The following is a 72089-nucleotide window of genomic DNA, read 5'->3' on the forward strand; positions in this document are numbered from 1 at the left end:
TGGCATGTTTTAGGCGCGGCCAAAATAGGGTTTTGGCGTTGGGCCAAAGGTTACCATGCGTTGGTTGGTGACCTTAGACGGCTGAGATTTGCATCTAAGATGGAAGGGTGGCCGTTGATTGTCGCATGCCTTCGTTTTGGCAGCCGTGAAGGGAATGGCCGCATGACATGGCTTAGGCGCGGCAAGGTGGCATGCGCGGCATGCCATTGGCACATGTGGCATGGCCGGCATGCCTTGTCATGTTTTAGGCGCGTCCAAACTAGGGTTTTGGCATTGGGCCAAAGGTTACCATGCGTTGGTTGGTGACCTTGGACGGCTGAGATTTGCATCTAAGATGTTTGGGGGGCCGTTGATTGTCGTACGCCTTCGTTTTGGCAGCCGTGAAGGGAAGTCCGGCATGGCATGGCTTAGGCGCGGCAAGGTGGCTGGCGCAGCATGCCATTGGCACATGTGGCATGGTGGCATTCCTTGGCATGTTTTAGGCGCAACCAAACTAGGGTTTTGGCATTGGGACAAAGGTTACCATGCATTGGTTGGAGACCTCGGACGACTGAGATTTGCATCTAAGATGGAAGGGTGGTCGTTGATTGTCGCACGCCTTCGTTTTGGCAGCTGTGAAGGGAAGGCCGACATGCATGGCTTAGGCGCGGAAAGGTGGCTGGCGCGGCATGCCATTGGCACATGTGGTGCGGATGGCATGGTTAGCATGCCTTGGCGCGGAGATGTGGCGGGCATGGCTTGCTATTGGCACGGTGGTACGGCTGGCATGGTTGGCATGCCTTGGCGTGGAGACGTGGATGGCAAGGTTTTCCACTGGAACGGTGGTGCGGCTGGCATGGTTGGCACGCCTTGGCGCGGAGACGTGGCTAGAAAGGTTTGTCATTGACACGGTGGTGCGGCTGGCATGGTTTGCATGCCTTGGCGCGGAGACGTGGCTGGAAAGGTTTTCCATTGAAACGGTGATTCGGCTGGCATGGTTGGCATGCCTTGGCGCGGAGACGTGGCTGGCAAGGTTTTCCATTGGCACGGTGGTGCGGCTGGCATGCCTTGGCGTGGAGACGTGGCTGGCAAGGTTTTCCATTGGCACGGTGATGCGACTGGCATGGTTGGCATGCCTTGGCGCGGAGACGTGGCTGGCGTGGTTTTCCATTGGCACGGTAGCATGAGAATTAGGGTTTAGCATAGATGATGTCGGTCAATGTTAAGGGTTCTTCCGTGGAACGTGACACATAAAAAACAAAGGTACCCTGGTAATTCTTACGTAGGCATGCTGGTTGGTCTAATAAATGCGCTAATGGTCATAGTGACGTCATGTCAGATGTGTGGTTTTACGATTTTAACCCTAAGCTAAAAACCACCATCAACAATAAGAATCCAATTGAATTCTACAACCTTACCGAACATAATCTGTGCGCCCCAATTATCGTACTTCCCTCACCGTATACATAGCAGGGCATTCCTTGGTGAGGATGCACTTGTAACACAATCAAGTTGTGTTGAGGTAAACAATCTCTTGCTCACCACAAGTGAATTTTGGATTATCATGAAAGAGATCGCTTTTAGAACCTTCACATCCAAATCCATCTTTCCAAAGAACTCTTTAAGTTCCAACATCATGGACACTGCCTTCTCCATAGTCATGGAACTTTCTGGGAGATCATTCCTTTTCTCACTCAAAACATCATTGACTTTCTTTGTTGTCCACTTTTGAGTGCGTTTAGCAACGACCGGAACCTTCTTCCCATTACTCTCTTCTAGAATTTTCGGAAGAGAATTGGATTGACTATTTTTTTGCAAGTTAGTCTTTCTCCAATTGGGAGCATCAGATCTTGTCTTCGTCTTTACGAAGATATCTTTTTGATAACCATTGCGATTGTGAAAAGGATTCATATAACGTTTATATGCCCGAATAACCTTTTTCGAGAGGTAAGGAGAGTTTGGTGATTCTCGTATTCGGCGGCCTTGCATAGATTCTACTTGTGGTGTAGACAGTGAGGTGGTGAGATGAAGATCGTCGGCTTAGTCTGGTCATGCGTCGTCTTGGCTGGGTTAGGGAACACTAAGACGCTGGCTTGGCGAGTTGTTGGTGTGGTTTGGAAGGGAGTTGTTAGCGCATACTTGGCGCGGATGTTGGCACGGCGTGACTTGAGCTTCGGCATGGCGTGGCTTGGGGGTTTGCGTGGCATGTTGATACCGTGAAGCTTGCCATTGTGTGCCTGGTTGCCTCTTTCCACACGTAGTTCGAATAAGAAATCCTTTACTTATTCAAATGCCAAAGTATCACACCCTCGTGTTTCCTTTGTTTGGCTTTCATTAGGATTTTGGTGAGGGGTTTCGTTCGAGTCTGATTTCCCGGCCGTGATGCAATCACGTTATGTTTACTCAGCCTCTGTTTCTCTTTCTTCTTTTAGGGTTTCCACGGTATTTATGCCGGAGAAGCGGCATCGTCTTCCCCATTTTACAACAGAGATTTCCTCTTGTTGAGTCTGTATCTCTTCATCATGTCAATCAGAAGTGAATCATCCTCGAGCCATCTAGATCCTCTAGTCAAACGCGTGAGGCCTGACTCTTGCAACGATTTCCCCATCCGGGTCACTCGAGTCAAGAAGATTATACCGGTATGTTTCAGTCGACCGACAGATGTTTCATTGTTTGCTGATAAATGACAAAAGTTTTTTCTTTTGTGTAGAGATATCCTGTCGGAGCATGCGTCACTATTATTGATGAGGATGATTTGGTTACCCCTTTTCCTTCGAGCCCAATCCCACCAACCGCTGCAGATCTGGAGAACGCCGACTTAGGAATTTCTTGTTATGAGTATCCCAATGCAGGTTTGTCGTTCGGAACCCGCATGAGGTGTCTCTCCTATAACTACCGAAACGTCGGTGGGTTTCTGGTGCGGAAAGAATTCGTGACTCTTTACACAAAGATATGGAGGATATATGGCCACATCGCTACCAGGAGTGAGGTGCAATATTGTTTGTCTGCTTTAGTTTCCACAGTGAATTGTCTCTTGCCAATGGTCACCGAAATGGAAAGTATGTCTATACGTGCTGTCGCGGCAACTATTCAAAAGTGGGAGAACATGGTGTCTACCTGTGAATCCCTGAAGTTCAACATTAGCTGGTTGCGGCATCGTCTTAATACTGTGAAGGTCGACAGAGCCGGTATTCTTACTGGCGTGGTTCCTGCTACGAAAGATATTCTGGAAGAGGAGAAAGCTCTGGCCATGGGGTCACAGAAGGTGGAAGAGTCAATCCGGAACTTGAAGAGTATGACTGAAAGGTATCAAAGACGGTTAAAGATGATGCTTTCGAGGAATTAAAATCTGTTGGATGGGATTTTCTGTGTTATGTAGTTGCGAGATGTTTGGTTTCTTTCTGAGTATTGAGCATGTTCCCCCCCTCCCCTCCCCCTCCTTTTTTTTTTGCATCGATTTTTTGAAAGAATAAGGGAATTCTATTGATTCTCTTCAATCAAACAAAAGAAAAGAACTTGATAATTGAGATGTGGAAGAAAAGTGGAAAGATGCCTGTCTATCCGTGTTTGTGATATGGCGGGGCGCGAGGTGGTGGTCAGGCGTAGTATGCCTTAAGCCACTTTTCGTTGATGACTGCTTAAAATTTTCCTCCGTCTTCTTTAATGACCTTGTAGTACCCACTGTTGTACGCCTTCATGACTATATAAGGCCCTTCCCACTTTGCAGAGAATTTTGGTGCGAACGCGTCTTGTTGGATGTGTTTGGCAGTCTTCACTACCAAATATCCCACTTGAAAAACCCGAGGCTTAACTGTTTTGTTATATGCTCTGGAAACCCTATTTTTGTATGCTCGTGCGTGCTCTTCTGCCTTGTATCTTGTGAAATCTATAGTGTCCAATTCTACTACTTTGGCGCTCAATGCTTCAGTTTCATCCCGTCGAACTCCACTTGCTTCGGAAATCCTAACTGATAGGATTTTAACTTCTGCTGGTAGGATAGCGTCTGCGCCGTAAACGAGGGAGTAGGGAGAGGCACCATTGAAACTTCTAAGTGATGTCTGATACGCCCAGAGTGCCATTGGCAGTTGCTCGTTCCATGTCCGAGGATTATCGTGCACTGTCTCACTGAGGATTCAGATCAGAGTTTTGTTGGTACTCTCAATCTGTTTGTTCCCTTGTGGGTAGTACACGGTGGATAAGACTTGCCTAATTCCATATTCTTCGAGTAATTCCCGTACTTGCTTGTTTGCGAAGGAGTGTCGTTCGCGGTGATGATGTGTTTAGGCACGCCAAATCGACAGATAATGTACTCCTTAATGAATGCCGCGATTGTGGCTCTATTAGTCCCTCGTAAAGGTATGGCTTCGACCCATTTGGTGAAATATTCGGTTGTTGTTATTATGTACTCGTGATGCTTTGAGGACGGCGGGTTGATCTTTCCAATGATGTCGAGTCCCTAGCTGTAAAAGGGCCACAAACTGCTTATTGAATGTAGGAGAGTTGATGGTACATGGATAAGGTTTCCGGGAATTTGGCATTTTTTGCACCTCTGGACGAAAAAAACTGCATCATCCTCCATAGTTGGCCAGTAGTATTTCTCGTGTATCTGAAAAAGTAATTTCCATTTTCCTTGATGTTCGCCTTCGTGCATCTCTTTCAGCATGATTGGGATTTCTGCTTCATTCAAACATCGTAGCAAACTTCCTTCAAAGCTTTTACGATATAATATTCCTTCGTGGAATACGAATCTCTCGGACCTTTGTTTTATCTTGACTGCCTCCTTCTTATTGGTGGGGAGCATACTGTCACGAAGGTAACGGGTGTATGGCTCCTGCCAGTCCCCAGCGTGACCAATATTGAAAACTTCTAATTGATGCAGCGGCGCTTGACAGTTAGAACAGGTTCTTTGAAGTAACCGAGATTGAGCCTCCATTTCTGTCCAGTAGTAGCCAAGGCGTTGCAAACGGCGATAGAATGTTACCACTAATGTTTGCCCGCAGACTTCAACATGGACGCAGTTGAGTTGTTGTTGTGCTTCTCCCTCTCCGAGGCATCTTGACAAGGAACCGTATGGGTTTCAATGGTACAACACCCCTCGGAGCATGAAGAAATTTTGTAAGGTTTTGATACTGACTTTTCCCTGGGAAAGCGAGTTGTTAAGCTCTTGGATAATTGGTGTTCTCCAGTCGCCGGCTTCATCCTCTTCGGGTTGTGAAAGCCATGTTGAAGTCACGGTTCGTCTCTTCACTGTCAGGGTTTCCTCAAAACATTCAAATTGCAGTTTCGATGCTAGCGTGGCCAGGCAATCAGCGTGTCGGTTGTTGTTACGCCCAATATGTGTTATGGTCGCGTCGGCGAAGTAGCTTAGTAGTTTTTATGCCTGGGTTCTGTAAGGGGAAAAGGTACTTCCTTCAGTGCTTATACTCCATTCACCTGGTTGACAAGTAATTTAGAATCCCCTCTTATTTCCAGACGTGTGGCTCCAGCTTGTTTATCCAAGGACAACCCGATGAGAAAGGATTCATATTCTGCTGAATTGTTGGTGCAGGGGAAATCTAGCTTGAAGGAGTGCGAGGATACTTGAACGGCTAGGGATACTATAACCACACCTGCTCCTCAAGTGCCATTGTTAGGGGTAGAGGATCCATCATAGAATAGTAGCCACGTTTCTTCTTGAATGAAAGAGATTTCCGGAAATTCTCCAGGGAGGTCCTCGTGTGGTGTCATGGTGCTCTCTCCCGGAAACGCTGCTAGTAAATCCGTAATTGCTTGCCCTTTGATAGCTCTCGGGGAAGCGCATTTTATGTCGAACTCTGACATTTAGAGGAGCCATTTGTCCGGCCTTCCTATCAGGGCCGGTTTTGAGAGGAGGAACTTCACAAGATCGTACTTAGATATCAGCACCACTTTATTAGAAAGTAAGTAATACCTGAATTTCTGTATGGAGTGAATCAAAGATAAGCACCCTTTTTCCGCTTTGGGATATCTGAGTTCGGTATCTTTTAAAGTTCGTCTGAAGTAGTAAATGGGATGCTCAATCCCTTCGTCATCTTCTTGGTCGAGGAGAGATCCGACAGCAGTGTCACTAAAAGCAATGTATAGGTGTAACGGTCTTCCTTGTATGGGAGATTTCATGATGGCTGGGGAAGATAACGTTTGTTGAATCTTCCGGAACGCCTCCTGTTGTAGTGTGGTCCAGACGAAGCTTGATCCTTTCCTCAGCAAGGGAGCAAACGAAGCAACGAGTTGAGCCAATCCTGGTATGAAGCGGTGAATGTAGTTTATTTTACCCATGAAACTCTGGAGTTCTTTCACGGTTCGTGGTGGTGGCATCGTGAGGATAGTTTGTGTTTTGACTGGGTCAACTTTAATTCCCTCGGTAGTCACCTGGAAACCTAAGAACTTTCCCGAAGAGACACCAAAAGCACACTTCGACGGGTTCATCTTCAGCTTGTACTCGCGACATCTTTCGAACACTTGCCGTAGAATCTCCGCATGGGCTTCCCGAGGTTTTTACTTGACCACTATGTCATCTACATAATCTTCGACTTGCTTGTGCATCATGTCGTGAAAAATGGTGGTCATGGCGCATTGGTATGTGGCACCAGCGTTTTTCAAACCGAAAGGCATCACAGTGTAGTAAAAGTTTCCAAGAGGAGTTCGAAAATCCGTCTTACTTGCATCGTGTTGGTACATCTTTATTTGGTTGTAGCCGATGTATCCATCCATGAAAGAGAACCTACCGTGTCCACTGGTGGCGTCTACCAGCATGTCGATGTTGGGGAGCGGAAAGTCATCTTTAGGACAACATTTGTTCAAATCTCTAAAATCGACACAACACCTGATCTGTCCGTTCTTCTTTTTTACCCGGACTACGTTGGCCAGCCAAGTAGGATGGTGAATTGGCTTGATGAAACCAGACGCTAGTAGCTTTTGAATTTCTACCTTAATTTTTTCTTCCACATCATGCCGAAATTGTCTCGGGGTTTTCTTGACCGGTTTGGATCCGGGTATCACGCGTAAATGATGAGTGACCATCTTCTCATCCAAGCCAGGCATTTCCTTGTATGTCCATGCGAATACGTCTTGATATTCCTTGAGAAGGTTTACCAGCTTTACGCGTTCGTCGGTGCACAGATTCAAGCCGATCGAGATGGGTCGCGGGGATTCTTCACTCCCAATATTAACAACCTCAAGTTCGTCTGTGGTAGAGTTGGTCCCGTCTTGTAGCTGTCGTGGTGCATCAGGTACTTCCTCCTGCGGTGCATTACTGCGTTTGCGTTCCATTGGACGGAGAGACTGTGTGGTAGTCTCTCCTGTTAATTTCTAACAGTGGCGCTGATATACGGTTTTCCCTTTTTCATTATGGACCATGATAAAAGCCCGTTCTCGCTTGGTATGGGTGAGAGCCAAATTCTGGCTTGGCATGTGGGGGCCGACGTGTCTCTCTTCCGAAGGGGTGATGTGAGATCGGGTTTCTCCGTGAAGCGGTGCAAGACCATCGGTTCCTTCAATGGTCGTCCACTTTGGTAGTGGGGTGTGGTGAGTCTTGTTGGCTGTGCCCTGCGGGCCCTTCCTTGGCTCAAAAATCTCCATGCCGCGGATCGGTGCATATGGAGATAACGACGCAGCTACGCGAACGACTTCTCCGTTCAACATGGTTTTCAAGCATTGGTGATACGTCGAAGGAATAATTCTATTGTCGTGGAGCCATGGTCTTCCCAGTATCATGTGGTAATCTGGTTCCTTTTCGATTACCTCGAACCTCACTTTTGACTGGACGGGTCCTACTGATAGATTCAGGTTGATGTACCCATACGTGCTGGTTTGGTTGCCTTCGAAATCGGTCATTGTAGCGGACTGTCGCACGACTTTGTTAGGTCGTACCCTGGTCGTTTTGAGTATCCTGAGGGTAACAACGTTGGAGGATGCTCCCGTGTCGATGAGATCCCTTTTGAATTCCACGTCCTTGATACGGGCCGTGACGTGTAGGGCCCGGTTATGTCCTTCCTCTGCCATCATGTCGTTGTCGGTAAACGTGACATTGTTGATGGACATCTCTAGCGTTCTTGATGTTTCCAAGCGTGAAGGAACCAGGGACGCATTTAACGCTCTTCGATTGATGGCGGTGAACGTCTCCATCCGTTGATCTCTTGAAAGATGTAAGAGTTCACATAAACTTTCCACCAGTGAGGCCGCTTCCTGGCCTACTGGTTTCTGATTGGTAGTAAAGCTGTTGACTTGGGAGTGATCGTCTGGGATGTTAGTCCCCAGTGCTGGAGTTTCAGGGGCAAGTGGATCGTTCAACTCCGCCGTTAAATTGATGAGGAAGTCCAGTATGATGTTAATCGCTTCTTTCATCATATCCATGTTCTTGGTGTGGATCTCCTGAATCCGTGCCAAGTAGGTTATCCTCGGAATTCCTTCGTCGATTGAGTTGTTGGATGTTGTGTTGGGAAAAGGAAAATTGTCGTTCGCCCGAATGGAACTTGAGGACACAGATTTAGCCCTAAAACTGACCATCTTCCTGAGTTAGAGAAACGTATTCTGAAATTAGTATTGGAACCGAGAGATTGACCTCCCACTGTGGTCGCCAATTGTTTGAGGGTGAAAATGGTTTCTGCTGATTTCGGTAATTTCGGGTGTGTGGGTGAGAAACAAATTTAAACCATAAACAATGTACTGCAAGGAAGTACTTTAGATTCGAGAGATCAATCTGTACAAATCCGGCCTAAACCGAGAAATGGCCGTTCCATACTTGCTTCGGTCACAAAGTGAAAGAGAAGGGTTGGTTTTGGGGAGAGAAGCGAAGAGAGTGTTGAGACCAGAATAGTAGATTCTGGAAGAGTAGCTGTTTTACGACTTGTATCAGAAAGTGGGAAGCTAACATATGGGAAATCTAGCAAATGTTTTTCTGAGTGTTGTATGCTCCTGACCAGAACTTGTTGTTCGGTGGAAATAGGTAAGACCTATTTATACAAGTCGAAGTGAAACGTACTCTGGTCTCGTAAGAAATGGAAAACGGATGAGTAAATGGGAGGAGGTGGTAAATGGTGACGCCTGGAATTGATGTTCCATAAAAGAAAGCATTTTACCATTACTCCATGTATTTACTAACCGCCTCATCCTTATGACACTGTCTTGTAATGGACGTAGTGTACGCCGCACGCTGTAAACCGCCAAACCAATACCCAATGAGCATCTCCCAGTTTATGACATGTGATGATCTCTCGAGTATTTTCATGGAAAACATGTAGCATGTTGTTGTTGTCTGGCAAGTTGATCTTGGGAGACTTGTCGGCTCGGTGGTGACCTTCGACGGTTGAGATTTTGCATCTAAGATGGAAGGATGGCCGTTGATTGTCGCATGCCTTCGTTTTGGCAGCCGTGAAGGGTAGGCCGGCATGGCATGGATTAGGCGCGGCATGTCATTGGCACATGTGGCATGGTCGGCATGCCTTGGCATGTTTTAGGCGCGGCCAAAGGTTACCATGCATTGGTTGGTGACCTTGGACGGCTGAGATTTGCATCTAAGATGGAAGGGTGACCGTTGATTGTCGCACGCCTTCGTTTTGGAAGCCGTGAAGGGAAGGCAGGCATGGCATGTCTTAGGCGCGGCATGCCATTGGCACATGTGGCATGGTCGGGATGCCTTGGCATGTTTTAGGCGCGGCCAAACTAGGGTTTTGGCGTTGGACCAAAGGTTACCATGCGTTGTTTGGTGACCTTGGACGGCTGAGATTTGCATCTAATATGGAAGGGTGGTCGTTGATTGTCCCACGCCTTCGTTTTGGAAGCCGTGAAGGGAAGGCCGACATAGCATGGCTTAGGCGCGGCAAGGTGACTGGCGCGGCATGTCATTGGCACATGTGGTGCGGCTGGCATGGTTGGCATGCCTTGGCGCGGAGACGTGGCTGGCATGGTTTGACATTAGTATGGTGGTGCGGCTGGCATGGTTGGCATGCCTTGGCGCGGAGACGTGGCTGGCAAGGTGGTGCGGCTGGCATGGTTGGCATGCCTTGGCGCGGAGACGTGGCTGGCAAGGTTTGCCATTGGCACGGTGGTGCGGCTGGCATGGTTTGCATGCCTTGGCGCGGAGACGTGGCTGGCAAGGTTTTCCATTGGCACGGTGATGCAGCTGGCATGGTTGGCATGCCTTGGTGCGGAGACGTGGCTGGAAAGGTTTGACATTGGCACGGTGGCGCGGCTGGCATGGTTGGCATGCCTTGGCGCGGAGACGTGGCTGGCAAGGTTTTCCATTGGCACGGTGGTGCGGCTGGCATGGTTGGAATGCCTTGGCCCGGAGACGTGGCTGGAAAGGTTTGCCATTGGCACGGTGATGCGGCTGGCATGGTCGTCATGCCTTGGCGCGGAGACGTTGCTGGCGTGGTTTGCCATTGGCACGGTAGCATGAGAATTAGGGTTTGGCATAGATGATGTCGGTCAATGTTAAGGGTTCTGCCATGGAACATGACACATAAAAAAAAGGTACCCTGGTAATTCTTACGTAGGCATGCTGATTGGTATAATAAATGCGCTAATGGTCATAGTGACGTCATGTCAGATGTGCGGTTTTACGATTTTAACCCTAAGCTAAAAACCACCATCAACAATAAGAATCCAATTGAATTCTACAGCCTTACCGAACATAATCTGTGCGCCCCAATTATCGTACTTCCCTCACCGTATACATAGCAGGGCATTCCTTGGTGAGGATGCACTTGTAACACAATCAAGTTGTGTTGAGGTAAACAATCTCTTGCTCACCACAAGTGAATTTTGGATTATCATGAAAGAGATCGCTTTTAGAACCTTCACATCCAAATCCATCTTTCCAAAGAACTCTTTAAGTTCCAACATCATGGATACTGCCTTCTCCATAGTCATGGAACTTTCTGGGAGATCATTCCTTTTCTCACTCAAAACATCATTGACTTTCTTTGTTGTCCACTTTTGAGTGCGTTTAGCAACGACCGGAACCTTCTTCCCATTACTCTCTTCTAGAATTTTCGGAAGAGAATTGGATTGACTATTTTTTTGCAAGTTAGTCTTTCTCCAATTGGGAGCATCAGATCTTGTCTTCGTCTTTACGAAGTTATCCTTTTGATAACCATTGCGATTGTGAAAAGGATTCGTATGACATTTATAGGAAAATCTATGATTATCACAGCACTGATTCCTTTGCCTAAAGGTTGGACAGTTATAACTTGTAACGTTAAGGGGATTAGTCTTAACATGTGATCTTGGTTTCACAACTTCTTGTGATGCCCAATAGTGGCCTTTATTTCCGCAATAGTGGCAAACATAAGGAATGTTCTTACCTCGATCCATATGTGCTGACTTTGGAGGTTGATATACTTTGCTCTTTCGAACGTTAACTACCGGTGAAGGTATTTCACTTTTTCCATCAGTCGAAACCTTTTGTTGAGAAGCATCACTAGCCTTGACAAATTTTACCTCTTTGCTAGTACTTGGAGCATCTATTCCCTTATAGCCCAATCCTCGTGTATCACGATGATTTTTACTTTCTCCTAGCATAGTGGTTAATTTGCTTGAACTAGTATTGAACTTTTTCAAGTCATCTTCCAACATCTTGATTTTGTCAAGAGCAGCAGTTAAATCTGCCTCAAGACGTTTTTCTCAAGCGAGATAAGCGATTTCTCTGTCGTCAAAACTTGTTTGCTGGGAGTTAATACTTGCTTCAGACTGTGCAAGTTTCTCTTCCAACAAAGAATACTTTTGATAGAGATTATCACATTTAAGTGACTTCATACGTAGGTTTTCCTCAGAATTCTTGAGGATCGATTCGTTAGAACGATTCGAAACATAAACACATGCGTAACATATTCTCAATTTCTTGTTTTCTCGACAGAGAGGAGTCAGAAGAGGAGTGACATGAGAAGTTGTTATCTTCTTCTTTTCTAACGAATTCAAAACCTTTACATATTCAGAGACTTCCTCATCAACATCTCTATCAATATCTGATTCACCTTCATCAGAAAGTTCATCCAACTGTTCTTCTAGGCTTGTTTCCCAGACTTCAACAGGTTTCACATTAAGAGAATGTTTAGATACTGACCTAGATGTGCCAGTCCTCTCCGGTGAATCCAAGCTTTGAAAACCATCTGGTAATTTATGAACAGGTACGTTATTAGAGATAGACTCGTCCATAATCAGATCGCTACAAACACAGACTTATGAGGTCTTAAACGTGTTTGCCTGCTCTGATACCAATTGAAAAAACAGGGGTACAACAACCACACCCAATATTTCGCTTAGAAATTTGTATGGACTAACTCCAACATACTTTCAAGAGAATCAAATAGACTCAATATTAATAAATTATATCAAAGAGTTATAATATCTCGATCTCTTGATTTAATCCTTACTCAAGCAAATAAAAATCTGCAAGTCTGATTAAATATAAGAGAGATAACTTGGATGGTACCAAAGACCAATATCCAAGTGTAAATCAATGTAAATCAACAACCAGAGGTCGGATATTCTAATTGATTGAACTAACGCACAACCTGTGATATTTCAATTATATAACAAAATATAATGCGGAAAAGAAATAACATAGACACCAGAATTTTGTTTGCGAGGAAACCGCAAATGCAGAAAAACCCCGGGACCTAGTCCAGATTGAACACACACTGTATTAAGCCGCTACAGACACTATCCTACTACGAACTAACTTCGGCATGGATTGTAGTTGAACCCCAATCAATCTCGCGCTGATCCAAGGTACAGCTGCACTCCTTACGTCTCTGATCCCAGCAGGATACTACGCACTTGATTCCCTTAGCTGATCTCACCCACAACTAAGAGTTGCTACGACCCAAAGTCGAAGACTTCAATAAACAAATTTGTATCACACAGAAAAGTCAACAGTAATAGATAAATCTGTCTCCCACAGAAATACCTACGAGTTTTGTTCCGTTTTTTGATAAATCAAGGTGAATAAGAACCAATTGATAACCCGGACTTATATTCCCGAAGAACAGCCTAGAATTATCAATCACCTCACAATAATCTTAATCGACGCGGGGAAAGAAGATATTGTGGAATCACAAACGATGAGACGAAGATGATTATGATTACTTTTATATCTTTCCTATCGGAGATATCGATCTCAAGCCAATCTTTACGATTTTACTCGTACGATAGAGTATGCAAGATCAGATCACATAACTAAGATAAAGTAGTATCGGTCTGGCTTCACAATCCCAATGAAGTCTTCAAGTCGTTAACCTGGTTTACAAGAAGAAACCTAAGGTTTAAGGAGAATCGACTCTAGATAATACAACTAGTATCACACGTAAGGTGTGGGGATTAGGTTTCCCAGTTGATTGAATTCTCCCTTATATAGTCTTTCAAATCAGGGTTGCAATCAATGTTAGCTTGATAAAAAAAACATTCAATATTCACCGTTAGATGAAAACCTGATTAGATTCAATCTAATATCTTTCAACCGTTAGATCGAAAACCTAGCTTGTTACACACAAATGAAATGTACGATTTTAGGTTTGTGTAACCGTACCCAAACATGTACATTCGTTGGTTCAACAATAGTTAACCAAATGGTTAGCCATATGATCACATTCATATTAACCATATTATTCTTTACCATAACTAGTTCAAATGACTCAAATGAACTAGTAGAGAGTTGTTCAATTGCTTAGATCTTATAGAAGTATACAAGACACAATCGAAGAAAAAACGATTTGATTCACTCGAATCGAATTATGAACTTTATAGCCACGGTTTGCAAACTTGCATTCCTTAGTTTATATAAGTTTAAGTTTACGAATAATCGTCTTTAAAAACAACCAACTCAAGTACGCGGACTAGGTTCGCGGACTTAGGTTCCCGGAAGAGTTTACAAACTCCAGCAGATTTTCTCGGGTCGAGAACCTCCGACAGTTCGCGGACTGGTTTTTCGGTTTTCCTGATCAACAATGTACGCATAATTTGGTTCAAGGAATACGGACTTATACGTATATGGGTTACCACACAATGCTTATATCCATCATTGGTTATATATTCTAAACTCTCATTTCAATCATTGAAAAATTCTTAGAGGATGTTATATAGTTGTTATTCACAAACCATTTTTCGTCAAAGCCATTTTCAAGTGATTGAAACTTAACATGACTTTTGTCACTAGGTAAAGATGAACTTGGCCAAAGCGAAAGCTTACCAACACATATTTCGACAAATAGATAGGCGAGATAAACTCGGCTCGAAATAGAAAATGTGTATAATCAAAGTCTATATAGTAAAACGACTTTTGTCTCAAGATAAGAGATAAAGTAGATAGACTTTTGAGTGATAGATAAGTTCAAGTATCTACATACCTTTTAGTCGACGAAGTTCATCCAACTGTTCATCAACATCTCTATCAATATCTGATTCACCTTCATCAGAAAGTTCATCCAACTGTTCTTCTAGGCTTGTTTCCCAGACTTCAACAGGTTTCACATTAAGAGAATGTTTAGATACTGACCTAGATGTGCCAGTCCTCTCCGGTGAATCCAAGCTTTGAAAACCATCTGGTAATTTATGAACAGGTACGTTATTAGAGATAGACTCGTCCATAATCAGATCGCTACAAACACAGACTTATGAGGTCTTAAACGTGTTTGCCTGCTCTGATACCAATTGAAAAAACAGGGGTACAACAACCACACCCAATATTTCGCTTAGAAATTTGTATGGACTAACTCCAACATACTTTCAAGAGAATCAAATAGACTCAATATTAATAAATTATATCAAAGAGTTATAATATCTCGATCTCTTGATTTAATCCTTACTCAAGCAAATAAAAATCTGCAAGTCTGATTAAATATAAGAGAGATAACTTGGATGGTACCAAAGACCAATATCCAAGTGTAAATCAATGTAAATCAACAACCAGAGGTCGGATATTCTAATTGATTGAACTAACGCACAACCTGTGATATTTCAATTATATAACAAAATATAATGCGGAAAAGAAATAACATAGACACCAGAATTTTGTTTGCGAGGAAACCGCAAATGCAGAAAAACCCCGGGACCTAGTCCAGATTGAACACACACTGTATTAAGCCGCTACAGACACTATCCTACTACGAACTAACTTCGGCATGGATTGTAGTTGAACCCCAATCAATCTCGCGCTGATCCAAGGTACAGCTGCACTCCTTACGTCTCTGATCCCAGCAGGATACTACGCACTTGATTCCCTTAGCTGATCTCACCCACAACTAAGAGTTGCTACGACCCAAAGTCGAAGACTTCAATAAACAAATTTGTATCACACAGAAAAGTCAACAGTAATAGATAAATCTGTCTCCCACAGAAATACCTACGAGTTTTGTTCCGTTTTTTGATAAATCAAGGTGAATAAGAACCAATTGATAACCCGGACTTATATTCCCGAAGAACAGCCTAGAATTATCAATCACCTCACAATAATCTTAATCGACGCGGGGAAAGAAGATATTGTGGAATCACAAACGATGAGACGAAGATGATTATGATTACTTTTATATCTTTCCTATCGGAGATATCGATCTCAAGCTAATCTTTACGATTTTACTCGTACGATAGAGTATGCAAGATCAGATCACATAACTAAGATAAAGTAGTATCGGTCTGGCTTCACAATCCCAATGAAGTCTTCAAGTCGTTAACCTGGTTTACAAGAAGAAACCTAAGGTTTAAGGAGAATCGACTCTAGATAATACAACTAGTATCACACGTAAGGTGTGGGGATTAGGTTTCCCAGTTGATTGAATTCTCCCTTATATAGTCTTTCAAATCAGGGTTGCAATCAATGTTAGCTTGATAAAAAAAACATTCAATATTCACCGTTAGATGAAAACCTGATTAGATTCAATCTAATATCTTTCAACCGTTAGATCGAAAACCTAGCTTGTTACACACAAATGAAATGTACGATTTTAGGTTTGTGTAACCGTACCCAAACATGTACATTCGTTGGTTCAACAATAGTTAACCAAATGGTTAGCCATATGATCACATTCATATTAACCATATTATTCTTTACCATAACTAGTTCAAATGACTCAAATGAACTAGTAGAGAGTTGTTCAATTGCTTAGATCTTATAGAAGTATACAAGACACAATCGAAGAAAAACGATTTGATTCACTCGAATCGATTTATGAACTTTATAGCCACGGTTTGCAAACTTGCATTCCTTAGTTTATATAAGTTTAAGTTTACGAATAATCGTCTTTAAAAACAACCAACTCAAGTACGCGGACTAGGTTCCCGGAAGAGTTTACAAACTCCAGCAGATTTTCTCGGGTCGAGAACCTCCGACAGTTCGCGGACTGGTTTTTCGGTTTTCCTGATCAACAATGTACGCATAATTTGGTTCAAGGAATACGGACTTATACGTATATGGGTTACCACACAATGCTTATATCCATCATTGGTTATATATTCTAAACTCTCATTTCAATCATTGAAAAATTCTTAGAGGATGTTATATAGTTGTTATTCACAAACCATTTTTCGTCAAAGCCATTTTCAAGTGATTGAAACTTAACATGACTTTTGTCACTAGGTAAAGATGAACTTGGCCAAAGCGAAAGCTTACCAACACATATTTCGACAAATAGATAGGCGAGATAAACTCGGCTCGAAATAGAAAATGTGTATAATCAAAGTCTATATAGTAAAACGACTTTTGTCTCAAGATAAGAGATAAAGTAGATAGACTTTTGAGTGATAGATAAGTTCAAGTATCTACATACCTTTTAGTCGACGAAGTTCCACCAGTTCCTTGAGTAGTTCTTCGACTTGTATGATAATCTCCATGGAGTTCTTAAGCTCAACTATACTTTTTATCCAAGTCCGAGACTTAGCTATAGTAGACTAGAAATCAAGACTTATAGTTTTGATCACTAACACTGATAAACATGCTTGAGATAGAAATGCATGCGAGTTTGACCGAGCAGTGCTCTAACAAAACTCATATTTTGGAGGTGCGGGTACCTAAAAATGGGTGAATGGGGATATGTGGGATTTAGGATTTTGAGTATGAGTTGTAGGAGGCTAAGAACGAACAATCTTATCCTAAACCAAGCTTATGGTCGTTCAAATACCTTTTCATCCACATGGATAAAAAAATCAGGGTTATTCTCATGGAGGGAAGCAGAATGAAATAGAAAGACTAGAATAATTCTTGGTTGCAGAAGAATGCTTTGTGAGGTGTATTTATCATGGTTGATTGATGACCTATTTATATCTCAACTCTCGAACCTGAAGTCGGTGGGATAAGGATGAGGTATGTAGTAGGCCTCTTCCCCGTGGTCACAGTAAAAGATAAGGATGGGTCGAGTTCATCTCTTGATTCACTTAACCCCTTGAAGGATTGTCTCTTTAGAGGTTAGAAATACATCCGGATATTCCTCACATGTGTCCCAAATCGTCAGGCCAAAACCCTAAAGTTATTCCTCCATGTGTGTGGCTTTAGTCAAGTTTCTCATATGATGAGTTGTCATGGTAGCAATACTATTTGTAATCGAATACTTCTTATTTATGCATTGTGACTAGTCTGTGTCATGTGGACACCACGATATAACAAAGACAATGTCGTAAATTATGCTTAGAGCACAAGATGATATAAGGTTGAGTATCAACCTATCTCGGCGTCCATGAGAAGTATCGAATTCCCCTTTTACGGGTCCCTTTAGACAATTGCATAAGCTCTAGATAAGGATCATGACTTTGATGCACGAACTTGCATATCTCTGGTATAAAAGGTCATCTGTGGACGTGCCTTACCAAGGATGAAGCTTGTTAGAGCCCATGAGTGTCTCGTATTTTGATCTCAACGATTGAACATATGACCAGGGAGTCTCGTTAGTACGTACTAGGAGTCGGCCATGATATTGTGGAATGAGCATAACTAGTGAGTCTCGACGGATTTTGTTAATCTTGATCTCTTCAATTCCAAAATTTCGTAGTGCATATTGAATCACAAGGATTAATTCGTACTTGCATTCACTTATCTTTGAGTGCTCATATTATTTCTTGGATACCATAGTTGGTGATTGACAAAGCAGATTAGATGTACAAGGAGTCAGCCATGAAATTATGGAGTTGACATGACCTTTGATTTCTATGACCATTTGAATTGCTACTAACTATGTAGTTGAATGTTTGGTTGTTGTCTGCGCTTTAAATGGGCCATTGATAATTATTTCAATAGACTGATTATTAACTCGGACTCTAAAGCTATTATTTTTAACTTCCAGAACAATGAAATATTGTAGGTGGTGTTATCTAGATGGAAAAGAATTTTTCAGTTCACTAGAGTTTGTTAAATTTGTTCACTGCTTCAAAGAAGTGAACTTGTCTATTGATACTTTGGCTAAGCGCGGTCAGACTTTGTAGAGGTATCAAAGAGACTTGTTTTTAGCAAGCCTAGACGGAGTTGTGATTGAAATGTCTTACGTAACTTATTTCAGGTTTTGTTAGTCTCTTTTTTGTTTTTTTATTTGATCTTTTTGTTGTGTAATTGTTAGTCAGTTTTCATTGAGCCTTTCAGCCGTGTAATGTGGTTGTACACTATGGTTGTTGATTAGTAAAGTTTTATGATTAAGAAAACAAAGTGCTAGGAGTCAACCATGAGGCCCTCATAAGTGAACCTTGTAATTACCCAATCCTCCACCGATATTGTCCCTACTTAACCATCGCGGTTATCCGGCAGTGTGGAGTTTTCAACGGGAATTTCTGTGATAATCAGCACCAACTTCCCGAGAGGTCACCCATCCCTGGATTACTCCCGCCCGATCATGCTTAACTGCTAAGTTTTCTGCCAACTTTATAGTCAATTGTGCTGAAAAGGCCCCCGTGTAATGTCCTTGCCTCTTGTGAGACCATTATCTAGATCACTGTCCTAGCATACTCTCCCATCCGAGCACAAGCGACCCGTCCATATTTCTATCCAAACTAACACCGATACTGTTCCCACTTACCCACTGCGGTTATGCGGTGATATTATTCCCACTTATACACTGCAGTTATGTGGACAATATAGGATTTTTAACGACACTACTGCGGTCATCCGGCAGCAGATTCCTGAGAAGTCAACCATCCCCTAACTACTCTCGGTTGAGCACGCTTAACTGAGAACTGAGAAGTTTTTTCCCACAACTCATTCAAGTGTACCCATCATGCCTCGGTGTTAGGAAAGGACAAACCATTATTTATATTCCACTCGTCCAACCACTGCCGTATGCTGGGGGTATTACAAAGCTCACATGAGTGAGGCTTTTATGGTTCTCACGATTAGAGATAAAAACCCTAGTTTTACTCTGTAAGCCAGAATGTAAGTTGTGATTTAGTAGAGTGGGACTAGTCAAGCTCTAGGACAGACCTGAATCGGTCGCATCTTAGGCCAGAGACAAGCTAGTGAGGGTTGTAGGTACCTAAAAATGGGTGATAGGGTAAAGATGAGTTTTTGGGGTTTTAGATTGAGTTGTATAAGTTTGAACCTGAACAATCTTCGCCTAAAATAAGACAATGGCCGTTGAAAGATTGCTTCAGTCACTGGGATAAAAAAACTAGGGTTGGTCTCAGGGAGAAAAGCATAAAGAAAGGGTGAGATAAGAGTAGTTTTGATTTATAGAAGAATGCTTTGTGAGATTTGTTTGTATCTAGGTAATTATTCTGAAGTTATAAACTTATTTAGAATGACTGATTGCTAGTCTACATATAGCTGCAAAACCATAATCTCAAGTGGGTAAGATCCATAATTATAAAAATACCTAAGGAAAGATCAAGTCGAGTTCATCCTCCGGAATATTTGCAGTTTATCCCTTTGGTTTCTATTAATTTCATTTACTATTCTCTTTTTGTATGAATAGACTGATACTCACACGTGTCATAGACTATCATACCAAAACTGATATCCCTTCATTTGTGTGAATGAGTCAGCTTTTAGGATAATGTGTTGGCAGGCTAGCGATATTCTCTGTAGTCGACATTAATTGACATGAAAGGATATTCCACAATTTGTGCCTTATGAGTAGGCTAAGTCACGCGGAGAGTGCGAGATGACATGTGGATAGTGTGTGAGACACCAGATGGTTTGGTTGAGCGTCAACCTTTATGTAGATGGCCATGCATGAATCAGAGACCGGATTTCCTATGTGTGATCCTTTGATGAGCGTATACAGACTCGCAGGGACTTGTGTAGAGTTTTATTATATGTTGTGAACATGTCTGCGTAAACATGTCTATGAGACAAAGATTGACTAGGATTTATGGATTGTTAGTATATCTGAGTCGTGTGTTTGTACTAAGTGAATATGAATTCATGAGAACATGTTTGATGTGGGTAATGAGTCTAGCGAAGGACGTGATTAACAAATAATCAAGGCTTATGTGGGTGAAATCTGAGTCTTAATCACAGAGATCAAAACTTGATTTCCAGTATTGGTCATGGTGACCGAGATTCGAGTCTTCCTCATGGTGATCGAGATTTGATTCTTAATCAAGGAGACCAAGACTTGGGTTTTGATCACAGAGGCTACTTGAATGTTGATGAAGGAGACCATTTGAGTGTTGATCATCAAGACCAAGACTTGAATCTAGCTATCTAGGGATTCGGCCACAAAAATACCCATGAGAGGGTAAATTAGACTTGGGTCGGGGTTGCGCATAAAATAAAAAATTTATCCTTCATATTAACAAAATCTTTTTATCCGTGGCCTCGGCCAGAACTAGCATGAATGATGTAATATTTATAGTGATAAGAAAAGTGGTTCGTTTAAAGACTTGTGAAGATTTGTTTTAGACTTAAAATAAAAACTCAAGATGAAGTTGTTTTCAAGATTTTAAAAGCACTGAGATTCGGATTCCACCAATCTCCAATTTCTATGTGATTTAATCTAATCAATATTTATGCAACTCTTTACGTTTAAACTGATTCTAATAATTTCACCTAGACAAGTAAATTCTCAAAATAATAGTTGTATATCGAAAGCACGGACCATCAAAAGACTAACCTAAGCATGACCCGTCAATTGAGAATACAACCACTTAATTAGAATCATATATTCAATTTCAGTTCAGTGCAAATAATCATAAAAGATATTGTAAAAGGGTTCCTCCGTCGCCTCAGCAAAAGGGTTTAGCTCCTCATATCAAGAACATGCTCAAAATATTTATTCATGGCTCCAAAGTGTTTGAAGAGAGTGAAAATACAAGAAAAAGATAAAACAGATCAACTGCAACGTGTATAAGTGTTACAGACTGACTGTTACAAAGGATTACAGAGAATATAAGACTGCCTCCTAAATGATACTTATCTGCTGCAGTAACTAAACTACACCTCTCTGCGACTGTCCAACTGGGTCTTATGTTCTTCACCTTCGTCTTCTTCCCTGAAAGTGCAGAAACAATTCTGCAACTTTCTTTCTCTGAGCAGAGACCTCTGTTGTCTCTCCCTAATCTTCCGTATCAACCCCAAACTCTCGATATTTTTTTATGAAACTCACCAAAGCTCTTTTATACACGACAGGACCCCTAAAACCTCGAGTCAATCTTTGGAATATTTTTTATCTTCCGTCTAAAAAAAAAAGCTACAGGATTTCTTCCCTCTTTTATTTCTTTACACGCTTGCTGACTCCTCAAACCTTCCAAACTCGATATACTCTAATATTAGGCGAATATCTTCTCCCATTCCTTCACGTAACTTCCCAATATAGATACAGAGAAATCACTGAATAATATAGCTTCCCTGTTTAACGAGAAAAACTTAGAAACTTGTTTTTTTTCGATTCTGGAGCACATACCTATCCTGTACAATCATCACAGGCCCAATCCATGCCTTTCCCATGAAAATATCCAATAAACTCGATTGAAAATCCCAACAGAGAGCTACGCAATATCCTCCACCTCTGTTTCGCTTCACATCAATAATCCAGCCCATTCTGATCGATCCAAGCAATCATACCATCCCTGTTTAAGATAAACAGGTCCAACCCAATCGAGTTTAATGATTGAACCTCTTAAAATCACGTCCAAAATCTAAACCCAAATCTGTCCTTCACTTGCAACAGTTTCCCGCCAAAACCTGGGATTAGAATTTGGGAAGAAGATTCCCCTTATCCTGCTGTTGGGGTGTGAATAGCACTTGGGGTGTCCTGGGTGTAAATAACAAGTAGGTGCCCCTTAGTAATTGAGTGACTCTTATCCAAATAAGGGGTGTCTTTAGTGATTTCCTCCCACGAGCGCAAATACCACTTTTTGAGCCAATTTTCGCGCAAAAGCTTATTTCTCCAAAAACACCTACAAAAACATAAAATAATCAAATAAGTATAAAAGCGAGCACTAACAATATACATAATTGAGATCAAAATAGACACATAAATGCGTCTATCAAATACCCCCAAACTTATTATTTGCTAGTCCTCGAGCAAAAATAAAATAAAATAAAAATCCTAACTCACTGTCGCAGGCATCGTCGGTTGCATTTAGCGTATGCAACAAGCCTTTCAACCCCTAGGTGGCCCTAGTGGCCGAGTTATAGTCTCGGGAGGGCTTACAAGAGATATACCCACAAAGCCTTTACTTCAGACCTTACCCATTTACGCAGAACCTTGGAAGGCACTAAATAATCTCCTTGGTTGGCATACTTATTGACTACAGGAGGAAGTACCATGATGCGAAATTCCAATTGTTGTACACGAGTTTGCATTCTAGCATACTAAAATTTATATATAAGTGACAGAGATCTACTCAGATAGTCGCTCTATGGACATCAGTATCCGGAGTCAAAACTAATCACATGGATAGATCAAGAAGATGGATATAGAGAAAAACATAGATGGTTTTGATGTTTACTAGGTGAACGGTGTTTCTCATATCTGTCTGAATGCCTCCGCCAAAATGAACCTATCATAATGGATTGAGATACTAATCTGACTAATATCAACACACTGGCATATACAAGGGAACCAGTGATTGATAATCCTAACTCTAGGTCAGCTCAGCTGGCATATACAAGGGTACCAGTGGTCGACTTTATTGAATTTATTCCGGTTGGTCTGGCGGTCTGGTCTCGATTTTTTTTTTAATAATAATTTTTTCTCAATCATTCTAATTCATCCTAGCATTGGTAACAACTTGATTCGTGGGCCCCACCGAATCACTTAGAGAAACATAGTTTAAAAACAAAACAGAATAAAAACAGAAGTGAAAATGACTCAACGAGATATGGTGAAACTATCATGTTATTTCTAACACCTAAGCTCTGTGCTTTTATGAATAGACTCTTTAGATGTTGCCATCTAGTCAGATTGGTTCCTCATCTCCTACAACCAAAATGCTTCCATCCAGTTAGATTGGTTAGTGCCATCCTTAATAGGCATAAATTTCTAGGCTCTGGAGTTTATTTATTGCAACTAAAAAGTTTCTCCCATACCCCCAAACTTAAATCTAACATTGTCCTCAATGTTCAAAAGATAAAATTAAGAACATGAACAAGGAAAAATTGTTACCATTTGAAGCAAAAGAGTTAAGGAAAGATATTACCGTGTTGCATGAGCATTGGGTTACCTCCCAAGAAGTGCTAAGTTTAATGTCTTCAGCCAGACATTACGTACCCATAAAATGGATAATTACCCTTTCAAATCGTATATCAATAGTCGAAACAATTGTGGATCATCAAAACCAAATAATACTGCCACTAAAATGAGACAACTGCAGAGGATCAGAAAAATGAACAAACAGAGCACAACCTTATCGAAAGTTTCTTGCAAGACAATTGTATCTATCTGGAACGACCAATTGGGCTTCATATGAGTGTCTTGACAAACAGATGCGTCCGAATAACGGGTTTCTAATAGCTTAATTTCTTCCTGGACAGTATCAGGGGGATCGGGTTGTGGAGTCTGAAGAGACTCAAGTAATACCTCAGATGTGTTAGGCTCAAATCCCAAGTTAGGGACTTCTAATGGGGATTCTTGACGATCATTACCCCCAAACTTATTATAACCACTACTCTCCGTAAGCCCTAGAACTATTGTTTGAATTTCCGGATCTTCAGAGTCTTTAAAATACTCAAGAGCGTCTCCTAGATCACTACCCCCAAACTTAGGGTAATAACTGCTCTCAGAAAGACTTAACACTATTTCCTGAATTTCTAGGTCTGTAGAGTCCTTAAAATATTCAAGAGATTCTTCTAGTTCTAAAGTATGGTCATCTAACTGACCTAAGAGAATTGTCTCATCAAATTCATCTAGAAAATCACCAAATAAAGTGTTATCCCAATTATCCTGAACCAAAGTGCTAATCATATTCACTTCCTCTAAATCATCAGAAGGTTGTCTAGTAACATTAAAGACATTTAGTTCAGTGGTCATATTACCAAAGGATATGTTCATAAGTCTGGTCCTACAGTTGATGACTGCGTTAGCTGTGGCTAAGAATGGGCGACCTAAAATCACCAGTATTTGAGCACTAGGATCCTGAACAGGCTGAGTATCTAGAACAACAAAATCCACTGGATAAATAAATTTATCAACCTCAATCAGAACATCCTCTATGACACCACGAGGTACTTTGACAGACCTATCAGCTAATTGTAATGTCATTTTAGTCGGTTTCAACTTACCAAGACCTAGCTGGTTGTATACATGATATGGGAGTAAGTCCACACTAGATCCTAAGTCAAGCAATGCCTTATCTACTGAATAATTACCGATCACACAAGATATAGTAGGGCATCCAGGGTATTTATACTTAGGGGTTGTTTGATTCAGAATGATCGAACTTACCTGACCAGCTAAAAAGGCTTTCTTATGGACATTAAGCTTACGCTTTTGTGTACAAAGATCTTTAAGGAACTTGGCATAAGCAGGCATTTGCCTAATTGCTTCTAACAAAGGGATGTTAATGTTTACCTGCTTAAATATCTCCATTATTTCGTTGAAAGTCGACTCTCTCTTTGTTGGAGCTAACAATTGTGGGAATAGGGATCTAGGCATAAAATGAGACCTATCAGGAACCGAATTGGCATCACTAGAAATTTTGTCAGTCTCTTCAGCTAGTGGCTCCTGCTGGTCCTCTTGGGGACTAGAATGGGAACTAAGAGGTGGATCTACAGTATGTCCACTATTATGCATGGCTACCTTATTGTCTACCGTTTTACCATTTCTAAGGGTTGTGACAGAATTCACTTGATTAAATATTTTCTCTCCTCTAGGATTAGGTATTGGTTGACTAGGTAACTTACCTTTTTCTTTTATAGAATCATTGATCAGACTAACCTAGTCTTTCAGTTTGGAAATAGCCTGACTGTTTTCTTGTCCTATCCTATTACTAGCTTGTAGACTCTGTTCTACTGATAACTGAAACTTTGCAGTCTGCTGAGTTAACAAGGCGAGAGAGTCCTCTAAACTGATGATCTTCTTATCCGAAGGGTTTTGAAACTGTGTTTGACCTGAAGGATTCTTAGTATAGCCAAAACCTGGGGGAGCATTAGAATTACTAAACTTACCTTGACTCTGGCCCTTAGACCATGAAAGGTTTGGATGGTTTCTCCAACCAGGGTTATAGGTTTCCGAATATGGGTCAATCTTCTGAGAGTTATCAAATCTAGTGTTATTGTAAAGAGCATTGGCTTACTCTTCCTTAGCTCGGCCTTCCCAAAAAGGCTATATTCTACTAATATTATGACCCAATTCTAAGGCTTCTAACCTTTTTGCTATCGCTGCAATTTTGGCATCTGATTCATAGCCTTCTACCCTATTAACGTTTCCTCTACTTAAAAGAATTGTTTTCTGGGATGCCCTACTATTTTCCCATTGCTGGGTTTTTTCGGCGATTTCATTAAAAAATTCCATCGCCGCATCAACAGTTTGGTTTTCAAATCCACCAGTGCATAGAGACTCAACCATGGTCGTTGTGGAATAATCTAAACCATCATAAAGGATTTAAACTAGCCTATCTAGACCATGATGAGGACACTGGGATAATAAATCATTGAACCTTTCCAAATACCTATATAAAGATTCTCCCTCTTGTTGTGAAAATGTGCATATTTGCGTCCTAAAAGACGATGTTTTGTGCCTAGGGAAAAACTTATTGAAAAAGGCAGATGTAAGTTGTTCATATGTCTCAATTGACTCGGAGTCCAAACTATATAGCCACGACGTGGCCTTATCTTTCAGGGAAAATGGGAATAACCTAAGTTTCAAAGCATCATCATCTAAGCCTCTAATTCTTAGAGTACTACAGATTTCCTCAAAATCCCTAACATGGTGATGAGTGCTAAAAAGTAGGGCTGTCAATGGGTACCCATTACCCGGGTCCGGAACCGGATCCGATGGATTCGGTTCCGGGTCCTTAAATTGGACCCATTAACCATTTTGGACCCGGCGGGTAATTACCCATATATACCCGTTTATGAACGGGTCCATCCGGATCCTACCCGTCGGGTACCCGCGGGTATTCGAGTATTTCATAAAGGTTAATTTTGTAAAATCCCCAGCGAAATTAGGTCATATATAAGGAAAGGATGAGAATCTCGCCCCCATTCCGATTTACTTTCTTCTCCTTCCTCTGCCTGCAGAAGTAGTTAGAGCTTTCACCACCCATTCCGATGAATCCGATCTACTGTTAATGTTGGCGTTAATCACTTAATCCATCAAAGATTCAAAGTGTGTTATACTGTTATTACTAAGCTCAGACTTGATAAGGATAGGAAGTCGCTCTTGGATCGTAACTCGTAAGGCCAAAGGTAGAGCTGCTGCTGATAAAGATAAGGGTACCAAGTTTACTACTGATGATGTTATGCAGAACGTTGATTGATTGATTGATTGGTGGTTCATCGATCCTCTCTTCAGGTTATTATTATATTGTTTTTAGGGTTTCTTTGTTATGAGTTATGTTTTCGTTTTAGGGTTTCATGAATTTGGGGATTTTGAAAACATGGATTATTATGATGATGATTATGGTAACATTTTGTCTATGAAATTGGATATTTTAGGTTTTAATTTGTTTGTTTATGTTATTATTGAATCTGTGAATGGTGAATGGATTTTTTGAATTTACCCCTTTTGTTTCTTCTTACTCAAGAGGAAAGAATTTTTTAATTTGCAGTATTGGGTGTTACTTTAGTGATTTTGAATTACTGGTGAATGGGAAATTTTTTATGATTCTGAAAATTTGTTATGGATTACTTTATGACACCTGATAGGCTGATACAGATGTTTGTTGGGTTTTCCTTGCAGAGGCAACATGAAAAGTCAAACAGGAAGTAGTGTTGGTGATCATTGTGTTCCTGTAAATAAGACTAAAGTTACCGTTTCGAAATCCCCGTGTATGCCGCCTCCTAAAGCTGCCGTTTCGAAGGCTGCAAAGAAGAGTAAAGTTGTAAACTCAGCAGAGCCGAAAGAAGTAGAAACTGTAGCCAGTGAGTCAAGTGATACTGGTGATTCTGATTCTGATCATATAGAAGCGGCAACAACAGATGTGGTTCCGTCACCTACACGTAAACGCAAAAGAACCTCAAAGTATTGGGCTGAATTTCAAGAGGTATTGATAAAAGGGAAAACACACGGAGAATGCAAGCACTGCAAGAGGAATATTGGTGCGGAGAGCAAAAATGGGACAAGCAGTTTGAGGAAACATCTAAATAGTTGTATGGCGTACAAAGGAGCACAACAACAAATTAACCAAATGTTCTTGAAAGCTAGTGAAACACAAGATGGGTCAGTAGCTGCTTACAACTTTAAGTTTAACCAAGAAGTAACTCGTGATTGTATTGCAAGAATGATTATCTTGCATGAACTCCCTTTCTCATTTGTAGAGTATATTGGTTTTAGAAGGGTGCTGACTTCATTACAACCCAATATTAAACTTGTGAAGCGGAACACTACGAAGTCAGACTGCATAAAGATTTATCAAATGGAAAAGAAGCATTTGTACGATATTTTTAGTAAGGTACAGAGTCGCATAAGCCTTACTACTGATATGTGGACTTGTACCACTCAGAATAGAGGTTATATGGCTTTGACAGCTCACTATGTTGATGAAGAATGGAAGATTCAGAAGAGAATTTTATCTTTTAACGCTGTGGATGTGCAACACACAGGAGTTAACATTGCAAAGGTACTGATGGAGCAGTTGTACAAGTGGAATATAGATAGGAAGATAGCTTCAATTACGCTGGATAATGCTTCAACTAACAAAGTCGTGGTAAGTGAACTTCTTGCTCAGCTAAAACCAGATAATGGATTACTTTTGGATGGGGAATTATTCCATGTTCGATGTTCTGCTCATGTATTTTCCATTATTGTTGATCATGGGATGCTGCAAATTAAAGAAGAAATACAGAAAATTAGAAATTCAGTGAAATTTATTAGAGGTTCACCACAAAGACAACAAAAATTTAAAGAAGTTTGCTTGCAAGTCAATGCTCCTGATAAAAAGTTGATTCAAGACGTTGATACAAGGTGGAATTCTACCTATCTGATGCTTGAAACAGCACTTCTATTTCGGGAAGCATTTAACCGGTTCGGGAAGATTGAACCTGATTTTCTTAATGTTGCTCCAACGAGTGAAGACTGGAATAATGCAAGTAGTCTTTCAATCTGCTTGAAGGTCTTTTATGAAGTCACCATTCTCTTTTCAGGTACGTCATACGTGACAGTTAATCGTTATTTTGATACTGCTTGTTCTTTGTATTTAGAACTTCGTGAGTGGTGTGATTCCGATGATGCATTAATCTCAAAAATGGCAGTGAATATGATGAAAAAGTTTGAAAGATATTGGCAACTTACTAGTAAAACATTTGCAATAGCTTCCATTTTAGATCCTCGGTTTAAAATGAAATTATTGGATTACTATTTCCCATTAATATATCCTGGTAACAGCGAGGAGAAGAAGATAGAAGTTATGGAAGTCTTGAAAAGATTGTATAATGAATATGCAACACATTATGCTTCTTCAGCTCATGTATACTCAGCAAACATTTCGACAAATCAAGTGAACATGGAAGATTCAGTTGGTAGTAGTGGTAGTACTTTATCTTCTCAAAGTTCTTTTACTTCTAGAAGGAAAGGTTTGACGGCATTTCTGGAAGAAAGTTCACAACATGACGTTGTTCGCACAGATCTAGAGCAATACCTATCAGCTGATGTTCACCCTATTAGAAAAGGAAGTGGTATTGATCTGAATGATTCTAGTTTTGATGTTTTGGGGTGGTGGAAATTTCATGGACCAATGTATCCAATTGTAGCAGTGATAGCTCGTGATATATTAGCAATTCCTGCGTCATCGGTGGCTTCTGAATCTGTTTTCAGCACCAGTGGTAGAGTTGTAGATAAATTTCGTTCTTCAATGCTTCCAGAAACAATTGAAGCTCTGATATGCACACAAGATTGGATAAGAAGTGCGCTGAAGAGTAAGTAACATATTCAATTCATGTTTGTTATTATATCAATTTTAGTTAGTGATTCATTTACTATGGTTCTTGTACGTCAACTAACTATTTTATTGTGTTAGATGAGGGATATGGGTTAGGTAGTACTTCACTTCAGACTCTTTTGGAGGCAATGGAGGAGCTCGAGTCAGACGATGATGATGCAAGATCGCACATTGTCTAACTGACTGACTATCAATTTAAGGTAAAATAACCAGCTAACCTTGGAATATGCACCCTGTACCCAGGTCTCCAATTAGATGAGATAAAGTAAATAAAGGTAGAAAAACAAAACAAGATAAAGTGCATGAAAAGAGTAGAAACAAGAAACTTGTTACTGTGTATATATGTATATTCATTTTCAATCATCCTCTTACATATTTTGCTACAATGACCCTCTGAATTACTTCAGCATTTCATAGTTTTCTTGCATACGTATGATCAGATAACCCTAATGAATAATACTAATAGAGAAGATTTATGGAGCAAATTACTAAATCACAGGCAAGGTCTTTGATTGTGATATGGTTGCTTCTGTTTGGTCAATTGGGAATATGATCAACTGTTTTTGTTTCTCTTGCAGGAACAATTGGAAATATGATGGTTGGAACTTCTTTTTGGTATATATATATTATATAGGCATAGCCAAAGAACATGCGAAGTGCGCGAACTACATCCTTCTTTTTTGTATATGTACTTGTGAAGGAAAAACGCATTTATCTTTTGGGGCTTCTACAGTTTATAGAATGATATGTCTGTCAACTTTTGTGGTTATAATACGACAGACTATAGCCATTAGGGCAGGTACTGAATCTACTGATGGAGCAGTTATCGGCTAAAAACATGTCTGCCAACTTTTGTATTTAATATTTATCATATATAATGGCAGATTCTTACTTATAGCTAGGAAAGTAACTTTGATTTTCCTAATCTAAGGATTCTAAGCTCAAGTTTACTCTACTTTTGTATGTATGTTAAAAATGGTCACTTGGGAAGTCATATAACTGATAATCTGATATAAGTTTGTGTTTTTACCCGATGGGTACCCGGACCCGGTGATTACCCGTGACCTTTACCGGGTCCGGTTCTGGGCCAACATATTATGGAACCGGCCCCGGAACCGCTAGGACCCGGAACCGACGCTGATATGTCGGGTCCGGTTCTGGGCCATGTACTACCCGGGAGGACCCGGACCCGTTGACAGCCCTACTAAAAAGTGCATATTTCTATATACTTTTCTTGGCATTTAACTCATCTTTTGTGCATTAATTCTACATTTTATCCCATATTCTGTATTTTCATTGTTTTCAAGAATAAATATTTTTATTAATTAATTTTGCATTTTTAGGTTGTAAATAAAGTTTGGATGAATTAAGGAGCAAAAAGAGCAGAAAAGTGGTGGAAACCAAGAGGAATCACACAAGGAAGCCGCGAAGAATGTTGTGCGCAAGACCAAAAGGCTAGAACTGGGCTTGAAGAGGAAGAATTGTTCTTAAAGAAGATATGGGCCTGGCATACCCAAGGCCCAAAATCCTCACCCAAACCCATTTCCAATACCCATACCCGCCTTCATCTTCAGCCGTCAGATTGGATCATCTCAGCATCCTACGGCCGCTTCATCATAGTGCATCAAAATCTGAAGATCTTGTCAAACACTATAGCACCTAACTCCATTTTGAGCCATAAGTTTTGTTGTACTTCCGCATCCAACGGTCTCTCCTCGCTTCCTTCCATCTCGCCGTTAGATCGATCCACCATCTCCACATCCCACGTCTCATCCTCGCCGTGCATCAACATTTTCTGTCCCCGACACACACCACAGTACCAAACACCTACATCCCAAGTCGAGCAGCAAACCAAACACTCCCTTCTTCCCAAAACCATCGATCTCATCTTCTCCCTCACCTCTGCAGAACCACCACTCCCTGCCACCACCTTCTCCACTGCCTTAGCCACCTGCCACAGCTACCATCACCATCCTACCACTCTAACAACCAAAACCCATCATTACCCTAGCCTTCTACCCATCTATTTCATCAATCTCTCCTCTTTTCTATCTCTGAAACCCTAGGTGAGAGATTGATGAATTAGGTCGAGTTAGAAACGCAATTGGAAGGCATGGAGAGGAGCAGGAGAGTCAGAGAAGAAATGGTTCGACCTTCTTGAGTGATTTGTCACGTCAAATTAGGTAAAGTCGAACCTTAATTTCAACTGTTGAATTTTGGAATTTGGGGAAACCCTAAATTGATAAATTGGGTATAAATATGATGTGTGGGTGTGTGTTGTAAGGATGCCTGGGCTAGCCAGAGCTTCACCCAAGAGGACTGGACTAGCCAGTGCCTCAACTGTGTTGTTTTGATGTGTTCTATCAATGCTCTGTTTATGTTCAATGTTTCAATTCCAGTTATTTAATGTGTTAAACATGTTCTAGTTTAATTCGCCAGGGTTTAGATGAAACCCTAGCTTAACATTTGTTATTCATGTTCTTGTCAGTAGCCTTGATGTGTTTAAATGCTCATAGTGAAACTCCATCTTAGGGCTTCAACACTAGCCTTCACATTGGATGTCAGGCATCCATTGTAGTTAGAATCATCTAGTGTTGCTGAACTGCAACTCATGCTTAATTTTATATATTGTTCTTTTGATTAATTGTGCTTTAGCTAGACAGTTAATGCTTAGGAGGAGTACCTTAGTTGTGATAGGAGATTTCATATCAAAATGACCCTTGCTATATAGAGGATTGACATCCCTCTTGCTAGTGGTTATAGAAAAACAAAGTTACTGTCAGTGATGAATAATCAGTGTGAGTTAGAGGTGGATTCAAAGACCTTGGTATTTTGTTTACATTTTTTTCCAAATTCTTGCTTCACTGTTTGCTTCTAAATTCTATACTTCACTGCCTTTGGCTCATTGCCATTGTAACTGTCATTTGCCACTGTCACTCTTTGCTTCATTAGTTCACTGCTCAGAGAATTAGCTTAGGAAACTTCAACTCACACCCTAGTCCCTGTGGATTTGACCCGTATTTGCACAAGCTACAACCGACACCGTGCACTTGCGGTATAACCATGTAGGCTTTTCTTATTCTCTTATTTTACACACATTCCCAAGCCTACCACATGGTAATAGGGGTTTTCATTCTCTTTCCCTAAAAATATTAGGAGCATCTGTAAGGTCCCAGGTTTCAGTTTATAGGTTGCCTCCGTTTCAGCTAACTTAATACACGAAGGACGAGTAGTCCTAGTCGGATTCAACAAAGCTTTTAAAGTTGCCATTTCTGGCAGTATCGGAATATTAGGGATTGTCTCCTCAAGCGGACGTTCAAAAACGGACTCTTCAAAAATCGTACTTTCTAAATTGAGGTAATCGAGACGTTTAGAACTACTAGGTTTCTCTACCTAGGGCGTCTCTTTTACGTTCAGGCATGCAAAAGAATAAAGAAGGGGATTCTATTCAATCACAAAACAAGGATGACTCAACCAAATCAAACCTATTGATTTCTAGCAAACAAAAAGCATGATGGCTCCACTTAGATTGTTTTTATACCATCTTCTAATCATTCGAAAGGGAATTCGTTACAATTTAAGCAAACCCCTCTGGAATCAATCCGAGTTAAAGTAAGTTGAATAGAGGCGAGGGGAGCTCGGTGGAGCTTTGATACCCAAGGCCTCAACGGTATTATAAGGCGGCGCAGTCATGCATTCAACTTACAGAAACCGTCAAGAACTTCGAAGTATGCTTAAAGAGTAACCAATATTTTTCGAATGACTTTCCTGTTAAGCTCGTTACCCTATCGTTCTCGTTCTAGTCAAAATTTTAGGCTTAGATTCACTTTTGGTATCGTTTTTCTAAGGCGGGCAAGAAGAGGACGGTGATGAAATCCGAACCCTTATATTGTATGGCCAGGCCTTTCCCTTTACTAGAAAATTAAAGTCCATATTCAGTCCTCAACATATAAGCATACGAAGGAAGACAGTAACTCGCTGACAGGGGATTCGCGAGTGTTCAGAATCTTACCTCCCGTTCCAGACGGGGGACGAATCGGTTGTAGTCGACTCGAGCCACTGACTCCTATGTCAGTGTACGAACCCAAGGTGCAGAGACAATATCGTAATTGTCCTCCTTCTCTGCAAACAGTTGATATTTAATACTACCCTTCTGCAGGGTTTAAAAATAATGTCCAAATTGTCCAAAAAGTCCAAAAAGAAAAGAAAATTACAAAAATAATAAATAAACCCTAATATAGTTTCTAAAAATAAAACAAAATAACTATATACAAAATTTTCTTCTTCACTCCTTTCGGATTCCTCTTTTCTTTCCTTCTTTGGCGATGCTTTCCTTTTATAGCACTTTTTTTTTCCTTGTAGCTTCGCTCCAAATCTGAAAAGAATCGAAAAATACCAAAACGCGTAAAAAGGAACAAAAAAGAATAATAAAAATAAAAATAAACCTAAAACAAATCTAAATACAAATCCGCGTCGGCGGCGCCAAAATTTGATGTAATATTTATAGTGATAAGAAAAATGGTTCGTTTAAAGACTTGTGAAGATTTGTTTTAGACTTAAAATAAAAACTCAAAATGAAGTTGTTTTCAAGATTTTAAAAGCACTGAGACTCGGATTCCACAAATCTCCAATTTCTATGTGATTTAATCTAATCAATATTTATGCAACTCTTTACGTTTAAAGTGATTCTAATAATTTCACCTAGACAAGTAAATTCTCAAAACAATAGTTGTAAATCGAAAGCACGGACCATCAAAAGACTAACCTAAGCAAGACCAGTCAATTGAGAACACAACCACTTAATTAGAATCATATATTCAATTTCAGTTCAGTGCAAATAATCATAAAAGATATTGTAAAAATTAATTAAATAGAAATTACCACATAGTAATTGGGAAAATGGCTTCCTCCGTCGCCTCAGCGAAAGGGTTTAGCTCCTCATATCAAGAACATGCTCAAAATATTTATTCATGGCTCCAAAGTGTTTGAAGAGAGTGAAAATACAAGAAAAATATAAAACAGATCAACTGCAACGTGTATAAGTGTTACAGACTGACTGTTACAAAGGATTACAGAGAATATAAGACTGCCTCCTAAACGTACTTCTCTGCTGCAGTAACTAAACTACACCTCTCTGCGACTGTCCAACTGGGTCTTATGTTCTTCACCTTCGTCTTCTTCCCTGAAAGTGCAGAAACAATTCTGCAACTTTCTTTCTCCGAGCAGAGACCTTTGTTGTCTTTCCCTAATCTTCCGTATCAACCCCAAATTCTCGATCTTTTTTATGAAACTCACCAAAGCTCTTTTATACACCACACGACCTCTAAAACCTCGAGTCAATCTTTGGAATATTTTTTTTTCTTCCGTCTAAAAAAAAAAAGCTACGGGATTTCTTCCCTCATTCATTTCTTTACGCGCTTGCTGACTCCTCAAACATTCCAAACTCGATATACTCTAATATTAGGCGAATATCTTCTCCCATTCCTTCACGTAACTTCCCAATATAGATACAGAGAAATTACTGAAATAATATAGCTTCCCTGTTTGACGAGAAAAACTTATAAACTTCTTTTTGTTCGATTCTGGAGCACATACCTATCCCGTACAATCATCACAGTCCCAATCCATGCCTTTCCCATGAAAATATCCAATAAACTCGATTGAAAATCCCAACAGAGAGCTACGCAATATCCTCCACCTCTGTTTCGCTTCACATCAATAATCCAGCCCATTCTGATCGATCCAAGCAATCATACCATCCCTGTTTAAGATAAACAGGTCCAACCCAATCGAGTTTAGTGATTGAATCTCTTAAAATCACGTCCAAAATCTAAACCCAAATATGTTCTTCACTTGCAACAGCTTCCCGCCAAAACTTGGGATTTGAATTTGGGAAGAAGATGCCCCTTATCCTGCTACTGGGGTGTGAATAGTACTTGGGATGTCCTGGGTGTAAATAACAAGTAGGTGCCCCTTAGTAATTGAGTGCATCTTATCCAAATAAGGGGTGTCTTTAGTGATTTCCTCCCACGAGCGCAAATACCACTTTTTAAGCCAATTTTCGCGCAAAAGCTTATTTCTCCAAAAACACCTACAAAAACATAAAATAATCAAATAAGCATAAAAGCGAGCACTAACAATACACATAATTGAAATCAAAATAGACACATAAATGCGTCTATCAATGACTGACCATAATCTCCCCAATAAGACCTCAAAAACAACTCTTTCGCTCCTAATCGAGAAACCATCATATACAAGCAAAGGAGGATACTTTTGATCCACTAAGAACTCTAGTAGGATATAATGCATGTGGACTAAGTAGGGACGCCCCATGGAGGTCGTGCTATGCAATGTAGTTAATTTTGGATATCAATTTATCTCGGCCTGGACCGATATGCATACGCTAGTATAAAATTTTATTGGGGATATTATCGTTGAAATATCAGTGCAATATCGATTCCAAATTTTATACTTATAATTTTTATAACAAACATTTTTTCACACATTTTATACTTATAATTAGGGTTGTCAATGGGTACCATTATCCGGAACCGGAATCGGACCCGGTAGATTTGGGTCCGGTTCCGGATCCTAAATTTGGATCCATTATCAATTTAGGACCCGACGGGTAATTACCCGATTGGACCTGAATCTAGTAATACTTGATAGGTACCTGCGGGTATCGGGTACCCGGTTATTCACTCTTTATTCATGTTTTTAGAAAAATTACAAGTGTTTTGCTTGTTTTTGCTTTGATTTTTTTTTTCATTTTTTTATTTTTTTCTTAAATTTAATCTTTATTTATATTACATTAATAAAGAAACAATAATAAATAATATTACGTTAACTAGTTGGAAGCCTAACAAGCTAAGCTCCAACAACACATTGCTACATGAATTGAACAGGTTGCCGTGCTAACCTACCAACGAGTCTCATGGGTAACCTAGCCAAGGGAGCCGAAGCGGGAGGGGGGGCTGAGATTGTGTCACAAGGGGGGCAAGCTAACTCTACCGTCCATGTTAATTCCTGCAATATTACGTCATTGGGGGCTCGAACCTGGGACCTCCTGGAGCGCATGAAACTTTGGGAAACGGGGATGACCAGCTGAGCTAGGGCCCGTATTTTGCTAGTTTTTGCTTTGATTTTCTTTCTTTTTTTCATTTTTCATTTTTTTCTTACATTTGGTATTTATTTAGTACATTAATAAAGAAATAATAATAAATTTTTATAAAAATAATTTAGATCCAAACCAAAAAGAGAACGATATTAAATTTTTGAGGATATTTTATACTTTTCTTGATACTCAATTGATACGCGGAATGGACGGGTACCTGGGATTCTAAACGGGTTCGGTTATGGATCCGTAAATTTAGGAACCGAACCCGGAATCATTAGGATCCAGATCCGACCTTCATAAGTAGCGTCCTTGTTTAGTGACATCCGGGAGGACACGGACCCATTGACAAACCTACTTAAAATTAAAGTATTCATTAAAAACAGAAAAGCTGCCATCGATCACACAAAAAAAAAAACAAAATCAAAGCAAAATAAGAGAGTAATCATCAAAACCCAGCCTTCTGTAAACCAATAGTCAGAGAATCTGAAATCAAGAAAAAGATATAATCAAACCTAAAATTCCTTCATTTCGGATAGATGAGATTGACAAGAATAACTCGATTGATTCTTGCCGATAAGATTGGGAAGAAGAAATTAATTCGTTGATTTTAAAATTCCTTTCACTTTCCTTCAGATGAGATGAGTTTTTTTCCGGGTGAAGAACTAAAATTCGTCTAAGATTTATTCATCCTGTTTTCCTAAAAGATGTAAACTATCCTCAGTCTTCATCTAAAATGTCTAAAATATCTTTATATCGAAAATTTCGATTTCTAGTATCGGTGTATATCGGCTGATGTTATCGGGTATATTTCGTATCATCGGTATAGTGGTTTTCGTATCCGTCACCTGCCGATACCAAATATCCGCGGATATTGATTACATTGTATGTAGAGCTGGCAAACAAGCCAAAACCCGCGGGTTTGCCCGGCCCGACCCGTGAAAAACCCGCACCCGGCTCGGCTGGTGTCTAAACAAGCCGGGTTAGGGTTGGAGAAATGCCGGCTTGTGAGTAAACGGGTTAACCCGTCCCGGCCCGTAAATCCGCGGGTTCAGCCCGTTAACCCGTCTACAATACCTAATTACTAATTTTTATTTAATCCTGACCGTCAGATTATCTAGGGTTAATCCTATCCCTAGGTTTAAGGTATAAAAAGTTAAACCTAAAACTAACTAAAGAGACATCGTTCTCTTTCCTTCTCTTTTTTTCTTCTGCTCCTTCTCTTATTCTCTGCGTTCTTCGGCTGGTAATTTTTGATGTTTCTTTTTTTTTTTTGTGCACAGGTAATTTGCAGCCATTAAAAGACTAGCTAGTTGTCTAAACAATAAGAAATTGAAGATATTTGAAACGGATCCTTTTGATTATGAAAGTATTATCAACACTTTGAAAGATTGTTCTGCTTTGTTCTACACTTTCGAAACTCCTCAAGAACAACCCATCTTTGATGTATGTACTACTTAATTTTCTGTCTGTACCCTTTTCAATTGCTTAATTAATTAGATGTCTGATGATCTTCATTTTGATTTCTTGCTTTTTTTTTCCAGGAGTTTATGGATGAAATTGAGGTTAGAGCTGCTCATAACGTATTAGAAGCTTGTGCCCAGACAGATACGATGGAGAAGGTTATATTCACATCATCTGTAACAGCAGTTATTTGGGGAGAAGACCATAAATCCACCACCGCCGACAAAGAACTCTCTGAAAGGAATTGGAGTGATGTCAAGCCGGGTAACCCGTGAACCCGCAAGCTTTACCCGTTACGGGCGCGGGTTGAAGAAATGACCACCCGTGAAGAATATCGATCCGCAGGTTTTGACCCGTGTTAACCCGAACCCGTGTAACCCGTAACAAGCCAGCCCCGGCCCGCCCGTTTGCCAGCTCTAATTGTATGTACGACGAGTGGCTAAAAGCCACGTATTGGGCTGTCTTATGGATTTGGCCCGTGATAAGTGTTTTCGCCTCCAAAACATGGGGCGTCGGCCCATTCCAACCTCTTATATGGCTCTATATTAGAGCTGGCAAACGGGCGGTCCGGGGCTGGCTTGTTACGGGTTACACGGGTTCGGGTTAACACGGGCTAAAACCTGCGGGTTGATATTCTTCACGGGTAGTCATTTCTTCAACCCGCACCCGTAACGGATAAAGCTTGCGGGTTTGCGGGTTATCCGGCTTGTTTGATTAAAATTAAAACTAAATTACGTCAATTTATGTCAAATTACAAGGATAAAAATCAAATTACAAGGATAAAAATCGTAAAATAATACAAGATACAAAAATTAAGTTAACCTTGCACAGAACACAAGAATTTTCTTGCCATTTTTAACAATTCTAAATCCTTGTATGATTCTGAATTAAGATTAAAAAAACCCAGGTCGTAATCTGATTAATTACCATCAACACTAGTCTAAGACAAACACAGTAGCCATGGATACACTTAGGAAAATCGAAAATACAAACACAATAGCCATGGGCTCAAATTCAGAAACAAAAACATAACATTTTTCTTTCTTTAAATCGAAAGTAGAAACTTAAGATTGCCAATTAAGAACAAACCCATGTTGTAATCTGATTAATTATCACCAATCTCATCATACTTAATAATCAACATTTGAAAATTGATAATAACAAGAATAATAAAGATCCAAACAGTTTCAAGAACCACTTAAAATCAATAAGAAAGAAAAGATTTCACCACTAACCTTAAAATCTGAGACATGGGTCCTGTTGGATTGAATAATAGCTTCAGATTCATCTCCTAATCTACTTAAATGATGATGATGAGAACAGAAAAGGCTTTTCTTGAAAACCCAAATTAGAACAAAATAAGGAAAAGGAGGTAAAATACAAAACCCATTATTGCTTCTTACTTACTGTTCCCTATAGAATCAGGCAATAGGATACATACAAAATCTAAATAAGAAAATAAAAATTGACCCAGATTCAGAAATTGATTCAACAATTGATAAAACAGAAGTTCAAGTTCCTCAAATTAATCCGCACAATCAATCATGCAAAACCAATATTAGTATATTACTAAACTCTAGTTTTAAAATTGTCAATTTATTGCCTTAAATCATCATCACCATGGAGTTAAAGTACCAACTATGTGTAGGAGATACAGAGATGAAGAATAAAAAAGCAAAGCAGAAGAAAAAAAATGGAGATGGTGAGGAGGCGCAGCCGCAGGAGAAGACAGTAGGGTGTGGGGAGAGTTAGAAAAGAAAGGGGAAGAAGAAACGAAAGGAAATGATTATTGTCTTCTAGGGTTTTGGTGCATTTATATCTTAAACGTAGGGATAAGATGAAACCTAGATGATCTGACGGTCAGGATTACATAAAAATTAATAATAAGGTCATATGGACGGGTTTACGGGTTGTACCCGCGGATTTACAGGCCGGAACGGGTTAACCCGTTTACTCATAAGCCGGCATTTCTCCAACCCTAACCCGGCTTGTTTAGACACCAGCCGAGCCGGGTGCGGGTTTTTCACGGGTCGGGCCGGGCAAACCCGCAGGTTTTGGCTTGTTTGCCAGCTATACTCTATATATATGTTAGGCAGCACGAAAATAGCATCGGAAATTGAACCTCTCCCTCCTCCGTCTTCTCTATCATTCAGAAAGTGTGCAACTAAATCGCCTGATTCCCCCTCTGTCTCTAACCCTATATATTTCAAACTTGTGACCCATCTCAGTGAACCTAAATTAATTCTTTTCTCCTTTCTCATTACATCTGGTGTGTTAAACCCTAGTTTAATTCCGGCTTATGACGAACCAATTTCAATTTAATTTTGTGAATTTGGAACGAAAACAATAAATTTGATCAGAATGGACCCTTCAATCATGAAGCTCCTTGATGATGACGAGGTTCGAGTTTTCTTCTTTTTCTTCTCAATCATGAAGCTCCTTTCGTTGGAATTAGAGATTTTAAATTTTGATTTTTTTAATGTGTTTGCAGGATGAAACTATACATTCTGGGGCTGACGTAGAGGCATTCACTGCTGCCCTAAATAGAGATATCAAAGGAGAACCATCTACTTCTGAACCAGTAGATACTACTGGTAATGCCATTGTTCTTTATCCCTAATCTTACAGAATTTAGGTAGAAAGATAAAAAGGAAACAACTTTACTTGAAAACACCCACAAATGTTTTGCCTTTTTAGGGTTTTTGTTTTAGTTTTTCTTTACGGGATATTTATGGGGTTACCTAGAGATTTAGGATTCTAATGTTCATTGCGTGTGTTAATTGGAAACTATAGGAGCAATGTCTCATGCGAATAATCCGGCGCTAAGCCAGACGTTTGAACAATGGCAAAATTCAGTTAGTAAAGAAAATGCCACGGGTCAAGAAGAAGGAATGAAGAATTCGGAACCGCAAGAGGAGAAACAATCAGCTGAAACTACTGATACAATGAAAAATGGAAGTAGCGCTGATAGTCAGCAGCAACAAAATGCGTCATCTCTGGAACACAATACCCTACCAGTAAAACAGAATCAGTCCCGTACTGATCAACTACAACCACAAGGGGAACAAAATGCACCTCAGGTTAAGCAAGAAAATGTGGCTGCTGTCAAGATGCCTGAACAAAGTACTGCTCAAGTCACAGAACAGCAGGTGATTTCAGCAAACCAGCAGCCATATCCTCAGTTGCAGAAAACGAATAATCCACCTGTGCCATCAGCAGAACAAGCAAATAGTGCACAGAGTAGGAACAAACAGGTACCATTTGGTTTGTTGCTTCCAACGATTATGCCACACCTCGAAAAAGATAAAGCCATGCAGCTTAATACACTGTTTACGAAATTGAGGGTGAGTCTTACCATTGACTATTTTGGAGAATTTCCTTGCTGCATTTTTGGGACGACCTAGTAATATACTGGTTATTGTATCAGAATAATGAAATTAACAAAGATGGATTCGTAAGGCATATGCGAAGCATTGTTGGGGACAAGATGCTTAGAATGGCAGTTCACGCTGTACAAACCAAGGCAAGTAGATAATAACATGTTTACAATTTGGTTTGACAAAATTATGCCTACTAAAATGGCCACATGTTGTTATTTCAGGAAGTGGCTAAAGAACATGCTGCTCGGAATGCACAAGCAGCCCAGCAATTTCAGGTAAGGTCTCAAACTTCTTATTGCATGCAGTATTACTTGTCAGATAATCTCTTATTGCTCCGCAGATCATAAAAACCTCATTTGTTCTCACATTTTCATTTGCAGGGTCAAAGACCTCCGACAGACTCGTCACAAGTTTCCAGTTCTACTGGTCAGTTACAGAACAATTCAAGCCTGTCGATCACAGAAAGGAACCCTCAAAATTCCACAGTGACGGAACATCAATCAGCATCGCAGGGAATGCACGGAAATCCAGTGCCGGCTGCTCCTATGAGCACGGTTAACCAAGAAAAGGAGCAGTCTGTTTTATTTAGAGGACTTACGAAGCATCAGCAACAGCATATGCATATTGCACAGCCATCATATTCAATATATGGTACTAATATGGGTAACTACCCTGCTCATGCATTTCCTGGGGCACCTACCGGTGCTGGATTAGCTTCTTTAAAACCCCAAACTCAAGATCCTCAAATGAGGCAGCCTCCATCCCATCACGGAATGGGATATACTCAAATGGGAGGGGCATCTCAGCCCATGAACATGATGAATGCACCCAAGTATGACGCCCAAACCTCTAATGGTGAACCAAAGAGATTCCATGGTGGGCCTCTTCCTCATCCGTCAAGCCAGTCCACTTTGCCACATACTCAATGGCAATCCTCCATGAACAAAGAGCAGAAAATTAGTGCTTTGCCTACAATGACTCCTGTAAAACAGGAATCAGCTGATCAGACTCAGGACCAGCAACAACAGCAGCAAAGATCTCAAACTTCTGCTTCCATGGGATCAGCTTCTTTTGGCGTCGTGACACGTGATCAAGGAAATACAGCCTCTGGAACAGAAATGTCATCTAGGATTCCTTTTCCAGCATCTACAACTACAATACAAACACACTCGGCTTTTGTTTCACAAGTGGACCCTGCAATTATGGTATTGCTTATCTTCTGATCTTCGTTCCACTGGTTTAATCTAGTCATATTATCTATTTCAAGCTATAAAACTATAATCTTGCCTGAGTGAATAACAATGTTACAAATAGTAGTAACAACAATCATAACACTATAAAGAATGTAAGTAGTTCCCATACCTATGAATTGCCTCAGACTTGAAGGATGAACCATTTATTAATATTTGGCAACTCATGCATTTGGGGGAGGCACTTTGAGAACACAAATCGTGTATGTGATAGTACATTATTTTATTCTTACGCTACTAAATTTTTTGGTGTCAGATAAATTCTCAAGTTACCTCTACAACTGCTCCACCCGGGGCTGGATTAAATACAAAGACTCCGCCAAAAAAAACTCTTGTTGGCCAAAAGAAACCAATCGATGCACTTGGAACTCCCTCACCTGTGGCAAGGTGACAGTTTGTTTTCTTGTTTATCTTTCTTGTGGAGGATATGGTATGTCCCTGCAATTTTAGCTCATTTATTATTATAATGTGTAATGGTAACGTATTTTTCTCATTACAGTAAAAAGCAAAAGGTATCTGGGGCATTTCAGGATCAAAGCATTGAACAACTTAACGATGTTACTGCTGTCAGTGGAGTCGATCTCAGGGTATGATCTATTGTTAAGTTTTTCCATGACGCCTGTCTTCTTTGCCTTCTGTGGTTAGCTGACAATTCTAGGTTTTCTATACGATTTGAATTCATAATTTACAGGAAGAGGAAGAGCAGCTATTATCTGCACCCAAAGATGATGGTAGGTCTTCAGAAGCAACTCGGAGGGTTGTTCAAGAAGAGGAAGAGAGGTTGATTTTGCAGAAAAATCCCCTGCAAAAGAAATTGGCGAAGATCAGTTAGGAGCTCCTTTTCTTTTACTCTCCTCTAATTCATGTGCCATTGCCAGTTCTGGATATAGTGCTAAATGTATAAATGATTTCTTAGTTGAATATTTTGCCTTTTGTTCTTGATGACAGTGTCAAAATGTGGTATAAAGAATATAAGCAATGATGTGGAGCGCTGCCTATCATTGGTGAGATACTAGTTTTGTCTTGCTTGTCTCATGTAGCTGTTTTAGATGTTTTCTTATGCAATTAAAATGCAGTGTGTGGAGGAGAGATTGCGTGGATTAATAAGTAATTTAGTGAGGATGTCAAAACAGGTATGTACATGTTTCTTTTCCCAGTGGTATGGTTGTGGGGCTGTAGATCATCTACTTATCTAAATCTTGGATGAAACTTTGTAGAGAGTTGATATTGAAAAGCCCAGACATAGAACTATCATTACCTCAGATGTTAGACGCCAAATCCAATTGATGAACCGGAAGGCCAAGGAGGAGTGGGAGAAGAAACAAGCTGAAGAAGCAGAAAAGCTCAGAAAAAGCAACGAAGTGAGTGGCCTGAGCTTTTAGTTTGAGTCAGTTTAATGCATTGAAAGTTCAAATGAAGTTGTTCTGGTTCCGTGCTGTACGTATTTAGTTTGATAAATCTATTTTGCTTTATAATAATATATATGTGTGGTTATGTGTGTCCTTTTACGTTATGCATTGGTTTCAACTCCATCTTGCTTTTGTGTTCATTTGGTTCATTACTGTTATGATACTTGGATGCAAAAGTGTTAGCAAGGTAATAGAGTTCCTCAGACATAAACTGTTGTTCACTAGAAAGTTAGATTGAATGGGATTTTTTTGTAGCTATCCTCAGTAACTTCAGCCATGATATAATGTTTCTGATCTTCCCTATTATATTGTGCCCGTGAGCTACTTTTAACCCTTTGTTAGTTCACCATGTTTGTTTCTTAAAGCATTATTTACTAATAGTACTGTTTGTTTATCGGAATACCAGATTGGTTAAATGTGAAAGTGGTTCTGTGAATTGGAAAAACATGGCTGGAAGGAAAGAGCACCATAGCATTGTGTTATACGAGTACTTTTTTTTTAGTACTCTTAACAGATAGATCCAGGACCATTTCCTGCACACTATGAAATTTTGTGTTGAAAAAGTTTGTCTATTATATTTTATTGACGTTTGCTGTTACCATTATGTTTTTTGCTAATCCGTTGTTACACCTAGTATGTAACTAAGTCTTCTTTGTTTGTCTTGTAGTTAAGCATTTCTATATCTATAATGAGTGCTAGCAACCATTGGTAGCGCCTCTTTTGTACATGTGGCACCTAGGGAAGCTAGCGAGTGATCTTTCCATCTGTATCTTGCAGTCTTTTAGGGGTTTCCTTGTAATTCCTATTCAGCTATTCATATTAGATGTATCGTTGCCATCTATATCCTTTTGTCAAGTAGCCATATGCTCATGCTTCTTTGGCATCTTTGTAAATTAATTAGGGAAACACCTAACTTGGTTTCGTAAATATGTTGATTGCAGGCTGAGGGAGTCACGGGGGCTGATGGTGACAAGGACAAGGATGAAGGCCGTTCTAAGGCACTCAAGGTATCAGTTTTAATATATGCCTGCAGAGCCCACCTGATCAATTAAGTGATTATATTCCTCCGGTAGAAGAAAAATTATTAAACTCCCCCTTTACGTTTGCAGGCGAACAAAGAAGAAGATGATAAAATGCGGACTACAGCCGCAAATGTTGCTGCTCGAGTTGCTGTTGGAGGGGATGATATGTTATCGAAGTGGCAACTTATGGCTGAGCAAGCCAGGCAGAAGCGTGAAGGAGGAACTGATGTGGTGTCAGCTTCTCAGTCTGGTAGAGATTCTAGTCGCCGGACTTTATCTAATCCTGGACGAGCTCTGAGGGACAACCAAGGAGCTGAAATCAGAGGCTCATCTTCTTCAGTATTTGGTATGCATGTTTAAACTGTTACTTATGAAAATGTCATATTTATGAAAGCTTACTATTTGATATTTTATGCCCAAAACTTTCTGTTATCTAATCGGTTTGGTTTTTATTGTTTAATGATTTAAATCAATTATACGGAATCCTTTGGTCTGCATTGGGCTATAAAGACTAACATCTCTTTCTATCTCTTGTGGTAGGGGGAATGAGGAAATTCGGGAGAGATTCAGTTCATACAAAGATAGCCCGGAGTATAACAGTTAAGGATGTAATCGCAGTCCTTGAAAGGGAGCCTCAGATGTCAAAGTCTACATTGATCTATCGCCTGTATGACAAGATACCTGGTGATACCACAACAGCTGAATAAAATCATAATGGGAGATGAAATGCAGGATCATAGGAAACTTGTGTAATAACCGTCATTAGTTAAATTGAGATGACAGGTTTCTTAGCTTATTGTTCCTATTAGTATCTTTTCTGCTATGTAAACTGTACATCAGTTGATATGTAGATTTCTGTAACATAAGTTGGTCACATAATTTATTGGGTTCGTCATTTGGTTCACTAGAGAAGTATTACTGTGTTTTGTAACTTATACGAGGAGACTGTTTGGATACCATTTTTAAGAAATTACTTTTCAATTTGTAGAAGTAAAAAAATCAAAAGTTGGAATCTAGGCACAAAAGTTAAAATTTTGTGAAGCAGCTTCTAGCTTCTGAAATTGAGTTATGCTTCCGGAGAATAATGAACTAACTAAAGCCGGAAAAGGGAGATGGATATAAACCATGTTATTATATTCACTATCGTCAGTGGTAAAATCATATAGAAAGAAACTTTTTAGACTGACCAAATTTTTTTTAACCTTTACCGGAAAACAACACTTCGACACGACGATACGGTCTCCCAAACACCCGGACCAAAAGGTCCATTTCTGGTGAAAATCGATATTTTCATATTTTTGAATGTCAATCTATTCCGGAAGGCAAGCTCTATGTGACATCAGAAAATGTAATCGAGTGTTTGTTTTACCGCGAGAATATCTCAGCCAGTAGAAGTTTTGGCAGGTAATTACTAATTAGAAGAGTACGTAAGACACCCCATTTCTGTAGCACATTATATATAAAAAGCCTAATTTAATTGCGGGCCATAAATATTAAATGGAGGCCATGACATTTTATTTGCATCTCAAAATTTTCAGGGGCGCATTAATCCGATCGTGAATATACTGTTTTATCCTTGGTTAATATTCTTTTTTTTTCAATTAACGATCCTAATTAACGACCCTTCATAGACATTAACGACAGTTTAGAGTCGTCACTGAAAAAATTCCAATACCATGACAACTCTAAACTGTCGTACATTTCCGCCATGAACGACGAAGATAACGACTCTTCTTAGAGATTAACGACTTCTGTAACGACACTTCTAAAACATTAACGACTGTTTACAGTCGTCATACATATAATCAAAACAATAACGGCTCTTTCAAAGGGTCGTCAGGGAATTGATTATGTTTATGACAACTCAAAACTGTCGTACATTTCCGCCATTAATGAATCGTCGACAGTTTAGAGTTGTCACTGAAACAGTCGAACATTAACGACCGTTTAGGATCGTCACTGAATATTCTTTATACCATGATGACTTTTCATACAGATCTGGGTAAAAAAAAAAAGATTCAGTCGAAAAATTGCAGACAGAAAATCTGGAAAAAAAAAAGAATTAAACTCTAATTAAATAAAATTATCACTAATTAATTAAGATTATCACTAATTATTTAGGGGAATTTCAGCCATTTAGAAAAAAAATTTATAAGGGATGACCCAAATTAGGGTGGGGTGACCTTTTTTGTCCTCTAATACTAGCCCCCAATTAAAGCAGCATAATAAGCTGAATAAACATCGTTTCAACAATTTGCAAGCTAACCAAGCAATGGATTTCTGGAAAAGTAAATGGAAATCGCCGGTATGTTGGAAAATACTACGAATCTACTAGTCATTTTAAAATATATATATATAGTATAAATAAAATAAAATGATGCGCCAACTTGCAACTGATCGATGAATCAATGGATGAGAATTGACTAGTGATTTCTAAGAAGTACTGCCCAGTAAAAAATGGCAGTTATTGACCCGAATCCTGGACTACCAGTTATTGACCCGAATCCTGGACTACCAACTGAAATTATGCCTAGCTAGCCATCTCTAGCGGAGTTCTCTATTCGATCTTTCTGGATATAAATAGATGTATGAAACTTGCATATATACTCAAGTGTTCTAATATTCAAGAAAAGAAAAAATAAAGAGAAAAAACATGGAAGCAGGCAAATATATAAAGAAGGAGGATCCGTGGACACTCTTAGATGGACATTATCATACATAACTGACATTGGTATTGCAAAAAGAAAATATGTCTCTCCATTTAACAGACACACAGGGTTGGTCTATATAACCACCAACCAACAGACAAGAGAGACAAACCATAGAGAACAGAGCACGTGTCTAACGGAAAGGTAAAGGGAAAAATAAATACAGATGGAAACGTTAACAGACTCAGGTAAAGGAGGTGTAAACAAAATACAATTACAAACACCCCCCCCCCCCCCAAGTTGTACTGGTTTGTAAGATAGTGAGAGCTGAAAACCTGCAGCTTGTCCTTCAATAGAGAGAAACGAGGTCCATGAAGTCCCTTAGTGAAATTTCAGCCAACTGATCAATGGTGGAGATATAGGAAACCTTCAAAGTCTTAGCTTGAACCAGTTCTCTTACAAAGTGAAATATTAATGCCATATGCTTCATCTTACTGTGGAAAACTGGATTAGAAGCAAGAGATAGAGCATTCATATTGGCACACTGCAGATGAGGTGGTGCAGGAAGAAAGATAAATAAATCTTTGAGCAGCTGACATAACCACACAATCTCAGCAGCAGAGTTGGCTAAGGCCCTGTATTCAGCTTCAGTAGTGGATCTAGCTACAATGGATTGTTTCTTTGAGCTCCAGGAAATGGGATTATTTCCAAAGAAAATGCAGAATCCAGAAGTGGACCTTCTATCATCAGTACTGTCAGCCCAATCAGCATCACTGAATCCTTGTAAAGTTTGAAGTCCCTTAGAGAAGAAAAGGCCATGATCCAAAGTTTCCTTAATGTATTTGACAATCCTCTTTGCTGCAGCTAAATGAACAGTGGTTGGTTGATGCATGAATTGACGGACTTGATTCACAACAAAGTTGATCTCGGGTCTGGTCCAAGTGAGATAATGTGAAGCTCCAACAAGATACCTGAACTTTGTTGGATTGGAGAGGAGAGTGCCATCAGAAGCAGATAGTTTGGTGGTGGTTGAAGCAGGGGTAGAGCATTCCTTAGCACCAACAAGATGAGTCTTGTCCAATAAGTCCAATGCATATTTAGTCTGACAAACAAATAAACCAGTTGCATTTCTTTTCACTTCAAGGCCTAAGAAGTAATGCAAAGCACCAAGATTCTTGACTGGATATTGAGTGCTTAGATAATCAATCACTGATTGACAAAATGCTGAAGAGGACCCGGTGATTAAAATGTCATAAACATACACTAGTAAGTAAGTAAGAATGGAGCCATTTTTGTAGACAAACAAAGATGTATCAGCAGATGAAGTTTGAAATCCCAGTTCAATAAGAGAGGCATGAAGTTTGGCATACCATGCCCTTGGAGACTGCTTAATACCATAAAGAGATTTATGTAGTTTGCAGACATATTCAGGATGCTCCTTGTCAACGAAACCTGGAGGTTGAGTCATAAAGACTTCTTCTTGTAGATCACCATGCAAAAATGCGTTACTAATGTCCAATTGAGTTAGGTTCCAGTTGAACTGAACTGAGAAAATCAACCTAATGGTTGTTGGTTTAGCAACTGGGCTAAAAGTTTCATGATAATCCAAACCCTCTTGCTGATGGAAGCCTTTGGAAACAAGTCTAGCCTTGAATGTATTCACAGAACCATCAGGATTTTGCTTTATCTTGTACACCTACTTGCAACCCACAACATTTTTGCCAGGGAAAGGAGGGACTTTAGTCCAAGTGCCATTAGTTTGTAAAGCACCATGCTATCTGTGCATTGCAGTAACCCATTTGGGATTCTTAATGGCCTGAGAAAAGTAAGTGGGAGTGAGAGGAAATGAAGAGTTGATATAAGCAGCCGGCAGTTTATGGTTTGTGGCAAAGTACATTTTGGGTTTAAAAATGCCAGATTTTCCTCTTGTAGTCATAGTATGAGAGTTAGAAGAAATGGACACTGTAGAGGATGGAGAATCTGTAGAGAGTGAGGGTGATGAGGATGTGAAGGTGGAAGGAGAAAAAGAAGTATCAGATGGAAAAGATGTAGGAGTGAGTAAAGAGGTGGAAGAAAGAGACAAGCTCAGCAATGTAGCATATGGAAAACAGTTCTCATTAAAGGTGACATGTCTAGAAATATAAACTTTGCCTGAGATGGGATCTAGACACCTATAACCTTTCTGTCTAGCAGCATATCCAAGAAAAACACAGTGAATGCTTCTGTGAGCAAGTTTGTTGGAGGTATAAGGTCTTAGCCATGGAAAGCAAGAGCATCCAAAACTTCTGAGAAAATAATAGTCACTTGTTCTTGAAAGGAGATAGAAAATGTATGGATCTATTGGGTAGCCTGTTAATGACAAAGTTGGCTGTGAGGAATGCATCAACCCAAAAGGAATCAAGGAGATGGGAGGTTATCAAAAAAGTTCTGCCAATGTATAGGGTATGTCTATGTTTAGCTTCTGCAACACCATTTTGTTAATAGGAATGAGGACAAGTGACCTCATGTTTAATACCATGAGTAGTGGTGAATAAGGCCAACTCATTATTGATAAATTCTCCTACACCGTATGATCTTATACACACAATTTTAGCAGATAGTTCATTCTGTATTTGAGTTTTGAAGTTAAAGAAAATAGTCTTGAATTCAGATTTGGCAGATAAAGGAAATAACCAACAAAACTTAGAGAAATCATCAATAATGTTAACATAATATGTGAAACCACTATTAGAGAGAACAAGGGAAGGTCCCCATAGATCCATATGAAGTAACTCAAGAGGTTTGCTAGTACAACTAGAATATAAAGTAAATGAAAGTTTATGAGATCTTCCTAGTTTACAACTATCACAGAAGATGGGTGAAGTAATTACATTTGGCTCATTTAAAGTAGAACAAACTCTTTGGAGAGTCTGAAAAGAGGGATGGGCAAGCCTATGATGCCAGATAGCTGAGGAAGACTTTATATTGTGGAGAGCTTTAAAGTTTGTGGAGTGAAAATTGATGGGATAAAGTCCATTTCTATGTGGTCCCTGAAGCAGAATCTTCCCACTCTGAAGATCCTGCACAGAATAACCAACAAGAGTGAAGGTTATAGAGCAATGATTGTCACTAGTGAATTTATGGACAAATAGAAGATTAGATGTGGTTTGTGGAACATGTAGTATATTTTGTAGTGTGAACTGACTAGAAGGAGTGGAAATAACAGAGTTTTCAATGGAAGAAGTGGACATACCTTCACCAGTAGCAGATTGTATATACTCATATCCATCATAAGAGTAGTTAGAATAATAGTTCGACCATCCATGTTAATAAGGAAATATTATAATAGTAATTACAGATGATAATCAAAGTAATAAATAATTTTAATAAAGTAGTTAGCATTTATCAATTAGTATCATATTGAGTTTAACTTAACTAAAATGTCAATGGGGATATTTAACGATAAAGAAAAATAATGATTATGATTAGATCGCTACTGAAAATTGTTAACACTTACATATGGTTAAGTTTTATAAATTAAACTAATGACAAATTAGGAATAGCTGTTTTGTATTTGAACTAGACGGTTAAGATAATACTTAAAATTTATAAAATAAAAAGACACTTGTTAGAAAACTCAAATTCACTAGTGACAATCATTGCTCACCTTATAGAAATAATACCATCTCTTGTCTAAGCGCAAAACAACATGAAACAAACCATAAACCTATATGGCTCTCTACAACTAAAATTTGTAGCTCTAGGTTCAACTACACTGATTTAAATTCTATCAAATAGGGAAGTCTAAGTTTCTTAACTAATTTCTATTTTATAAGATATTTGTCTATCACTTTAAGGAAGAATCCTACGAATCTTTCTAAGTGAAATTATATCCATCGGTTTCTCAAAGAGTTATACTAAACTTCTATGATCGGTCATCTCTGAATGCAGTTGCCCTGTCAAGGTTGGCCAATCCCAATAATGCCTTCCTACGAACAGAGAAAACACAACCTTCACTATTCCCCAGTGCTGGATTAACTAATTGTTAATTTATTAAAATTAATTAGTCTCTAAAATATTATCGCAACTGGTGTAAGTCTGATAAATTTTACTTCGTAAAATATAATAAATGTTCACGTTATTTTAAACAATTTTGTCATCTGAATTTATTTATTTATTTACTTCTTTTACCAATATAAGTAATCACAATTCGATTTTACGTCAATTTATAATATTTGATAATGTTAATTTTACTGTAATACCATATATACATTTTTCAAATATTATCTATTATAAATTTCCTACTAATTTAATTACTCAATTACTTTTATCAACTGTGTTATTATTCTCATTATTCTTAAGTTGATAGTCCAGTTGGTACACTAAACCTTAATCTTCTAAATATAATGTTACAGTCACGTAAGGATTGATATAACAGATTTTTATTTATTCATCTCGAATTCGTATACTATATCTTGTTAAAGATTGTCGTTCGTAATTTAATATGATTTAAATTTAAGTCTGCGTAAAATTATATTATGTCTTAATAGTCTTTAGATTTTGCTATCAAAGTGAAGTATCTTATTAATATACGAATTTATTTTCTTTTAATTCTAATATTACACTAAGCGTCAGAATTCTATTATTACTATTTCATGTATATTTGTTCCATTTTAAAGAGTTACTGGATCATTTACTAGACTAAAGATAATTTCGATACAAGAATTCTAACAAGTGTCTTTTTATTTTATAAATTTTAAGTATTATCTTAACCGTCTAGTTCAAATACAAAACAACTATTCCTAATTTGTCATTAGTTTAATTTATAAAACTTAACCATATGTAAGTGTTAACACTTTTCCGTAGCGATCTAATCATAATCATTATTTTTCTTTATCGTTAAATATCCCCATTGACATTTTAGTTAAGTTAAACTCAATGTGATACTAATTGATAAATGCTGACTACTTTATTAAAATTATTATTACTTTGATTATCATCTGTAATTACTATTATAATATTTCCTTATTAACATGGATGGTCGAACTATTATTCTAACTACTCTTACAAATATTATTGAGTCCCAAAAATATTATTAACATTTATGTGATTATAAATTATTGACCCTACATACAAGTCAAAGTGCTTAATAAGTCTATAATACTAATCTCACTATTTATTTATTTATTTATTTATTTTTAATATTGGATTGTCTACGTGTTTATACTTTTCAGATTAATTATTCTCAAATCCTTATTAGCTAAAGTTATTGGTGTACCCTACAATTCTTACTTCATTACAAACAAACAAACAAATCAATCAAACAAATAATTCTTTTAATTGTAGATAGTTTTTAGTGATTAAGATTTATCTCACAACCCAACCCAGTTCTAAACTAATCTAGTTCACTAACTGGCACTGGCTATTCCTATTGTCACCCATATAAGATCTAATAGTGAGCTCTGATACCAACACTGTAGCGCCCACTAAGCTAGCAGCTGATTAATCCAAGAGATTAGCTAAATAGAGAGGCACTACAAATCTAATTCAAATACTTAAACATTCAATTAAGAAATCTGCTACAAAACTTATCCCAAAACTAACCCCGCTCAGAATATATATACATGAACTTCACTCAAATGATACATATACATTAGTCAATTGGTTTACAGATACAATAGACAACATAATAAACATAGCAGAAGTTAACTAATTAACGGAGTTGCGCAACTCTGATCGTCTCTGAAAACTGAAAGTGGGAATAATTAACATTTAACTTCTAAGTAATCATACACAAGATTAAGAAAAACAATACTGTTCTTCCCAGACATTAAATAGTGACCAAGTCACTGAGATACACAGACACGAATATGGACAAGCTCTTTCTTCAAACAATGTATACTATGGTTGTGCAATTCCGAACTCGCAAATCCACACCTAATCGTAAATATGGATGTCGACAATTCCGAACTCGCAAACTGTCGACCGATATAAGCATAAAAGCAGAATTCATGTAGATATAAATGTGAAAGAGCATATCCTCACAGAAGTAAACAAACATGTATATGGACAAACTCCTTCTTCAAACAATGTATATTATGGTTGTGCAATTCCAAACTCGCAAATCCACACCTAATCGTAAATATGGATGTCAACAACTCCGAACTCGCAAACTGTCGACCAATATATCATAAAAGCTCTAGGTATAAATGTGTAGGAGCGTATCCTATATACCACGCGTGGAAATTCTTATTTCCCATAACAATTCATATTGACCACAACACATTATAGGTCATTTCCAAACCATGGAAAGATTAACAGAATCAACAAAATTATCATAAAACAAATTAAACAATGCATAGAACGCACAAACAGAAAAACATGAGTTTGTTAAACATAAACTGTTGTAAAGGAAAACAATAATGGTTACCAAAGAGTCAAATGTATTCCCACCTGTTTTGATGACAATCCATGCCTACCTTGAGATCCACGATCCACTGGTTCATCCTTTGAATCGATCGTTGTTAATATAGACTAACTGTTAACCACACAAGAAGTCTAAGAATCTAGCCAAAAGGCTCACACAAGAATCATACAAGTCTTTCTAATGATTCTAGGCCCATTTAAGGTTCTACATCTTTTATTCATCTATCTTTAGCATAGCTAAGGTTTACTAATTGAATTAGGTTGGTTCTATAGTCCATTAGCTAAGTCTTACGAGTATTTAAAACTTTGTAGAAGGGAATGAAAGCTAAATTAGACCATAAAGGTCCAATACATCAAAATAGAAAACTAACTATAAGCCCAAGCCCAACAAACCATCTCCATAAACTAAGGCCTGGTCAAACTGATCAGTTAACGGTCTACAACGGTCAAACAAACGGTCACAGGGTTCAACTAACAGTCCACGTCAAGTCAAAGTCCACGGTCAGATAAGTCAAACAGGAGTCGGTCAACGATCCGACTCGGGTCAAGATATGGAAACTCAGAGAGTTAACTCAGTCAGATTGACAGAGTCAGGAGTACTAGGTCAAATCAGCTAAGAGCATAATCAGTCAGATAATCTGACTGGGATGACTAATAGGTCTAAATATAGAAACATAAGTTTATAACATGTTCATTCCTACTTCAATTCTACCAAAATAAACACAAATATCAATTCATTCATTTAAAAGCAACTTCAAACTACAAATACAACTTCGCTTACCTGCAATTGCAGTAGATGCAAGCTCTCATTGAGATTACCCACTGTGATTCTATAACTACTATTGCCAACATAACACTTCAACTCCAAACCCCGGCTTACAATTGACAATTCCACTTACACCTCCTATCTGCATTACAATTCAGATATACTCATCTTCTCCCATTCCTTGTATCCATCAACATACCACCACCACTTCACCAGATTGTAGTATCACCACCTACAGGCCTGTAAAGCCACTACTGCATACTGACACGTATGCTACAATCAATCTCAGATTCTTGTACACTCCATTATCTACAGATCATCTCAACAAAACCATATGTTATACAATTTCACTATTTCAAACCAACAACTGCTAGACCGATTCCCTAACTGAATTAACATCAGTGCAACAAACTCCATTTCTACAATCTCAAACACACAGACATTGCCCCTATCTCTAGCCACTCACATTCTCCGCAACTCCAACATCACTGCCATTTCAATTCCAGTTCCAGACAACCATCATTTCACATTAATTCCTACAATTCATCTCGAAATCTCTCCAGTCCTTCTCAAACAACCTCAATCACTAACCACAGTACCTCCGTTGCACACATTCAACTAACCTACACTTAATTTACAACCACCAATCTAACTTCACTATGCGTCTCCACCAGCAACTAGTTACAACTACAACCCAACTGCATATTCACCATCTCCAGCTCTTCACTGCCTCCATATTCAGTTCATGGTAATACATTATTTCTCCAGTTCCACTAACTAAACAATATCTCAAATCAATCTCATTTACCATCATATCTCAACAACAATCAACTCAACACATTCTTACACAACCAGATATACCAGTTTCCTGTAGTGTAACATACATCCAGACTACAACCCCTCAATTCAGTTCATCCATCCTCAACACAGAAACACAATCAAGCCTCCTGCAACTCAAACCAACATTTCACTTCACCAATATTTTCATCTTATACCTACAACAATCATTCTCATGGCAAGTACCAAATTCTCTACTAGTTCAACAACATCTTCATCAACATATCATAACATCATCCATTCTCAAACACATAAGATCAACCGTATAAACAGATCAATACAGATATTTAAAATTCAACAATTAACTTACCCAAGTGTCAGCAACTTCTAAATTGTTGTTCCACTCACCACCTCCACATGAGAGATCCAACTTGACCAAACTCGACGATCTTCTTCACCTTCTTTAATTCTCAGAAATCCTAATTCTTTGAGTCTTCTCTGAGTTTAATAGTTAAACTCCAATTTATCTTCTCTGCTTATTCAGTTCAACTTTAATCAACATCAAAACTCATCTGATACTTCAACAATCATCTAATTACTCTTCATCCTTAATCTTAATTCCTCAATTGTTCAATACCCATCTCAATTCCCCGTTTCTAAGGTTCAATTTCATCTTCTATAACTTCTTTGAGATATTCATACGAAACCCTAACTTCAACAATCTCAAATTAATTTTCTTCTTCGGAACATCCTCTTAAAACCCATCCTTAATCATCCAGTTTCATATTCAATTTCATCTAAATCCTCTAATCAATTCCATTCTCCTCAAAAACCCTAACGTTTCATTTCGTCATTAAAACCACTTCTAAACTTCAATTAAATGATAACCCTTTGCTCTTCCATCAACCATAACTCTAAATTTTATCTTTAAAATCTCCAGATCCTAAATCAAATCTAAAGCTCTAATTTTATCATCTCAAATTCGAGACCTAACTGTTCTGCTTCACACCCAACAAACAAACTATCTTCCCTATCATCTAGCAGCATCACCAGATAATTTTCATCAAACAATTCTCACTTGTACCTCGCAAAACTCTCGTAGACGAAGGGAATGAAGAATTGAAGAACGAAGCAGAAGGAGAAAGAAGCAGAAGAACGAATAGTAAGAATGAAAAGGAAAGGAAAGTATGAAAGTTATCTTCAAGGTCTGGGGATAAGGCCGACCCAATTTGATGACACCTCCACTTGCTTCGACACGTGCATCCACAAGGCAAAATCCGAAATTACTATTTTACCCTCCGAAAACAAATTGATAAATCTTCTTCACCTAGTGTCCGAGTGACACGTTCGAGTACTCCATTCTGCGTAACTTTTCGAGATCTATCCAACAGTGCTAGTTTCGTATCTAAATCGTTGTTAGATTAATTCCTATTAATTAACATTCATGTTAAACTAATCGAGTTATTATCAGCTAATACGTTTCTTGACTAGTCTAATAGCGTTGACGAGCTTGAGAGTACTTACAACCTTCTTTACTATTCACACCCAAGGGCGTCACCTGCTAAGGGGAACCCTACTCTGGATAAGGGCACCCTTCTCCATCGTTTAAACATTGCAAAATGGCGGGAACCTATTTCAGTTTGTTGTGTACTATTCTGTTGGATTTTCGGAGGGATTACAATGAGATTCAATCACTGATTTCAATTGGGATGATCTTGATAAGCCCATACAATGTTGGTATGGGTGTTCGAATGAATTTATTTGGGTTAGATAATCCGTTGGGATGCAAAGCAGGAGAAGCTAGTTTTCTTCGGTTTTCAAGGAAAGATTCGACAGAGATTTACTTGGATATTTTCACGGATTCGGACTTGTATGGGCCAGTTGAGTCACAACAGGATTGGTATGTGTTTTTGAATATCGTAAAACTTGGGCTGTATGCGTGTCAAGTTGGATAACATAAAGATGAGGTATTCACGGGATTTCTTGGGTTTATTCTGAGAAAGTGACGTGCAGAGTTGTTCCATGCAGTGAGTTTAAATTTGTCCGAGATGAGTAGCAGAGTGTTGGAGTGTGCCAGTTGCAAGATAACACAGGAGAACGCGTGAAGAAAATAAAAAGGGAAAGAAATATTCTCGTATCTGCACAGAATTGGAGAGAGAATTTAATGGAGTTAATACGGAAGATTTGATGCTGGTGAGGTATAAAAAGGTCCCTGGGATGTCTTAGAAGGGGGATGGAGAGTTAGTGGTGAAAATAGAGGTGATTTCTGAGCTGCAGAGAAGAAATCAGAGGTTGCAGAGTCGTCTCTGCTGCTGCTTCACCTCAAGAACACGAAGAACATAAGACACGCGAGAACAGTCGTTGTGCACAGTGACAACGACAGGTAGTTATTATCATTCTCTGTAACAGCTCGGTTGTAACAAAAATAAGTGTTGCAAACCCGGTTTGATAATTTTCCCTCCATTTTCATCTTTGTAAACACCCTTTGAGCAATAAAAATAAATTTTGAGTGTGTTTCCAATATGTGGAGCTAGACCCCATCACTGGGAGGACGGAGGAGGCTGTTTTTCGTTCATGTGGTAATTAAAATAATTCTTTTATAATTATTTGCATAGAATTTAATTGCTTTATGATTTCTATTAATTATTTGTTATTTTGTTTGATGTCGCATGCTTAGTTTTAATTACTTTTGATGCGTCATGCTCACAACTTACAACTAATGTTTTATGAATCTACTTTGACAAAAAATATAGTTATTGTTTCTTCTGTTTTGAGCTATAAATGTTTAGGATTAATTTATGAACCCATGAACATGAAAAACAGTAAAATCCCGAGTCCCGGTAAATTCTTCATCCTGTGACCTTTCTTTTTTGTATATATTTTCTTATATTTAGTGTTTTTTATATTTAAGCCTAGAATTAATCTCAAACAATTTCGAGTGAACGACAACTCTACTTACCACTATTTAAAATTCGATCAATTTTTGGCGTCGCCGACGCAGACTTGTGTATAGATTTGTTTTTAGGTTTTATTTTTGTTCTTTTTTATGCGTTTTTGGATTTCTTGTTTGCTTTCAGATTTGGAGCTGAGCTAAAGAAAAAGAGAGAAAGTGCTGAAAAGAAAAGCGAAGCTAAAGAAGGAATCCAAAAGGAATAAAGAAGAAGATTTTGTATATAGTTAATTTTTTTTTTCATTTTTTTTTCTTTTATTTTATTTTTAGAAACTGTAAATAGGATTTTGTTTTTGTAATTTTTTCTTTTTATTTTTGGACTTTTTGGACTTTATTTTTGGGACATTCTTTTTAAAACCCTAAGGAAGGGTTAATTTAAATAAAACTGCTGCAGGGAAGGACGACAGTTGCGGTACTGTCTCGGCCCCTCAGGTTCGTACACTGACATAGGAGTCGGTGGCCTGAGTCGACTTCAACGGTTCAACCCCCGTCTAGAACGGGAGGTAAGTTTTTCTGAACACCCGCGAACCCCCTGTCAGTGGGTTTATTTTGTATTGATAATGTCGAACTGGTATTACAATAGCCAATACAACGAATATACGACTGATTTTCAAAATTGACATTACTTTGACCATAGTGTGAATAGTGGTTGGGAACGCTAATCTTTTGAAGGTTATGGCCCATACCATGGTGAGCCCAATTACTATCCACATGCCCACCGGTCATACGAGCAAAATTCCTATAATTCCTCTTCTCTAGATGAGGCACGTAAGATACTTGAGTCAACGCGTAAGTTACTTGAGTTGACACATAAGTTAGCGGACATAGATGACTTAGTTATGGACGAAAGAACTGTAACGGTGAGTGAAACTTCTTTAGAAGATAACCTCAGGAAGTTAGATGAGTCAACATGTAAGTTAACTGAGTCAACACGTGAGTTTGCTGAGTCAACACATAGGTTAGAGTTAGAGACGGAAGAAATAATTGCTCGAATTACTCTTGATTGCCAATACATTCTTTCCAATATCACCCGTGAAAATGAGAACAATTTTTATAATCAGGATGACGAGGTTAGAATTGGTAACACTACTTGTTTAGATGAGGTTCGATCATTTTCATGTTATTATAATGATGATTATGATGAGGATAGTATTGATGAAGAATCTGAAATATATAGGCATAGTGATGAGGAATCTGTTACTCCCAATGAGATTTATAATGATAATGTTAATTCTAGTACAAATCCAAATAATTTTAATAATTATTCACCTATTCAAAAGGACTAGGATTTGACTAGAAATATCCCTGTTTTAGACGATGTAGTATTTCCTTTTCACGAAGCCAACGAAGGTTTAGAGGAACGAGTTTATTTTGAGTCTCGCGATTTAGAAACAATAGTCTTAGACAAAGAAAGTGAACTCGTAGAGATGAGTGAGGATGAGCCTGACTTAGAAGAATCAATTGACCATTTCCAGGAATCTGATGACCTAGAAATTAGGGAAGTTGTGACTAGTGTTTCTAGAGACACTGAAAACTCTAAGTTTAGGGGTGATTATCATTCTCCATGTGCTTTAACTCTTAGAAAGGCCCCTCACTTGGGACTTGATATATGTGCCTCAACCATTTTACAAGATTATCTTCATACACGTTTTCCTGAACCTAGTGATGTCCATAGGGAAGTTCAGTTGTTAGAAACCCATCGTATGGTTAATGTGGTTTACCCAGGCTATGATACCCAAATTTATTTTGTTTTCCCACCAAAAACTTTTACTCCAATTATGGAAACGTATAAGTTTCAGATGTGTCAATTATTAAGTTTTGAGACTAAACCTAATTACTTTAGGATATTAGGGTCGACACATTTGCCTAAGGAAGACCACCATTCTTATTGTGGTTAGTTGTGTAAGTAAAAAATGATTGACTTAGAGGACCCTCAATTATTCGGGTTATTATTATGTGCTTCTAAGTTTTTATTTGAGTTTTTCCATATTCTAGAACCTGAACATTCGGATCTAACTTATGAGGAAACACAACCCATGAATTTTTTTTATCTAGACCCAGTTATAGAACCTGAACCTGAACCACAGCTAGATGTAGTTGTCTTAAACATGAAACTAGACAAGGGTGTGCTTTATTTGTTAATTTTCTTGGCATGTTGCAGATTCACTTTACTTGTGATAGATCTATTTGGTTTTGATGACCCACAGATATTTCAACTATTACTTTATGATTTTATAAGGTGACTAATCCTTTCTTGGTATGGCTGAAGACGTTAAACTTAGCACTTCTTGGGAGGTAACCCAATCTCATGCAACATGGTAATATCTTTCCTTGACTATTTTGCTTCAAGTGGTAACAATTTCTCCTTGTTCGTGCTTTTAATTTTATCTTTAGAACATTGAGGACAATGTTAGATTTAAGTTTGGGGGTATGAGAGAAACATTTTAGTTCCAGTATAAATAAACTCCATAGCCTAGAAATTTATGCCTATTAAGGATAGCACTAATCAATCTAAGTGGATGGAAGCATCTTGGTTATAGGAGTTGAGGAATCAATCTGATTAGATGAAAATATCTAAAGAGTCTATTCATAAAAGCACAGAGCTCAGGTGTTAGGAAAAAAAAAACATGGTAGTTTTGCCATATCTCGTTGAATCCTGATCATTTCTATTTTTTTCTTTTCTTTTAAATATGTTTCTAAGTGATTTGGTGGGGCACACGAATCAACTTGTTACCACTGCTAGGTTGAAATAAAGTGACTGAGTTATAACAAAAAATAAAAATAAAATGACACCAGACCATCAGACCAGCCGGAATAAATTTAATAAAGTCGACCGCTGGTTCCCTTGTATATGCCAGTTGTGTTGACCTATAATTAAGATTATCACCCAGTTGGTCCCCTTGTATATGCTAACTGTGTTGATATTAGTCAAACCGGTATCTCAGTCCATTAGGATAGGTTCATCCTAGTAGTGGCCTTCAGAAAGATATGGGAAACACCGTTCACCTTAGTCAACATCAAAACCATCTATATTTTTTCTCTATATCCATCTTATTAATCTATCCATGTGATTGGTTGACTCCGGTTATGATATCCAGAAACTATCTGAGTAGAGCTCTGTCCCTTATATATGAATTTTAGTACGCTTGAGTTCATGCTCGTGTACAACAATTGGAATTTCACATCAGGGTACTTCCTCCTATAGTCAATGAGAGTATGCCAACCAATGAGATTCTTTAGTGCCTTCCAAGGTTCAGCGTAGATAACTAGGGTCTGGAGTAAAGGTTTTGTGGGTACACCTCTGGTAAACGCTCCCGAGACTATAACTCGGTCACTGGGATTTTATTTTTCTAGATTAGATTTGCTCGTGGACTAGCAAATAATAAGTTTTGGGGTATTTGATAGACGCATTTATGTGTCTAATTTGTCCTCAATTTTATATATTGTTGGTACTCGATTTTATACTTATTACGGTGTTTTGTGTATTTGTAGGTATTTTTGGAAAAATCGGCTCGAAAAGCTTTCTAAAGCACCCGGAGTACATGTGTTATTTGGACTCTCACATTTGGATAAGGGGTACTCAATTACTAAGGGGCACCTCTTTCGATAAGGGCCACCTTCTTTACTATTCACACCCCAGGGCGTCACCTTCTAAGGACACCCCTACTCTGGATAAGGGGACCCTTCTTCATCGTTTAAACATTGCAAAATGGCGGGAACCTATTTCAGTTTGCTGTGTACTATTTTGTTGGATTTTCGGAGGGATTACAGTGAGATTCAATCACTGATTTCAATTGGGATGATCTTGATAAGCCCAGACAATGTTGGTATGGGTGTTCGAATGAATTTATTTGGGTTGGATAATCCGTTGGGATTCAAAACAGGAGAAGCTAGTTTTCTCGGGTTTTCAAGGAAAGATTGGGCAGAGATTTACTTGGATATTTTCACGGATTCGGACTTGTATGGGCCAGTTGAGTCACAACAGGATTGGTATGTGTTTTTGAATCGTAAAACTTGGGATGTATGCGTGTCAAGTTGGATAACAGAAAGAGGAGGTATTCACGGGATTTCTTGGGTTTATTCTGAGAAAGTTACGTGCAGAGTTGTTCCATGCACTGAGTTTAAATCTGTCCGAGATGAGTAGCAGAGTGTTGGAGTGTCCCAGTTGGAAGATAACACAGAAGAACGCGTGAAGAAAAGAAAAAGGGAAAGAAATATTCTCGTATCTGCACAGAATTGAAGAGAGGATTATATGGAGTTAATACGGAAGATTTGATGTTGGTGAGGTATAAAACGGTCCCTGGGATGTCTTAAAAGGGGGATGGAGAGTTAGTGGCAAAAACAGAGGTGATTTCTGAGCTGCAGAGAAGAAATCAGAGGTTGCAGAGTCGACTCTGCTGCTGCTGCACCTCAAGAACACAAAGAACATAAGACACACAAGAACAGTCGTTTTGCTACAGTGACAACGACAGATAGTTATTATCGTTCTCTGTAACAGCTCGGTTTGTAACAAAAATAAGTGTTGCAAACCCGGTTTAATAATTTTCCCTCCATTTTCATCTTTGTAAACACCATTTGAGCAATAAAAATGAATTAAAACAATTCTTTTTACAACTATTTGCATAGAATTTAATTGTTTTATGATTTTTATTAATTATTTGTTATTTTGTTTGATATCGCATGCTTAGTTTTAATTACTTTTGATGCGTCATGCTCACAACTTATAACTAATGTTTTATGAAATCTACTTTGGCAAAGAATAGAGTTATTGTTTCTTCTGCTTTGAGCTATAAATGTTTAGGATTAATTTATGAACCCATGAACATGAAAAACAGTAAAATCCCGAGTCCCGGTAAATTCTTCATCCTGTGACCTTTTTTTTTGTATATATTTTCTTATTTTTAGTATTTTTTATATTTAAGCCTAGAATTAATCTCAAACAAGTCCGAGTGAACGACAACTCTACTTACCACTATTTAAAATTCGATCAATGTTGTCTCCAAGTTCCCAAGCGACGTGAAAGCAAGTACACTAAAACCATACCCATGTGTCAAACATTTTTCAGCATATTTATTTCGTTTACGAGTAATAGCTGCTGCAGTAGCTTGGCCTGGCGTGAAATTACGATACCCATTCCCCGCAAAAGGAGACACGCCTGTGACTTCAAAACAAACATTACGTCCGCACTCCCAATTATAGATTAAAATGTCAGCGGGGCGCATAACATTATTGTTGTTCGATAAACAACCAATAACGGCCCCTTTTCTAGCAGCCACACCTTCCTTATAGTACAAGTCCGTAAAAAGGTCTCTCACCAAATTATGCCTGAACTTAAGCCTAATGTCGCTTGCCAATGGAGAGCGTGATCAGCGAAGCGATCCATAATCCTTTGGCAACTAGCACAGGTACTATTGTCTTCGAATAAAGGAATGCCGAAGCGATACTGAAGCACAGATCGGAACTGACAGGGGCCAATAGCTTGGTTGAGGCCGGCTATAGGTATAGATTTAAGGTAATCTTGTGCATTGACTAGCCTGTTACTCTGTTATAATATAGAATCATGCCCAGTCATAGAAAAGGTGTTGGGTATCTCCCTTGTAATAGCCTCAAAGAAACGAACTGCCAGAAGATGCATAGGCTGTGGGGCAACGTCATTGATGCTAATAGTCTGAGGAGATAAACGACACACTTTCACATAATTGTCAAGGGCATGCTGGTAATGCGGGCTGAAATCAGGGTCTGTAGAGCTGCCTAGGATCTTGTTTTGCAGGTAGTGTGTCTGAAAACACGATGCAAGGTAGCATTACTGCGACGTGTCTTCCATTGTATAAACACCGAGGCCTCCATCCTTGATGGGTAAGGTAGCAATACGATGTTGAAGTGGACCATAACCAGCACCATCTCTTTTAATCAAGTACCTCAAAAATAGCTGCAAATACTGATCAAAACGTGTCTTGGATGCATGTAAAGCTTGAGGATTAGTGGTACGCATAGTGAAATACAACTTAGAGACACCAGCACAGTTGCGCAACAGCAGGAGTTCAAATTGTGGATCCTTAAGCCTCTTTAAACATTCCATTAGCTGAGTGGTTTTATCGACCCTATCTAAAACCATATCGCTGCAGAATTGAGAACTCAGACTGAAGGGACCTCCAAGTAATTTAACACCACCAGAAGGCCTGCCAATATTCCTTGGAAATACACCATCTGCACTCCACCTAGGGTCCGTAATTGGCCAAAATAATTTTGTCTTATAAATGTTCAAGCATAACCCATTACGAGGACCATCAGTTTGTATAATTTGCAAGGCTTTAGCTACTTCCATTGTCTCGCCTACAATGGTACCGTCGTCAAGGTACCAAGCATGAAGGTCTAGTGTACAGTGTGAAGCAATCTTTTAAACTAATGGTTGCAGAGTTAAGGCAAAAATTAATGGGCCGAGGGGATCACCCTGTTGAACGCCATGTGAAGAAGATAAAGTATACTCGTTACAGTATAGCCTAGCCGGCTTGGCGTAGCAGAATTCAACCCAGCGAGATATGCTTGAACATTTAGCCCTAACCTCTCTGATTAATGCAGACCGGTCTACAATATTGAAGGCATTTGTAAAATCTATTAACAACATGTACATATTGTCTTGAGTACCTCTCAACTCCAATAAACGGTTTGCAGAGTGAAGAATCCCCTCTCCACCACATGGGATACCAACCCCAAACTGGTAATTGCCTAAATATTCAGCCATTTCTTTGCACAAAGAAGATGTTGCGACTTTAGAACATAGTCGACGCCATATATTGCCTACTGCAATTGGCCTACCCCTCCCCCCCCCCCCCCCCCCCCCCACCCCGGTTTAAGGGGAGGTGTCAATAGCGCACTTGAAACAAACCCTCCTAAAGCCAGTGGGCACATACCTGCATGCCATAATAAATATTATTATTATTATTATTTTTAATTTATTTATTCCGTTTGGTCTGTAATTCAATCACTTTATTCTGTCCCGGCAGTGGTAACAATTCAATATTTTGTGCCCCACCAAATCACTTAGAGAAACATATAATTTTTCAAATAAAAAAAAAACAGAAAGTAGTGTGATGATTCCATTCTAACACATGAACTCTGTCTTTTTATGAATAGACTTTGTTATTGGGTTTCTCAACTCATACAACCAAGATGTTTTCATCCATTTAGATTGGTTAGTGTCACCCTGAATTGGCACAAATTTCTAGGATCTGGAGTTTAATTAACGCAACTAAAAGTTTCTCCCATACCTCCAAACTTAAATCTAATAATGTCCTCAATTTCTAAGGATAAAATTTTAAAAAAAAATGAACAAGGAGAAATTGTTACCACTTTGAAGGAAATAAGGAAAGATATTACCGTGTTGCATGAGCATGGGTTACCACCCAAGAAGTGCTAAGTTTAAAGTCTTCAGCCAGACATCAAATACAACAAAATGGCTAGTCACCTTTCATAATCATATACCAATAGCCGAAACAACTGTGAGTCAACAACACCAAATAGAGCTAACACAAATATAAGAGACCTGCACTAGATTAGATAAATAAACAAATTGAGCACAACCTTATCTAGGGTTTCTAAGGTTTTGTTCAAGACAACTAGATTTTCCTGGGGTGCCCCTTTGGGCTCCATATGAATGTCTATAAAAACGGGCTCAGCTGAACGACGGGTCTCTAAAACATGGATTTCCTTATAGATAGTATCAGGAGGATTGAGTTGCAGAGTTTGAAGAAACTCAAGTAATACCTCAGAGGCACAAAGTTCGAGTCCCCAGTTAGGAACTTCAATTAGGGATACACGATTGCATGAATCATCATTACCCCCAAACTTAGGGTAAACAACATCCCCAAATGGACCAAAACTTATTGGATGGATTCTAGGGTCCATAAGGTCAGCGCAATGCCTAGCTTCATTTGTGGGCCGGTCATCCAAATGAACACCATCATCAAAATCATATAATGGATTATCAAAAAAAAATCTCTCGCAAAGGATCATCGACTTCCTCCAACTCACTGAAGGGTTCCTCAAATAATGGATTGCCAAACACATTGTAGGATAAAGGATCACAAATTAAAGTGCTAATCATGTTCTTAATAACATTAAAGACATTTAGCTCAGTAGTCATATTACGAAAAGGTATGTTCATAAGTCCAGTTCTATAGTTAATGAAAGCATTAGAAGTGGCTAAAAATGGGCGACCTAAAATCACCGGTATTTGAGCACTAGGGTCCTAAACAGGTTGGGTATATAAAACAACGAAATTAACTAGATAAATAAGCTTATAAACCTCAATCAGAACATCCTCTATGACACCACGAGGGACTTTGACACACCTATCAGCTAATTGCAGGTCATTTTAGTCGGCTTCAACTCTCCAAGACCTAGCTGAGTGTACACATGGTAAGGAAGTAAGTTAACACTAGCTCCTAAGTCAAGTAATGCCTTATCAACCATGTGATTACCAATTGTACAAGATATGGTGGGGCATCTGGGGTCTTTATACTTAGGGGTTGTTTGGTTCAGAAAGATAAAACTTACCTGACCAACTAAAAAGGCTTTCTTATGGACATTAAGCTTACGCTTTCTTGTGCAAAGATCCTTAAGGAACTTTGCATAAGCAGGCATTTGCCTGATTGCTTCTAGTAATGGAATGTTAATGTTCACTTGTTTAAATATTTCCATTATTTCGTTGAAAGTCGATTCTCTCTTAGTTGGACCTAACAACTGCGGATATGGGGCTCTAGGCACAAAGGTACTTTTATCAGGAACCACATTGGACTCCTTAGAGACTCTATCAGTCTCTTCTGCTATTGGCTCTTCTTCATGAGTAGAAGGGGGAACTACAGTATGTTCACTATCAGGCATGGCTACCTTATTGTCTACCGTTTTACCACTTCTAAGGGTTGTTATAGAGTTCACATGATTGAAATCTTTCCCTCTAGAGGATACTTCATGAATTCCTATGGGAAAGGGTAGTGGTTGATTGGGGAACTTTCCCTTTTCTCTTTCGCTCAAAAACTCTGCAATTATACTAACCTGATTTTTTAGCTCTGAAATAGCCTGAGAGTTTTCCTGTAAACCTTTCTCAACCGTTTGCTTAAAACACTGCACTATTATGAGATAAGATGCTGAGAGACTCTTTTAAGCTCATGATTTTTTTATCCGACAGGTTCTGACACTGATCTGGCCCTAAATGGTTCTTAGTATACCCAAAACCCGAGAGAGTCTGAGAACTACTAGGCTGACCTTGACTCTGGCCCTTAGACCAAGAAAAATTAGGGTGGTTCCTCCAACCAGGGTTATATGAATCCGAATATGGATCAAATATCTCTGATGGTTTTCAAACCTAGAGTTGTTATATATAGCATGGGCTTGCTCTTCGTATCTAGCATGGTGTGACCCTTGATTCATTTCTAAGGCCTCTAGATGCATAAGAATATCTGACCCATACTCAACTCTATCGACACTATGGATATGATTTATAGGTATTTCTGGTTCTCTCATAGATGCCCATTTCCTAGTTTTCTCAGCTAACTCGATAAACTCGTCAAAATAAGCATCTAGGTCCTGATGGGTGAATTCTCCACCACTAATTGTTTGTACATGCATATGGGTTTCACTATCAAGGCCCTCATATAAAATTTGGGCCATGTAAGCTTTCTCAAAGCCATGATATGGACATCGGTATAAAAATTCACTAAACCTTTCTACAAAATCATGAAGGGTTTCACCTAATTTCTGCTTAAAGGTTTGGATAGACTGCCGAACAGCAGCAGTCTTATGGTGTGGGTAGAATTTCTTAACAAATACCTCTACAAGACCATCCCAGGTGGTAATTGTTTTAGAAGGGATAAAATGATACCACTCTTTGGATTTCTCATCGAGAGAGAAGTGAAACAAACGTAACCTAAGCACATCTTTGGAGACATTCGGATAGTTCATTGTGTCACAAATCATTTCGAAGTCTCTTACGTGGGTGTACGGGTTCTCATTATCTAACCCCGTAAAGGTACGGAGCATGCCAATTGTACCAGGTTTAATATCAAATTGGACCATAAAAGCTGGTAGAACTACACCTGGGTCACACATTACTCTAGACGGGTTCAAACGATCCCTAAGGGATTTTGCCGGGACCTCCTCATCATTTTCATTAACCATTTCGACAAAGACATAAATACCACCTAAATTTGTGTCAGGGGTGGGACTCGAATTAAAAAGGTCGTTATCCTCAAGTCTATCTCCTACACGTTTCCAACGTCGCATACACAAACTAGCAAGAAATTGTGCACATGCAAATGCTGGGGTTCACTAATTCAGGTAAGCTTGGGTTAACTACAACAAAAATATACCTACAGTCAAAGACTGGTCACAAGTACAAGGCTGAGGCTTGTGGTGTTTCGGGTGATAACTCCCAGAGAGTTCACCTTACTAAACCACGTGTTTTCCTAAAATCGGTGCCATACGAAATATGCAATTGCTGTGTGCACGTGTTTTTTTTTTAAATATAAAATAAAATAATGAATATAATATTTACAAAGAAAGAAATAAAATAATTATGTACAAATAAATGAAATCTAAAAAATAATACTACCTTATTTACAAAAATAAAATCTTGAGTACGCTACTTACCTTTTTGGTAGGCAAATCCACAATAAATGCGAAATATAACCTGCACAACAAAGACAAGACTATACCCAAAATAAAATAAAATAAAATAAAAATCTAAAACCTAACCTAAAGGCAAATCTGCGTCGGCGGCACCAATAACTGAAGTAGTTTTTACAGTGATAAGTAGGGAATTCATTTCTCGGACTTGGGAAGTTGATTTTATACTTAAATTATAAAATTAAACTGGAAAATAAAATAAAAGATAATGACAATGTTGAGAGACTACTGGGAATCAGGATTCCACCAACTCATACTCTATGGTTCAATATTAATTCTTAGACAATTACAGCTCTGAAATAACAATTATTGACTCTTAATCTTTGCCTAGGTAGATTTTATAAAACATTAATTGTAAATGGTAAGAAAGAGTTATCAAAACATTAAAGCTAAGCATAACCCATCAAACTAAATGACAACTAATTAATTTAAAATCATAATTCAATTTATATTAATGCAAAAGTCATAATAAGAATTAAATAAAGTTACCACAGTGATGAGAATTGGCTTCCTCCGTCATCCTAGTAACGGGGTTTAGCTCCACATGGTGAAAACATGCTCAAAATATTTATTCATAGCTCAAAAGTGTGTTTACAATGGTGAAAAGAGAGAAGAATAATAAAAACAGAAAACTGCAATGTTTATAATTGTTGAGAATTAACTGTTACAAAGGTTTACACGATAGCAAGAACGACAATTCTGTGTTGTGGAAGATTTCGTGACTGTCTTCTGCGGGCTTTTGTTCTTTAGCTTATTCTTCACCAGCAGCAACAGAGAACTTTTCCTGCGAATTCTGGTTTCTTCTCTGCAACTCTCGATTCTACTCTATGACCTCCCCAATCTCTCGATAACCCCTCTATATGCTCCCACATGCCTTTTTATAGTCAACAGGCGAAGAAATCTTCACATTAACTTCAAAATATTTCGCCATAAATTCTCGGATTTTTTTTGTGGGAAATAATTTCCTCTTCTTGCTCTTTCGCGCGATCTGGTTGCTGTCAAGTATCCTTATTTGTCTTCTACACTCTTCTGCTGCATCTTAACACATTCCAAACACAAACATCACACTTCGAAATCGTGTGCAATCCTGTGAATATATCCTCTAAAACACGTACTCCTATGTTCCTTTCCAATCGATGATACAACCAGATTATTTTGAATACGAAGGACTTACCAGTCCTGTTTAGCTCAGACAAGTCCATCCCGATCAATTCCGGCGATTAAGTTGCATCAAATCTATTCCAAAATCCATATAAAACTTCCCAGAACCAAGTAAACCCGAGACTGATATTTGTTCAATTGGAGATTATCCAACCCATTCTAAACGAATCTGAGACCATTATAATCCCTTTCTATCCATTAAGAACAAACCCAATTAATTTGATCGATCGAGTTTGCCTCTAACAACTCCAAATATTGAACCCTAACTTTCCCGGTGACTGCAACAATTTGTTTCGATTATCCAGCCAATTCCAGACGAATCAAACACCATTACAAAATTTCAGCGATTGAATCTCAGTAGAACACCTTCAATTCTTCAACCCTAATTCTGTTATATTAAACCCATTTTTCCCGCCAAATTTCCAAAATCAAATCGTTGAAGATGACTGCCCCTTATCCAATCCGGGGGTGTATTTAGCAGTTGCGGTGTATTTAGCAATCTTGGGGGTGCGAATAGCAATTTCTGGGGTATAAGAAGTAATTTTGGGCTGTAAATAGCAAAAACTCCTCCAGGTGCCTTTATCAACTCCTTCGGTTGCCTTTAACACATTTCAGGGGTGCCCTTAGTAGCTTTTCGAGCCAATTTCTCCATAAAATATTATTTCACCAAAAACACATACAAATACATAAAATAGCAAAATAAACACAAAATCGGGTACTAACATTACAGAGAATTGATAGCAAAATAGACCCATAAATGCGTCTATCAAAATTATGTAATCACTGAAGTTTAATGAATTCAATCTTTTAGTTTCAAAACAAAAGTGAGATGACATTCACTTGTCTACGTTGGTGAATCAGTTCACGAGTCAGATTCAATATAGTGAGTCAGTCCTGGTTTCGTACAGTCAAGTTGTAGAGTTCACCAAGCAATAGAAAATGCTCAGTTGTAGAGTTCACCGAGTATTTGACGGAGGAAATTAGTTTTTCAACATAAAACGTTCTTAGTGGAAGATTGAAGTTAGGACCTAAATGTTTCATCGTATAAGCGTATTATCATCTATGAATTAAATGTTTTGTCTCAGATAGGGCTGAATCTTATCAATCTTTTTTATGCATCTTACACCTTCATGCTTTCAGCACCTGATAAGGGTAGATTAACATTTCCAAGCTTGAGTTTGTGGGTTTCCTCAAGTAGATAACCTTGTTTCTTTACAAGAATTTCTTGCAGTTGAGACGTTTTCATGAATGACTCTGTAAGAGCATGCAACTCTTTTTTGACTTCAATACATAATTTAGTCATTATCTCACCACACTGTTCTTTTTCACCAGTCTTTGGTTTTCATTCTTGCTAAGCCAATCCCTCTTCTTAATCTTCTTTTTCGGTTCCTTAACATCGAGAGATGGTGCAGATTTTTTCAAGAAGAGTTTCTTCAGATCAAGCAGCTTTGATAGAGAAGACATTCAATCTTGATCCATAGTTTAGATCTGCAAATAAACTGTAGAAAAAGAATATCCTATTATATATATTATATATATATATATAGGTATTGCGGTGACATGCAACATACTACCGAAAATATAACATTTACCGGAAACAAGAATATTTTCA

The 72089-nt window shown here is 38.8% G+C and overlaps 2 protein-coding genes across 2 annotated transcripts; both read left to right on the forward strand.

The window, feature by feature from the left end:
- Window positions 1-27704: 27704 nt before the first annotated feature.
- LOC113291208 lies at window positions 27705-38301 on the forward strand. The gene is made up of 8 exons (XM_026540767.1): window positions 27705-27728; window positions 27843-28215; window positions 28343-28651; window positions 28970-29422; window positions 29524-29618; window positions 30226-30244; window positions 37857-38008; window positions 38107-38301. Exons 3-8 carry the CDS (start codon window positions 28492-28494, stop codon window positions 38299-38301), a joined length of 1074 nt encoding a protein of 357 aa, XP_026396552.1. The 5' UTR covers window positions 27705-27728; window positions 27843-28215; window positions 28343-28491.
- Window positions 38302-40149: 1848 nt separating this feature from the next.
- On the forward strand, window positions 40150-46068 carry LOC113288609 (transcription initiation factor TFIID subunit 4b-like). The gene is made up of 15 exons (XM_026537701.1): window positions 40150-40426; window positions 40518-40620; window positions 40820-41370; window positions 41454-41549; window positions 41628-41681; window positions 41787-42611; window positions 42913-43043; window positions 43156-43243; window positions 43348-43483; window positions 43605-43660; window positions 43733-43789; window positions 43874-44017; window positions 45007-45072; window positions 45175-45433; window positions 45628-46068. The coding sequence occupies exons 1-15, from the start codon at window positions 40388-40390 to the stop codon at window positions 45792-45794; spliced, it is 2772 nt and encodes a 923-aa protein (XP_026393486.1). The 5' UTR covers window positions 40150-40387; the 3' UTR covers window positions 45795-46068.
- The last annotated feature ends 26021 nt before the right edge of the window (window positions 46069-72089 follow it).

The sequence above is a fragment of the Papaver somniferum genome, chromosome 6, assembly GCF_003573695.1.
Source record: "Papaver somniferum cultivar HN1 chromosome 6, ASM357369v1, whole genome shotgun sequence".
Taxonomy (NCBI): Eukaryota; Viridiplantae; Streptophyta; class Magnoliopsida; order Ranunculales; family Papaveraceae; genus Papaver; species Papaver somniferum.

What these genes read in the sequence shown, in the direction of transcription:
- LOC113291208 (XM_026540767.1), top strand. Translation starts at nt 28,492, where the DNA reads ATGCTTGAAACAGCACTTCTATTTCGGGAAGCATTTAACCGGTTCGGG. An exon ending in AGTCACCATTCTCTTTTCAG is followed by an intron (nt 28,652 to 28,969) that starts GTACGTCATACG and finishes ATGCTTCTTCAG; the next exon opens with CTCATGTATACTCAGCAAAC. An exon ending in GATAAGAAGTGCGCTGAAGA is followed by an intron (nt 29,423 to 29,523) that starts GTAAGTAACATA and finishes TTATTGTGTTAG; the next exon opens with ATGAGGGATATGGGTTAGGT.
- LOC113288609 (XM_026537701.1), top strand. Translation starts at nt 40,388, where the DNA reads ATGGACCCTTCAATCATGAAGCTCCTTGATGATGACGAG. An exon ending in AAGTGGACCCTGCAATTATG is followed by an intron (nt 42,612 to 42,912) that starts GTATTGCTTATC and finishes TTTTGGTGTCAG; the next exon opens with ATAAATTCTCAAGTTACCTC. An exon ending in GCCGTTCTAAGGCACTCAAG is followed by an intron (nt 45,073 to 45,174) that starts GTATCAGTTTTA and finishes TTACGTTTGCAG; the next exon opens with GCGAACAAAGAAGAAGATGA.